This window comes from Sceloporus undulatus, chromosome 3 (genome assembly GCF_019175285.1).
Source record: "Sceloporus undulatus isolate JIND9_A2432 ecotype Alabama chromosome 3, SceUnd_v1.1, whole genome shotgun sequence".
In the NCBI taxonomy this organism is placed as follows: Eukaryota; Metazoa; Chordata; class Lepidosauria; order Squamata; family Phrynosomatidae; genus Sceloporus; species Sceloporus undulatus.
Window position 1 is genome coordinate 33,126,387 of NC_056524.1, and position 72,089 is coordinate 33,198,475.

Below are 72,089 nucleotides of genomic sequence, written 5' to 3' on the forward strand. Positions count from 1 at the left end.
CCAGCTCCCATATAATCCACTCCGCACCCTCAGGTCCTCTGGGAGGAATCTATTGCAGCCTTTAAAAACCAGACTAACTGCTACCTCCCAAAGGGCCTTCTCTGCAATTGCTCCCAGACTATGGAACGGTCTGCCAGACGAGATCCGTCAAATTGCCCCCTTAGACAGCTTTTAAAAAGCTGTCAAGATGGATCTCTTCCGGCAGGTCTTTCCTGAATAAAAGTGTCCGGCCACAGAATGATTGCCCCTCACATCATGATTTAGCCCACCACTCTGTTCTCGCTATATTATTATTATTATTATTATTATTATTAGATATTTTAATCTCTTATTTTCATTGTATCATGTTTAATCCTGTTTTAAGGGGGGGGGAATTTGAGACCATGTTGAATGTGGATATTTTAATGTGTTGTGAGACGCTTTGATTGTCTCGTCACAGAAAAGCGGGATAAAAATAAAAGTTTTATTTATTTATTTATTTATTATTAAAGGGATCTATTGTATCGAAGGCCGCTGAGAGGTCTAGAAGCACCAACAGGGTAACGCTTCCTCTGTCAATGCCTAGACAAAGATCATCACCCAGAGCAACCATGGCAGTCTCCACCCCATATCCTGTCCTGAAGCCAGTTTGAAATGGGTCTAGATAATTGGTTTCATCCAAGATGACTTGGAGTTGAAGGGTGACAGCCCTCTTGGTAACCTTGCTCAAAAATGGTAGATGGGATACAGGCCTGTAATTCTTCATATCCAGGGGGTCCAGGGAAAGTTTTTTCAGGAGCAGTCTAACAACCGCCTTCTTTAAGCAAGTTGGATCACAACCTTCCCTAAGGGATGCATTGATGACATCTTTAAGAAATGCCATCAAGGCATCACCCCCCTGGATGGCCAGCCACAACGGGCAGGGATCGAGGGGACATGTCGTCTTCTTCACATTTCCAAGGATCTTGTCCACATTATTGGTATTCACGAACTCAAACCGATCTAGTTTAACCTTAGTAACGGGTTTACTGGACACCTCATCAGTCGATTCTGCTGCAATCCCATGGAGCCCAGTGGAAGAGATTATGTGAGTGCGGCAAGCTCAATGGGAGGAGAAAGGGAGGGGAGGTATTTTAAAATTTAATTTTCAATTTTTAAATATTAGGAAAAGAGATTCCACCTCAACATTAGGAAGAATTTCCTGACAGTAAGGGCTGTTCGACAGTGGAACACACTCCCTCGGAGAGTGGTGGAGTCTCCTTCCTTGGAAGTCTTTAAACAGAGACTGGGTGGCCATCTGTCGGGAATGCTTTGATTGAGAGTTCCTTCATGGCATGGGGTTGGACTGGATGGCCCTTGTGGTCTGTTCCAACTACAATTCTATGATTCTATCATTTTTAAATTTTCATAATAAACATATCTTACCAAATTTTCACTTTAACCACATGAAACTATGTACACATAAATACATTTAGGCTGTGTATGATATTGTAAGTTAAAGGTACTGTATAATTTTAATTTTACTAATGGTTATGTCACAAGTGTTGCCATTACATTCAGTGATTTATGGGAATTATGATTTAGGACTAATATTAGTACAAAAGACATTACTAAGGATTCTGTATGGTGTGGTATGGGAGGAGGTTGATGTGCTGGTAAGGGTAACACTGAGTGATGCCAAACCTAGTGACGCCACTGACCAGAGTCAGTAGTTCTTGCATTCTTGAAGAATTGTTCTGCAGACCATGCATGTCTGAAATCTGCTTTATAACCCCTGAAACAGACTACAAACAGACAAAGAACAAGGCATACTCTCCATAAGTAAATACAGTTGGTGCTGAAACTGCAAACTTTTTGGCCCTAGGTCGTGGCAGTTTTATTTGCCCAGACATTTTAATTGACGATATTGCTTGCACTAGTGGCACTGTGGCATTGTTAGCTGTCTCCCAACCTTTATTGTTAGCATTATGTTTATTTTTGTGGCTTATTGTTTGTCATTTCAAACACATTAATGCCCTGTGCATTGCTTTCAAAACTATTTAAAACAAACAAACACCTAATAGCATTCAAAGCTTTGTCAGAACATGAGAATATTTCTATGTACATGTCATTTGTGTCACTGCTGTAGTTGTAAACAGACACATTTTGAGATAAAGAATGAAGAAGGACCATATTGCTCTGCTATGGTATATGCTTAACATGCCGTAAGTCCTAGCTCAAATCCTTAACATCATGAGTTCAGAGCCAGTGTGGTGTACTGGCTTGAGCCCTGGACTATGGCTCTGGAGACCAGGGTTCGAATCTCTAGTCCACGGGCAAAGGCAAACCTCCTCTGAACAAATCTTGCCAAGAAAACCCCTTGATAGGTTCGCCCTAGGGTTGTCATGAGTCAGAAGTGACTTGAAGGCACACAAAATATTATGGATTAAGCATAGGCAAATGTGGCCCTACATATGCTAATGGACTGCAGCTCCCCGCATTCCTCACTATTGGCTATGCTAGCTAAAGCTAATGGGTGCTGTTCTCTTAATATCATTGGGGAGAGGGGACTTGACCACCTTCATAATAGGAAAGGCGCCTGACTGACACCTTGAGCAACCAGTGCCACTCTGAGTACACCAGGAGTGGAGAACATTAGGCCCTCCAAGACATTTTGGACTACAGCACCCATAATCCCTTCACATTAGCCATCCTGGCTAGAGCTTCTGAAATTTGAACTCCAAAACATCTGATGGAACAAAGGCAGGGAACCCTTTGAGTAAGCTAGATGAACAGTAGACAGGTCACACCTTTTGTAGCTCCCTAAATTGTATACATGCTCACAGTCCTTAAGTTTATTGTATTGAAAGATGATAATGTAGTTCAACAACAGCTCTTCTATTTCCGTGCTTTTTAAGCTATCTGCTACATGTAGGGGGTGGCAGGCAGTGGTTATTTTGTCCCATTGTATCAGGGATCATTATCATGTTTCTGCTCATTGGCTACCAGTGGACATTCACCAGGGATCATCAGTTGAATAGATTATGGATCACCACCAATCCATGGGCTACCACTTTGTGTAGCACTGCTGTACTGTCCTCCTCCCTTTCACTCAGTGATGGCTCTAGAGGGGAGGCAGCAGGACAAGTGTCCCTTCAAAAAGGGCTCACCAAGGACTTCTCCCACCCCGGGCTTCTAGAATCATAGAACCATCAAATCATAGAATTGGGAGAGACCACAAGGCCCATTCAGTCCAACTCCCTGCAATGCAGGAATATACAATCAAAGCACTCTCAACAAATGGCCATCTAGCTATAAAAACCTCCAAAGAAGATTCTATCATACTCCAAGGCAGCATATTCCACCGTCAAACAACGCTTACCATCAGGAATTCTTCCTAATGTATAGGTGGAATCTCCTTTCCCGTAGCTTGAATCCATTGCTCTGTATACTATTATCTGAAGCAGCAGAAAATAAACTTGCTCCATCCTCAATATATCACCCCTTCAAATATTTAAACAGGGCTATCCTAACTCCTCTTAACCTTCTCTTCTCCAGGCTAAACATACCTAGCTCCCTAAGCCACTCCTCATAGGGCATGGTTTCCAGACCTAGACATTACTTTGAAGGAAAGGTGCATTTCACATATACAAACACACCCATAGATTGTCATTTGGGTAGGTCAAGAATGAGCACTTGGATCAAGAATGAATACTGTACTTGGATCAATCCTAACTTTGTAGCCTAGATCCTACCTGCCTGCCTGAAAGTCCTTTGTGCAATTCAGTTAGCTAGTGTGGTATTTATAGCCCTTTCTTGGAGTTGCTATGGTTTCTATTACATATCCAGACCATTTGGCATACAGCTTATTTCTTCTCATCTTCATCATCACAACAACCTCCCTTTCGCTAAGACCTTACATGTAATCGTCTCTGTTAGAAAATATGCCACACAATACACTGGCATACCACAGTTAGCAAAATGCCAAATCCCCATTGGGCCAGCCCATGTTTGAGCAAGAAGAACATCTGTGATGAGAAAACGTAAATGTAATTGCTAGAGAAGCAAGTATTGCAAAGAACACCACTTTGGTCTACTCATTTATATAAGCTAGAAATGTAACCCATTTTTGACTTCCTCTAATAGTACTTATGATTCATGCTTCTTTGTGGGTTGAAACAAGGCATAATGCAGGAAGTCTGTGATTGTTTCCTTCTATTCTTAAAAAAGAGTTGGCAGGGTGGAGAGGGACTCCAATTTTGACCGGAGCCCAAACTGAGGCAAGAGACTGGGCCCCATTTTTATAGTTGAAATCATCCCTGAATCTGCTATCAGCCCCACAGCAGGCAGTGAGGCAGAAAGACAACCAGATACTTGTTTCCTTTTCAGTTCCTACTGCTATGGGGCAAGCAGCAGGGGAAGGGTGGTTCAGGGAAATAAGTATCTCCTTTCACAATTGTCACTGCTTCATAAAAAATGAGACCTTTTCATAGCTGTTCTAAAGGGTTTTAGTTGTTGTTTTTAAAGTAAAAGAATTAGATCTGACAATAACTCTCCTGGATTGTGCTTTTTTCAGCCTAAACATTTCTGTTTCACAAGGGAAGATTAACAGCCTTCCAGAATTATTTGGACTACAATTTGTGTAATCACTCATGACTGGCTATCCTGGACCAGGCTCATGGGGGCTGTAGGAGGAAAACATCTGGAGGTCTACAGTTGCCCATCCTTGATCTACTGCAACATTCTTGAATACCAGCTCAGATCAGCACGTTGAATAGCTTGGATCATGTTGTTCCTTCTTAGTTTTACAGTTTTAAGGAATGTAAAATGCTACAAGATTATTGTGCAATGTGAAAGAGGACAAGAAGGATTGAATCCCACTCTGAATACTAAAGTTACAGAAGTACTAAATATTACTAAAGGTTATAGAAGTGATTAAATACCCATACAGTGGACTCTTCCCATTCATGGGGGTCCTCGCCCCTCACCCCCGATGTGAAGGACAAAAATGCAGATGGTCACACCCCATATTATTCTATTGGTATGCATCGAAGTGCACAGCACCACTGAATAATATGGGGAATAGCAATCTGCAGGCGTTTGAACCCACAGATCACTAGCCCACTGAAAGGAAGGGTCCACTGTACCAACCAGTTAACAAATGATGCATTACAGCACAGGTGGGCAAAATGTGGTCCTCCAGATCTTGTTGGACTACAGCTCTCAGCAGCCTTCACCAGCATAGCCACTGGTAAGGAATGCTGGGAATTGTTATTCAATAACATCTCAAGGATATTACTTTGCATAGTCCTGCATGACAGTTTCAGGCCCATGTCCAGTTATCTAGGTCTGCCTCTAGACTCTCCGCTCAAGACACCCTATGCATTTGAGGAAGTAGGCTCAAGTCTACAAAAGCTCATGCTACCAGTTTCTTTCTTTCAGTTACTCTGAAAGGCGCTACAAATCCCTTTACATACTGATTTTCCAGATGAACACAGCTATGTCTTTGAATAAAATAGAAATGCTTATCATTTAATCATGTTAAATTAAATCATGTTCTGTGTCTATTTTGACCATTCACAAAGTATTTAAATACCAGCAGTGTCCCTACTGCATTTCCAAACAGTCCCCCAGATCATATTGAAAACAGAAAAATTGCAGGTGAGCTGTGAGTTTCCACCGCATGCTCAAGGTAATATGGGCATAAATTTACACGAGAATATGCATTGTCAACTGCTTAGGGAGTGCTTAAGTGCACTGATAAGCAGTGCAGAAATTTACTTGCTAATAATCAATATGATTGAAAGCATTTGGTGTGTCTACGTGCAATTTTTGCTGTTTCCAAATACAGAAAATGCTACTGCAATGAATCACAGCTCTTTATACAAAACCAGGACAGGGTCCTAAGGCAGTTTCACATTTCCCTTGTGCCTGAGTGTTGCCAAGAACTGTGATGCCAGGTTCCACACCAACTTCACAAAGGGCCACAGTGAGAGGAACAGAGATAAGGCAGTCAACCCCAAAAAGCTCTATTAGATGCTGAGCTGTTCTTATGCAGAACTTACTCAGCAACAGCAGGAGCATAAATGAATCCCAAGTGTTTTAACAGAACAAAACACCACTACAGAAAAAAAGGAGTCTTCATTAGGATATTTATTGTACAGTAATTCCTTCTATTAACAACAGAGCTGCCTTTTGTTGGACATGAACACAATCTGCCATTCACAGTATTTATGTGTGATTTCTTCTATATAAAAAACAATGAACAATTATTTAAGGAGTGTGAAGACAAGTGTTACAAACACAACCTACATAGCTGGCCATATTTAGGACTGCAGGATTCTGTCATGTAAGTACAGATCTTGCTCTTTCTTATCAAACCAAGTCACATTTTCAGCTCTATGGACCTAGCCAGTAAACATTATGTTGGTTATGACAATGAATAATGACACATAAAGGCCTTGTAAAGCAAATGTTGACTGAGGCCTGTTCCAGACTGCCAAAATAAAGCGGCTTCGGGTCTCTTTGGAGGTATGCTGTTTAAATGATGCATGCATCCGAAGAATCCAGAAGCTGCACCAAAGCTGCACTCCGGTGCTTAGGAATGGAGTGTGGCTTTGGTGCAACCTCCGGACTCTTAGGATGCATGCATCATTTAAACAGCATACCTCCAAAGAGACCCCAAGCAGCTTTATTTTGGCAGTCTGGAACAGGCCTGAGCCTCAGTAGCTTGACAATCTTGGTTGAAATCAAATGAAGGCTGCACCTAGAAAGCAGCTTTCCCCATGTAACAGATTTAGCATTGAGGGAAAAGAACTTTAAGAAGCACCAGCAAATGTGACATTTTAATCAGTCAGATTTTTTTTACTATTTCACTAAGCAGATTGTTCTAGGATTTCACTTATATCAGGGAGGGCAACTTTGCAGTGTTGGGAGGCCTCATTTTCTATCACACACCCAGAATCTACTGGGGCTATCCCCAATCTGAAAATGTGAAAAAGTATTGAAAATTTCAAAAGTGGTTGGGCATCCACCTCTACTTCTGGGGGGGGGGGGGGTTACTCTGTTTTATTACAAAACTGCACCTCCTGGAAGTTTGGGGGTGCAAATAAAGCTTTTTCCTAGATTTTTTTTCTGGTGGCAGGCTTTGAGGGCCATACATATTATGTTGGCTACATTTACTTATTCTTGATCTCTATGAGTTATAGCAAGGAATGGCAAAGATGAGTTAAATGGATCAGTATACTCTCCATCTAGTTTGTGAAGATAAGAAGTGCGAGATCAGCACACTTGATAGCTGAAAAATCCTTACAGAACAGTGTCCAAAAGGACAGATTTTCTGAAGAGCAAATTATTTTAAGCAACTACCCCACAAATGAAAAGATGGTTTGGGAATGCGTATTGATTATTTTAAATAAATTCCCTGTCAAAAATGCTGCAGTCTGATTAATATAACATCAGGTATATAACTAGTTCAAGTGCAAAGATTGCCATGTAAATTTTCTAGAACCATCTCCAACAGCAGGGGGTTTTGATCCTATGTCCTTTCCCAAAATGAATAACCAAATACCTTGTATAACTAATCCCATAATACCTGTACACACAAAGGATCACTTTGGGAAGTGAACAATACATGATGTCTGACCAGGCCTAAAGAAAGTCACAGTTTTGCTAAATTTTTGTGTACCCTGGCTAGTGGAAAGTTCTACAGATTAGCTTCAGTCTCTCATATTTGAAGGAACTGCTAAAAAAAAGTGGAATGCCTAGAAAGCTCCAGAAATATAAGGATATACAGTGTATTCCAGATTTCAAGGACGGACAGCTCTGTTAAGTCCAGGTTTACATTTCTCTGGTCTCAACTTCAATAACCTATATTGCAACAAAGGTACAACTAGCTTTTATAAAATAGAAAAAAGAAAAAGGTTACTCCAAAACAGATGTGAGACCCTTCTATGCACCAAGAGGTTTGGATTATAATTCCCATAATCACTTACCACTGGCCATAATGGGTGTGGCTTCTGGAAGCTGAAATCCCAAACACCAGAGGGTCATGGGTTCCTCACTCCAGTGGTCTAAAAACATGGACAGCTGGATGAAACAGTGCAAGTTATGTATCAGTTGGCTTTAGCGCTGTGTTGGACAATTAAAGCACTGTAACATCTGTAGTGCGCATGGCCTTTACAATATTCAATAAATACCCAGCTTACAGTAGCTGAGAGTGAACAGTGGATTTACACTAGCATAAAATAGAAACAAAAGCAAAAAATTGAACTTGAGATTCCCAACCTTAAGGATGTAATGGAAAAGGATCTCCTCTACTGTCTGCTTCAGACTTGATACAGCAACTGGTATGCTGCCCATACACTGGTGCCGGATGCAGTAACAAATTAAAGGGCAGGAGGAAAAATATTCATTTTGGGAAACAAAAAATACCAAAAAATCTGTGATGGGCTACAGGTATACATGGCATATTTAGAAACACGAGTGTCCCTTTCACACTGTACATAATTAGCAGTATCCAGCAAATATCAGTGTAGACACACCAATATAACTGGAGTGCAAAATGAACTTCAGTATTTTCAGCTGGGTCATACTGATGAACTATCTAAATGAGGAAGAAAGGCAGAAGCAAGGACTAAAAGATTCAGTGCTACATTCAAGGAGGCTGGGACCTTATTTAACAAGCCAACAATATGGCCTATCACTTAGAGGCTATAATCTTTTTTATTAACCTTTTCCTACAAAATGTCATAACTAACCAACAGATAAAAGCCATGAAAAAACACACATATGAAAATCGGGATACTGGCATTCACAAATGCAGACAACCCAAATGTTCTATGTTTACTGTTTTAGCTTTTGTCTGAAAAATACTATGGTCTCACTGTGTTAAGATTTTGTTTTGTTCCCTTTAAAGTGCAAAAAAAAGTGTGTGGTGGGGGAATCTTGTCCATAGGAAAAACTCAAGCCTTAAAAGTTTTCTAAGTCTTTGCAATGTTTTGTAATTGAAATGCTAAAATATCTCATAAAAAGATGTCTTGGAAGTTAAGCAGATCCAAATTCTGACATCCACTTCTCATATTTCTCCAGGTCAGCAGCTGATACAGACTTGGAGATTTTCTTCAGAGCCAGCTCAAAGTCTCCCTTGGTAACAGGCATCAGAAGCTCTTCTTTAGATAGTGCACGTATCTCTTCTGGTGATAAGCCATTAATGCGCCGCCTCATTGCCATCAAAGAGGCATCCCTAAAACACAAAAGAAAAGAAACAAGAGCTAATGACGAAAGGGATGGAAAGCTCAGCCATGTCCATGCTATTTCAGTTTCTCATTTACTCAATCATGCCATTCTAACCTGTTTATGTGACTCTCCTACATCTCCATGAATATTTACATTTAAACTATACACACAGCCCTCATTGCCATTTTTGTACACAATGTTCAAGCTTAAATTTAGAGAGGTAGATAATATGAAGAATAACTGCTTTCAAATTCACATATTAGTCTGGAAAATGTGAACATGGTTAATTTGCTTCAAAATGAAGAGTGAATGGAGTTCACTAGTATTCCTAATTGTTAACAGTATGTGTTAGCAGATATAGTAATCCTGATTACCTTTGTACATTGCAGGTCTATAACAAGAATATGTAAAGCATTTATTTTTCTCTGTCTTCCTAGCTCCCTTAGTGAGACTAGTTTTCACATCTCTAACCCCAACATACATATAATGCAAAGAACACAGAAATCCACAAAGGTGTCTATGAATATATAGATAAAATCAAGAACATACAATAAGGATGTTACCATAATTTATGGCGATGTTCAACATATGCACTAAAAATTGCTGCTCAACTACTACAGACCCTTCAGTATCTGAAACTACTTTCCTGTATGGTGAGCAAAGGGGTCACAATCATGTGTAAAATCTGATTTACTTTTAGGGATAAAGACCTAAAGCTAAATGTTAGTCCCACCTAAAGTAGACTCACTGAATAAATGGCAACTTGATAGCTCAATACATCCTATGAAAGCTTCATTAATTAAATAGATTTACTCTAATTGGAGTCAGGAATTAGAGTGAGTCACAGAGTTAAGAAATAGGCTTCAGTGATCCCCCCCAGGTACTATGTTGTCCCAGGTGCAACTCTTTTGAGCCATAGAGACATTTCATACCAAAGGGAGTCAAAAAGTCCCATTTTGGGAGAAAGACAGCATATAAATCCAATAAATAAATAAATGGAGACAGAATCCTATTAAATTTAAACGGCAGTTTAAATTTGGCTAGAAGTTTGTATTACAGGTTAACTTTCCTTTGAATCATTTTAAGATGAGATATCTACTGTCACTCTTGCTCCCAGGATGCATTTATCTTTCTCACAGAATCAAGATTATTAGCTGTGCAACAGGAGCAAAGGCTCCAGAGCCCTAGGTGGTCAGGGACCCCCTACTGTTATACTCTCTCTCTCTCTCTCTCTCTCTCTCTCTCTCTCACACACACACACACACACACACACACACACACCCCTTGTATGGTGATACTATCAAGAGCGATATGCTTTTGATAAGGGAGGCTGTAGTTCTCTCTTCCCCTAATAGTGTTTACACTCAGCACTGGCACTTCTCTGAGCTTCCAACCTTAAACATGCCAAGAGGAATCCCTCAGGGGGGTGTCTATGCCCAACAGGGCTCCCAAGCCTAATCTGTCACAAGTTCACTACATAAAGTCAGCACTCCAACAGTGGAGTCTGCATAACTGCACAAAGGAAGGTCTTGTTTCTGGAACTGCACCAGGGCCCCAACTGCTTCAATCCAGTCATGCACAGAACGAGGAAGTGGGCACAGAGTGACAATTCAGACAGGCAGCTTTGTCAGTACTGAAGTTCTTGTAGTTGCTTAGTAACCTCCTAGCTTGCTCCTTAAACATATCCAGGGTATATAGCCAGTACACGTTATCGTCAGAGACCATGCTCTGAGGATTCCTACTGTCAGAGGCATACAGTGGTTCTGTATGGGAGAAACAAGATCTTTTCATTAGTGGTACACTGGTGTTAAAAGATTCTTCTTATGGAGATATGCCTGCTTTAAAAAATATTAGAAAGCAGGCCGAGACTTATTATTTTCCTCAGGATTTTTTAGCAGGATGCACAGATATTTTAACCCCTGCTGTTGCTTGCTCATTAGTTCTGCTTTTGCTTCCCATTTATCCAGAGGAGGGATGATATGGCATTTCTCCAAAGCACTTTATTTGTCCATTTCAGGAGTTCTTCCCTTTTTGAAAAGCCAGTCTTTAATTGCAACTTTAGGAACAAGTTTCTAGTACAAAGACTAAACAATGTTAGCTGCAACCAAAGTAGTCTCTCTTAATTTTGCCACCCCTTGTTGCTAATCTTTCCCATTATTGTAAAGATAATGGGTTGGATACAGATGCAGCCATACTTAAAACAGACCCAATGAAATCCATGGGGCAGGCTAGTCAAGACTAATTTAAGTTCTACCATAAAAATTTCCAGCTGTGCTGGCCTATCACACCAGAAATAACAAGAAAGAAGTTAGTGACACCTTAAGAAACTAACAAGATTTCTCTTCTGTAAGCTTTTGTGGCTGCATCCTATGACATCTTGAAACTCTTATTTCATTTTAATTGTTATTGTATATTAATGTTTTAACTCCTTTTCTTGGTTAATCTCCTTTTAGCATTTAATTATGTTTTTATGACTGGGGGAGGGATGGGGATCTTGGAATTTTTAATGTATTCTCTTTAACTGTTATAATCTGCTTGGATCCCTAGAGATTAAGCGGAATATTAATGTTTATTATTATTATTATTATTATTATTATTATTATTAATTGAGTCCTAATGATTTCAGTAAATCTATTCTAAGTATGGCACAGTCTGGATACAATCCGCACCTGCAATTTGAGAGCAAAATTTGCACAATAAAAAATATGCAAAAGTTGCAAACAACAAAGATTTTATTTTAGCTTCATTTTCAACGGTATTAAACCAAGGGAACTGCTTTCAAAATGTGTTTTTTCTGGAAATTTTCTGGTGAACCTTGGGATTCTTCAGACACTGATCAGGGATTCATCAATAAGATCACTAATGCCAGACAAGTATTCCTAAATTGGTAACCTGACCCACATTACCAATTTCTCCTGCAAATGCACAATCAAATAGGAACATTAAATATGCTTTAGGGCTCAATGATAGTTCACAAGGAACAATTATCAAGGCCCCTAATACACCATGCAGTTATGCCAGGTTATAATATTTGAAAACCGTTTCAGCTGTACTCACAATGATTACTGATACTGTGTATCACAGTCTTGCCACATATGCTTTGTAATAGCAAGATTTGCACAGATTTTTCAACTGTACTACTGCTGTTATCACCACCCCATTTGCCCCACTTTCTGCTTTGTTATTGGTTGGCTTCAATATACAGTGGGCCCTTGGTATTCGCTGGGGTTGGTTCTAGGACTTCCCATGGATACCAATTTATGTGGGTGCTCAAAATCAAGATTTGCTTTGTGGAATTTATATTTTGAAGCTGTGGATGATCAAATCCATGTATCCATAATAACATTATTACAGAATGATGTCATTACAGCTCACCCATCACTGTCCAAATCTCTCATCACGAGAGATTGCACAGGAAGAGAAACAGACCATACAATTCTTCTCCTGTGGAAAACAAAAGTTTTTATCACGCTATCAATCCTTTCAGGTTGTCCTGTTCTAAAACCACTTCATTTGTATTCATTAAGCCATCGTAATGCTATTAAATAAATTTAAAATAATTTTTAAAAAGTAATGCTGTTGTGGCAACACTGTGGTGTGATAGCACAGGAAAGCAGTAGAGAAATCTCTGGAAAACATCCCCATGTATCTGAAGTCATCTGAATAGTGACTAAATGGTTAACAAGCAAGGATCACAGCATTATTGTACTATAAGAGCAAATCATATAGATTTTTTAAGGGTTTCAAGAGTATAGACCACAGAAAACACAGCTATTATCTTTGGAAGTTTTGTCCTCCCTGCCCAAGCACCAGACGTAATCTGAGATTTCCCTCTTGAACATTTCCTTGAGAATCCGCAAGGTAGAGACAACCAGATCACACCCATACTACACCTACTAATCAATTGCTCTTGCAATCAAATGGAATGAAACACCTGCACTCAAAATTGTGGGAAAGGGGATAATTAACAGATTATTTTCAGCATGAAAAAAATCACACTCCCAGCAACTACAGCACAACAGCACTGGGGAAAACATAATGCTGTGCGATAAATCTGAAACAAAAGCAGGACCAAAGCCCTGCTATGATGGTATAACAGCATGGTGTGATAAGGACCCAAGAAACTAAGCATCCAATCTGAACAGAGTGCATGTCCTAAAATAGTACTGAGGATCTTCTGCAGCATTCTGCAGCTGATTCCTCAACAGATAATTCAATGTGGAAAGGATTTCCTGAAAACATAAGTTCAAAAAGAAGTGGGATAAAACAGATAATTCTGAGTTCAGCAGTGTTCTCAAGTAAGTGTTCAGTAAGGATAGTTCATGTAGCAATTCAACTTTTCCTCAGCTTACAAATATAGGAAATAGGATACCTGCAAACATTAGTGATATCAGCACCAGAGTAGCCTTCAATTTTCTCAGCAATTTCTTCCAGGCTGATGTCTGGATCCAGTTCTACTTCCCGAAGATTTATCTTCAGAAGCTCTGCTCTGCCTTTTGCTGCAAAAAAGGACTTTTGATTATAACAGGTTTGCAAACGTGTAATGAGTTTTGAAAATGTTCCACTGTAATTGGGTTTTATCGGGAGGAAGGTGAATATTCAACAAAGGTGATTGGCAATAAATTTGCTGATGACAAGTCTTGCATTCTAAAACACCAATATGTCAATTGATAAAAGAAACCACAATCTAAATATCTGTAAATTTCAACTGAAGTAGCCAGGTGAATCAGGAGAAATTATATAAGTACTGATATGCCATGTTATCATTAATAAAGTAGGTCACCTCTAGTGGGAATTACTAACAGGATATATGCCTAAGGTCTTTTTAATGAAAAATCTAATTTATGGGTTGGATCCAAACACATATAATCAAGATACAGTGAAATCAATGCAATCTACATTAGTCATAAGAAACTTAATATGTATTCATTTTAATGGGTCTACTCTAAGTATGACTTTGGCCTGAAATAGATGGGAGAGAAGGAATGGTCGGAGGCCACTCTGGCCACAAGCAGGTTGGGATCATAGTGACCACACGGCTCGCTCCAAATGCAGGCCACCACCACTGCCCCCAACCTGCACCGTTAGGAGCCAGATTATCCTAGTTCTTTTTTACTCTGATCCAAAGGATCGAAGCACGGAGTCGGAAAGGTTTCAGGCCACTTTGAGAGCGTGCATGGTGTAAAAACGATGACCTTCAAGTAGCCAGAAGTCTCAGCTTTTGGCTTGTCTGTTCCAGGCCTAAGTCTGCATCTAATAAAACCATTTTTACTAAGATCTGTATGGTGTGTTTTAGTAGGTCACCATCCACCAAATGGTACAACATATTATGCAGAAGAACAATACACAGATTAATATACAAATCACCTCCTGTCAACCAACAGTAGATATACCCCACTCCCTTCCATGCCAGCATTATCTGAAGATGCTAGCCATTGCTGCTGGCAAAACGTCAGGAACACACCTCATAATCCAAAAAACTTTAAGCAACTATTTTATCAAATGGCACTAGTTCCTCAAAACAAAACATCCTAACCCTATGTGGCCTTGGGTTGCCCTTTGGATCTTGATACCAATCAGACTTTAAGGAAGGAATGGGCAAAACATGATTCTCAAAGCACAGCTCACAGGGGGCCCTTGAAGCCCCAAAGTCTTCAAAACCCTCTGAAAGTCTTCAAGGCCTCAATTTGATTTTAGGTGATTTCACTCCTCCAACAAATCGGAAACAGCTCAAAAGCTCTACTAAACATGGCAGTTTGAGGCAACAAAGCCTCCACATATTTCAATATATTCCCAAAGGATGACTGGAAGATTGAACAGGAAGTGATACAACATCAGTTTTGGTTGTATTGGTTGTGCTGGTGTAGCCCATAGGTTTCACAGAGGAGAGCGTTGGCCCTTGCTCCCTCTGCAGTTGCCCACCCAGATTTAAAGAAATATGAGGACATTTGTCAACACATCTCTTCCTGTCTATCCTGCTCTTTTCTATTGAAGAATGCAAGTCTACTGAGAATCACATTTCCCTGGAGAGAAGGCATACATCTGTTTTGCCAGTGAACGCTAACGAACAGTATAAACACCAACAACAAGATACAGTACATGAGCCTCCCCATCCATCACACTCTGCCTCTGGAAAAGTTATACTATACTAGTATAGCAACATTCCATGCATGCGTAATAATTTTTGCTCTGTACTCTCTTGGAAGTTGTGAAATACTAATCTCAAGAAACAAGAACTTGTCATTTGGATCTTTTTGATGACTCTGTGGACATGTCCCACTCTGGGTGGTTTGGGAGGGGAGGTCAGGCTGGTTCCATTGCTTCTGAATTTGCAGTGGGCAGCTAAGCTTATGCTATTTTGCTTGGCCATTGGTTCCTAAAATTAGGAGTGGCTGCTCTGGCTGTTTTTAAGTGTCTTGTGTTTGTTTGTTTTTTTTAAAAATGGAGGAGCTTTTAGTATGTTCTAAAAATTATTTATGTATTTAATATTTTAAATGTTTTTACCCAGCCTTAAACTCAGCTTTTGCATTATAAGTGGAAACTACATGTTATATATGTTATAGACTTGCCACTCACAATGAATCCTCTGTGTTATGTATTTCTCTACTTGTGAAGATATGAAGACTTGGGGTGGGATTAGAAAGTTTGAGGTAAATTTGAAAAACTGGAGGAAAAATAGGTTGTGAAGTATTTTCTCTTAGAATAATGAATAAATTGCTTAAAACATGGTGTTCATATATAGACTCCTGTGAAATTATTTCTAAAAAGCATGTAGTTTAATCTATGTAAAACATCAGAACATTGCAAATCCTGGCCTTACTTTCCTGTTCTCACTTCTTTTTATGGGGATGAATGCTTAATGTCTGCTTTACGCTATGAAGAACTTGAGGAGACAAAATAATTTTCTCTGTTTTACTAATATTGATGATGTCTGTATTTAGTTTTGCATTCTCCTGATAAACTGACAAAATCAAACAAGCTTCTTACAGTTTGGGACTTTATAGCTCCATTTGTAACCCACACACAATTAAAAAAAAATAATAATAAGGAAATTCAAACATGTTAATTTTATGCCAAAATTTTATACGTAATACATTTTATTTTCCTAACCTACACAAGTAAGTTTCAATCTGTAAAGGGGACTAATATCATTTTTTTTCATTTTTCCAAAATTTTCTGATTTAAAAAAAATATTTTTTCCATCTCTTCCCACTTCTCTGTTACCATTTAGATTAATTTGGTATACAGTTTGATGTCCCATGGGAGTCCTAATTCCAACAGTAGAAACCAATAATGTAAAGAAAGGGTAAAAAATCCCCTCATCAACATCACCAGATGATAAGTGATTCCTAAACATTATGAGGGAAAGAGAGAGAACCTCTTAAGGGATGCCTCTGTCACTAGCTGCCATGTGTCATGCATGAATGTGTCATTAAATGTCAGAATCTGCAATCTGCAGGAGGCTAGCTGTACAGCTACAAAGGTCATTCTCTCCTGCAAGTTCAATCACAACTGCTGTCACACAGCATTTTTATTTTATCTTACAATGGAAAGCAAGCAGATTCAAAAGGAGACACAGCTATACGAGCCTAACATGATAAAGGGTCCTGAAATTAATAGCAGATATGACCGACAGCCAAGGAAAGCAATCTATGATGAGACATCCTCAGGCAAGGGAACAATCAAAAGCTGCTATCTGAAAGGCTTAAAATCTAGTCATAAAGGTCAGGCAAGAGTTGATTTACAGCATGACAAGCCTAAGAGTGAAAATTCATGGATTGGCTTTTCTGCATTCATTGGCAAGAGTTCACTGCCAATATATCTTTAGAGGTATCTATAGGCTGCCTTTGATGCTTATTACAGGGCTGCCTCTTAAAAATTAAGAGTAATTCCATTGTATGTATGTATGTATTATTTAATTCCATGCTTAACTAAATGAACTTGGATTCAGAAGTCATGATCTCACTCAATGGGGCTGCAATTAAATATTTTCATTGTGCAATCTCAAACATTTTTTTTAAAAACAGGCAAATTATTAACCTATGAAAATGCAATGTTGGTAACAGAAGTTATCAATAGGTTTTTTAATACTACACTATAGGAAAAACACACACATGAAAACTGCATTTAGAGAATAAGGCACATCCAACCTGTTGGCAACGGTATATAAATCCTTTTCTCTAGTCTCCTTCTCAAAGCTTCATCAATGTCCCAGGGAAAATTTGTAGCAGCCAATACCATCACCATCCTTGAAGGGTCATCATTCTCAAGTGCGCCTCCTACTCCTGGAAGGAAGAAAGGATATATTTCTACAACCGAATATATCAATTTTCTTTCCTTTTAATTCAATACTGGGGAAATTATTTATTTATATATTTATTTAAAATGATTATGCACATGTCCACAACAGGGAATGTCTTTTTCAATCTCTGCTACCTTCCTAAGGTGACCTGGAGATAGCAATAGCAATAGCAAGTACATTTCTATACTGCTTATCAGTGCACTTAAGCACTCCCTAAGCGGTTTACAAAGTGTAAACTAATTGCCCCCAACAATCTGGGTACTCATTTTAGCGACCTCGGAAGGCTGCTAGCCTGAGTCGAGCTTGAGCCCTTTCGCTGGTGATAAGATAAGAAGAAATTCACTTAGCCCCCCTCTCAAACACAGGCGTGTGTGTGTGTGTGTGTGTGTGTATGCATGCTCACACACCCACACACAGATAAACATGAAGCCATAAAATGACATGTTGGCAAAAGGGGAGCTCTAGTGTATTTGCTGCTAATGCTCTCGAGCCTTTGGGCATATTGAAGCCACAGTGAATTAGATTGAGAGAGGGGCTGTATAGACACCCTGGTAAGGTGCGGCTTTATGCCGCCCCTGGAAACACTGGGTTGGGGACATGGCAACCACACACCACGCCCCCAACCCAGTGTAAAAAGGAGCCACGAAATGCGGCTCCTATTTGCACCGTGGAAGAGGCACTATAAGTTGTATGATGCCCCTCATGCACTGCACCGTTTGGGTGCTGCGCATGAGGGACGTCATCATGGCGTACGCTGTCTGGACGGGCATGCGCCAAGATGGCGCCTGGGCTGCACAAGTAGGGATTTGAGCATGTGAACGCTCAGTCCTACCTGAGCCCTAGTACAGGCTCAGAGCCAGCATGGCATAGTGGTTTGAGGGTTGGACTACTACTCTGGAGACCAGGGTTCGATTCCCAGCTCTGCAACAAAGTGACCTTGAGCAAGGCATATGCTCTCAGCCTCATGGAAAGGCAATGGCAAATCTCCTCTGAACAAATCTGAACATCTTGCAAAAAAAAAAAGGCCTTAGGGTTGCCATAAGTCAGAAACAACTTGAAAGCACACAATAACAAATTAGACTGAGGAACTATCTAGTCCAAGAGTCTGTTGACACAGTGACCAATCAGTGGTCTATGAGAAGCCCACTAACAGGGCATGAATGGAACTGCACACCTCATCTTGTGCTCTCCAGCAGCAGATACCCAGAGGCATATTGCCTGTGATGCTGGAGATGACATATAACCACCCTGACTAGAAGGGCCCATTCACCACAAATCTATCCAGTCCTCTTTTGAAGCCATTGGTTGGCAGCCGCCATTATGTCATCTTGTGGCAAGCAAATTTAATACTATACCTATGCTCTGCGTACTGACTTTTATCTGTTACAAGTTTCCCAGCATTTAGTTTCAGTGGATGACCTTGAGAGAGGCATAATTTTATTTTATCTTTTATTATGTCTTCTCTTTCTTGCCTTCTTCCTAAGCCAAACCATCCCAAACATTGCAGTCTGTCCTCATAGGCAAGTTGCTCCATTCCTTTAGTTATTTTGGTTGCTCTTTCCTGCAGATTTCTCATTTCTACAATATACTTTTTAAGTGCAGTGAACAGAACTGTACACAGTATTCCAAGTGGGTCACACCATTGGTTCATATTGGGCAACATGATGTGGCCAGTTTTATTTCTGATTCCTTTTCCAATTATGCCCAGGTTGGAATATGTTTTTCTTTCTTTTTTAACAAAAGATAACACACTAGATAGACACTGTCACACAGATAGCAACTGCAGCCCCCCAGATATTTTAATCAGTGTCTGTTAATTCACATCCCATCAGCATATCCGCGAAGTTAGGATTTGGGGCCCAACTATGCATCACTTCACACTTGACTTCAATGAATGTTCATTTATCATTTTTAAGTCCATTCTCCCAGTTTAGACAACCTTTTGGAACACTTTATAGCCTCTTTTATTCTCATCATCCTAGATAATTTATTTAATTTATTATCATTTATTATCAACAAATGTGACAACCTCAATCTATATCCTTAACTCCAGGTTTTGTAACAGGAGAATCTCTGCAGCTCAGATCTGGTAGAAGCATTTCATATTTTCTTTTGACAATATTTTGACTGTTATCCTGTAACTTCTAACATATCTCCACAGCGTTTGCTTTTTAAAGGGCGTATGGATATGTTAGGTGATCTTGTAGATAGCTCTGCATTCACTTACTACAGACTAAGAATATTTTCCCCTCCACTTGATATATTAATTGGTTGATAATTTGTTGTATATATTTATTTTTATATACTCAATATTATATTATTTTATTGTAATACTTTATGTTACCATTGCTTTCATGACAGTCATATTATCACCTGCTTGGTGATGGTAGCTTTTATTTTAAACTTGTGTCTATCACAGGTCTTTTGCTGTTGTGTCTTAATTGTACCTTATTGTAAGAAATATGATAACTCTTAGTATGTGTTTGAAGTAGGCCTTTATATTTCTCAAACTGCTAAAAACATGAGCATCTGAGGACATTTTCCTACTTTGCCTGTACTCATTCTCACTTAAGGTGAGATACAAACTATTTAAAATACTGAAAGAGAAGTTCCAATGATGATATCAAACACTTATTACCATCCATCTGAACAAGCAGCTCAGATTTGACTCTGCGGCTTGCCTCATGTTCATCAGAAGTGCCTCTGCGACTACAGATAGAGTCAATTTCATCAATAAAAATGGTTGCAGGTGCATAAAATCTAGCCTTAAAACAAAGACAGAAATTACTTCCACAATACAAGCATAAATGAGCTCACAGAACATACAAAATTGCATAATGTTACAGTCATATTTGATAATGACAATGTTATACTGGTACAGAGAGCATTAACTATATTTCTGTTGCTAAACCAAGCCAGTTAAATTTAGGGAACTTATAATGACTACAGAAAAAAGATGTTTCATTCAATAACAGATATATGCAGGAAAATAATGTTTTTGTCCACTCACCTCTCTCCATAACGTACTAACTGCTAAGGTGGGTTATAAACCGCCGCTTTGAGGCGGTCTGCCGCCGCCGCCGCTTGGTCCGTGCGGGAGCCGTAGCACCCACACTGCGCGGCTCCCGCATGGACCGAAAAAGAAGCTCCAAAATGGAGCTTCTTCTTGCGGCGCCTATGTGACGTCGGAGGCGCCAGAGGCGCATTCGCGACATCACAGACGCCGCGACACATTCAGACGCACAGCGTCCGATATGTAAACATGGTGCCGGCCGTGTGGAATGGCCGGCGCCATATTGTACGGACAGAGTCCGTACTAGAGCCAGGGGCGTCTAGAAGAGACACCCCTTTTTTAAAATGGGACGTCCTGCGGACGTCCCAAGTGGCAGTTTGTAACCCGCCCAAGTTTTGGGGGGGAACTTGAAGGAAAACATTGATAAGATGCTTTGGAAACTTTTATAGCTACCAGGTTTAAAAACCAATCAGCATACAAAATATGAGACTGGTTGTGGAAAAGATTGTAAGCAGAGTAAATAGTAGGTAGCACCACTGCAGTATTGCTTCCAGATAGACTAAGTATGTGCATGCTGTATAGGAAACTGGTATACCCACAGGGACGTAGCCGGGGGGGGGGGGGGGTGGGGGGGGCCGGCCCCCCCCCCCCTCCATTAGAAAAATGAATGGTGTGTGCTGCTGCGCCGCCGCACTCAAGCCCCATTATAATAGTGGCACTTAGTCTGGACCCCCCCCCCCTTTCCTAAAATCCTAGCTACGTCCCTGATACCCAGAATCTAGGATTTGGGACGTTTCTGCAAATCTCTACTTAAAATTATTCTGGTGCTTCAGAATATGACCACATGGATCTTGTCTCTGTCCCAGTAAAGCAAGTACTGTTTGATATCAGACCTGTCCTCAAAATGTTTCCAATCATACATAAATAAGATGTGGTATGTATATTTGTTCCATTGCTATACAATTCAAATCAAAGGCAGGGAGACAGGTCAGATCTACTAGTCTTACCAAGACTGTTGAAGGATAGCAATACTTTATATTTATTTATATACCTATATCTATCTCTTTCAAACCAGTTTCCCTTTGTAAACGTGTGGTATAGCAATGTATGTCACAGGACATACGTACAGCTCTACATATTATAAGTGTTATAAAAGAATGAATGACAAAGTAGAAAGATTTGGAAGAAACCAAGAAACCACCAGAAGGCTGAAAGAAATATCAAGCCCTGACAATGAGAAAAGCAAAACTTCCAAGAAAGCAGCGCCTGCAGTTCCCCCAAAAGATGAACTAGCCACACCCCAAAACTTGTCATTTTAAATTCTGATACAATTAGTTCAAATATCCATGGTTTTTCTGGGCACTGTGAAGAACAGAAGTGCTGGCTAGAGAAGTATAACTATATGTGATTTTTTTTTATTCTGAGTTTAATTTTGTTATGGAGAGGACACTCTTTAGATTGTATTACTTCCCACAAAATGTGGCAAGCCAGTTCTGTATTTGAGAACCCACCCATTCATTCTGCAGAACAAGATCTGAGATACCTACCCCCAAATTATGCCCTGACAATACCAAAACTGAAAATCGGTGTTCTGAAGCCTCAATGCAGCTACTGAAAAGGATGTGTCAACAGTAATCATCCTATAACTTTACCCATTTCATAGGGACTATTTCATTTAACAACTATTTTGTACATTACCATCATATTACCACCCTAAACAGCTTTTAAAAACCTATAAAGACGGATCTCTTCCGGCAGGCCTTTCCTGAATAGTTTCTCCGGCCATCAGAAGAACTCTAAGAACTCCAACCACAATTTAGTCACGGTTTATAGTTTACTGTATAAAATTTTCTTAATTTATTTTATTCTTATGTATGTTTTAATTCTTACATTGTTTAATTGTATTTTAAAAGGGGGATTGAGCGTGTTGAAATATATGCTTTTAATCTTTATAAGCCGCCCTGATTGCATCTTGTAGAGGGGCAGGATATAAATAAATATTATTATTATTATTATTATTATTATTATTATTATTACATGAGGCAACATGTTGGAAAAGTATAAATATCGGTTACATAATAAAAATCTGTAGTACTTACAACACCAACATTACGTACCATCTCAAACAACAAGCGGACTAATTTTTCAGACTCTCCTCGGTACTTTGACGTCAGAGTTGAGGAAGATATATTGAAGAAAGTTGTTCCACATTCCGTAGCAACAGCCTTTGCTAGCATGGTTTTACCAGTCCCTGGAGGGCCAACCATCAACACTCCCTGCAATTAAATGCAGACAACTGAATAAAACTGAACAGGCTAGGCACAAGCATGTTAAACAGCAGAGTGTGATCAAATTAAATGAACTGGTCTGAGCACAGTCTAGGCCAACTGGTAAGTGGTTTGGGTTTCAAAAAGGCTCCACTCCACTAAGCAAATCTAACAGCATCTAAATAACTGCAAGATATGGTAAGGTAAGAGGGCCAACCACTCTTTCCCATACTCAGCATGGATATACTGTATGTCCTTCCAAGTCTTATGGTGAACCGATACATTTCATAGGGTTTTCATAGGCAAGGAATACTCAGAAGTAGTTTTTGTCAATTCATTACTGCAGAAATATTCAGACTGAAAACTGCTACAGCAGTTTATATGTCATCCCCAGGCACCAAATTAATTTTCCAAACATCTTGTAGTAAAATAAATAGATGAACTCTGCCACAACCAATTCAGATTTATGTTACCTTTCTGCAATGCAAAGTGCCTTTCTGTTTTAGAAAATAAGAACCTTCTCAAATAACTCTACAATGTGAATTAGCTGCCTGAAAATCCTGCATGTTTTCACTCCTCAGCCCTCACTAGCAGCTCAGATGCATCTGACACTATACATAGAATTTAGTGGATAGCAAATAATGGGGGCAGGGATTTTCTTTTTTATTATTATTAAATAATCTATTAGTTTTTTTGAAAAATTCTTTAAAGCATAACTATAAAGAAGAACAAAGTATACATCAAATATCAATTCAAACAAGAAAAATAAAAAATTCATATTGTCTTCTTTCCCTTTCTTCTTTCTCTTGAAATTCGTCTGTTAATTTGAACTATATTGAATAAATGTGTTGTCTCAATTTTCATTATCATTTTATTTACTCCAGACCAATCATGAAGTCATTTCCCCATTTTGTTTTCAAAAATTTTATCAGTGGGCTCCATTGTTTTTCAAATTTACTCATAGCTTCTTTTTTGACTAGATGTGTCAGTTTATCAATTTCTATAACCTAATACAATTTCATCAGCCAATCATTCATATTCTGTATTGTTTTCTCTTTCTATTTCTGTGCATAAGTCTTCCTTCCAGCCGTAAACATGTAAAACAGCAGGATCCAAAAATATATTTATTGAATATAATTTTGGATGAAAAACTGGAACCAAAATATGGGGAAATGGGGCAGGGAGTTTCTTCTATGAATCAAGGACCGTAATGAATACATAGACAAATATATGAATGAATGAATGAATGAATGAATATGAAACCTAGACACAGAAGCAGATATTCATAGTAGTATTTTAAGTGCTTTTCTACAGAAACTACATAGCTAGAAGTAAAAACCAATTACCTCTTAGTAAGTAATGAAAGTACAGAAGATTTTTGCAATTTTTTGCTAAACACAAAAGACAATCCAAAATATTTCAAGTGAAGACCTGAGCCAAAGCTGCCAGCAGGGAGGAAAAAATAATCTATTCTGGGCAAGATGTTAAGGCTCCGAGTTTCACAGAATTCTTTCTTTAGCTACACAGCTACTTCTGTTACATAATGATCCACTAATAAAGAGATCAACTGAAATTCTGCTGAAATCTCTAGAAATGATTTAGGTAACTGTTATTACACCTTGTTTACCTCTACTGAAGGGACCAAAAAAGAAACAAAAATATATTTCAGAGAGCTACTCAAACAATCAATTATCTATGTCAAATTCACCCCTTCTCCTTGCAAGTTAAGCTGGAAGCACTATCTCTAACCAACCTAAGCTTACCTTGTTGTCTTCAAGACTTCCTTACTCTCACAAGCCCTACAAGCAAATGCTTTCACCTTCTTCTACTACCACAGCCTGCAATACCTTTTCCCTGCAACAATTGCCTGGGGTGTTGGAGAGCCATTAGGAACTAGGGAGCTAGGAATAAAGACAATCTCATTCAAATCAGTTTTCAGTTCTTCTCTAAATTTCTCACACTGTTGAACTGCAGTAAACAGACACATTTTTTTCAAGAGCCACATGTAACCCATGAACCAGTTTATCCACCTGTGATAAACAACGGACTCTATTATGGAGGCATTATATTCTGCCAGAAAAACACAACAATAATTTAAGGAGGACTTTAAAATATCTCTTTTTGGACTATAAACCCCACAATCCTTGAGCCAACATGCCATGGACATGGTTGAAGGTCCTGGGATTTGCTGTTCAAATACCTGTATAACATTTCCAAAGCTCTTAATTAAGACAGGTTTACCACAATTGCATTGTGCTGTTTCTGCACATCGTTCATGCTTCTGCAAACAAAAGGTCAGACTGCAAACTAACAAGAACTCTCTGAAGAAACTGTATTTTAACACTAACCAAACTATTGTGGCACATCATAGTGGACTTTATGCAACTAATATCTTAAAGCTAATCACACTGCAAATTAAATTTTGTTAGTTCCTTAGGGGAAAAACTGTTTTGAAAGAATAATATGGGGGAGGCATATAAAAACAAATCAACTGAAAATGCAATTATTCAAAAATTGTTCTCCCTCAGTTCTTTGGAAATAATGAACTCACTGTGTCTACATTTTCCATTAACTCTTACTACCTCTCTAAACATTTATTAATGAATTTATTACGGCATACAGCCAGCATAAAATAATAAAATGGTTACAAAAATTACCTTACATCCAGTTAGAAACATTCTAAACATTTAAGGATTTTTAAAACGCATGATCCACTATAGATTTGTGGCTAATTAAATCACAAGTGTTTGTACAGTGTCAGTATTTAAAAGGCTGCAGAAGCTGTCCTGATATTGAAAAACAAAAGACGATAAACAAGATCTTATTTTTCACAAGATGTTTAAATATTTAGCCAGCATGATAAACTGAACACTGGCTCACATAAAAAATTAAATTATTTATTTTTTAAATGTATATTTCATTCAGCAAAGTTTACAACATAAAAATACACCTCAAAATCTAAAGTACACAGTATAAAATACAACAAAAACTCATAAGCTAAAAAGCCTAGAACAACAAAAATGGTTTCCTGTGGCACCATAACTATGTTGGTGTCAAAAAGATTCTTTTAGAAAGAAAAGGCTAAATCCAAGAAGGTTTTCTTTCTGATCATTAGCCAACACCCACTGAAGAAGCAGGGAAGTGAGGTCTCTTAAGGAACCCTAAATATATGGACATTAGTATTTGTTCAGATAGCCAGGCTTTAAGACCCATAGGAGTTTAAAGGTATACTACACCTGCACTTGGAATTTCATTTAAAAATGAATATACTGCACAGAGAGACCCAAACTATAATCTTCATCTTAATTTGCAACAGATGTGAGCATTTTTTTAAAAAAATAAAGTGTCTACTACATATCACAGCATACCATCAAGAACTCCAGTGCAAACTCTTGAGGACCAAGCTCTAACCCACCTAGAAAAAGCTAGGCAACAATCCAAGGACGCAATGGTAATGGAGTATGTTCACCACATAGAAATGGCATAATAATGTATTTGGTCTCCTAGTAAACTATAAGACATTCCTTAAATTTCTTCAGCTGCAGTGACTAAGGATGGCATCTCTCCTCTGGATGCCTGCCTTGAGTTGGTAATGGGCTGGATGAGAGAAAACAAACTCAAGCTCAATCCAGAGAAACCGGAGGTATTTGCGATAGGTACCTCAAGTCCAGGGATGGAGATTTGTCAACCAGTCCCGGACGGGGTCACACTTCCCCTAAAGGACGAAGTTCACAGTTTGGGAGTACTCCCGGACTCGTCACTACAATTGTCATTTCAAGTGGATGCAACGGCCAGGAGTGCTTGGTAGCAACTTTGGTTGATACGCCAACTGCATCCCCACCTGGACCAAAAGGACCTTGAAGCAGTGATACATGCACTGGTAATCTCTCGTTTAGATTTCTGTAATGCGCTCTACATGGGGCTACCTCTGTACCAAGTTCGGAAGCTTCAATTTGTTCAAAATGCAGCAGCCAGATTGGTCAACGGAACACCTAGGTCTGACCATATAACACCAGTACTAAAATCTCTTCACTGGCTGCCAATTACCTTCCAGGTGCAGTACAAAGTGTTGGCATTACCTTTAAAGCCCTACATAGCTTAGGCCTGAGTTACTTGAGGGAACGCCTCTCCCTACACAATCTGCCCCACACTCTTAGAACATCCGGGAAGCAACTATTAGAATATACTAAGATCAGGTTAATAACAACTTCCCACAGAGGGTTTACTGACGTAGCCCTCAAACTATGGAACGAGGTGCCAGAGGAGTCTTATTACCACCTTAGATGCCTTTAAGAAGGCACTTAAGCTGGATCTCTTCCGGCAGGCCTATCCACCCAATCTGTTATAAGAGAGTTAGAAATACTCCACCTCTATTTGTGATGATATGTATTTTAAATGACGATTTGTTCAATACATTGTATTGGTAATGGTATACAGTGTGCCTGCATTATACACAGGCGAGCTATACGTGGCTTTGAGCATACGCGCAAAGCCGTGTGGGAGTGTGCGGAGCACAAGGAGCAGTGCGTCCCGTTCGGATGAATGGGGCATGCCGCTGCGCCACCACATGCACGAGCCCCATTCACATGAATGGAACTTGAGCATGTGCGGTATTTGGCTTATGCGGGGGGGAGTTGGGAACGGATCCCCCACGTAAGCCAAAAGCGCACTGTATTATTTTATTGAGTGTATTTTATATGACATTGTAGTTTTAATCTTGTCATTGTTGTTTTTATTGTTGTAATCCCACCTTGATCTGCAGAGGCAGAAAATATAAATAAAATTATTATTATTATTATTATTGTTGTTGTTGTTGTTGTTGTTACAGTGTGCCTGCATCATACGCGGGTGCGCTATACGTGGCTTTTAGCATATTGTGAAAGCCGCACGGGAGCGCACAGGGCACAAGGGGCAGCGCATCCATTCAGATGAAGGGGGCGTGCGCCACCTCACCATCGCATGCACGAGCCATTTTCACTTGAATGGGGCTTGAGCATGTGCGGTATTTGGCTTACGCCAAATATTTGGCTGGCAGAATGGATCCCCTGCATAAGCCAAGGGCGGACTGTATTATTATTTAAATCAGCCCACATAATGTGAAATTCACCAGAGTATGATTTCACCCAGTAAGGGAGTCCATGAAGATTCACCCAAACCAGATTCCAAATTTCCTATCTATGTGAACAAGTTGTGTCAATGGCAACATCAAATAGCCTCATGGTTGTTGTGTTGGCTTTGAAATCCTAAGACACCCTAGGTAAGGCTGAAGGTAATCAATACATGAGATCACCTTAGATGGGCAAATGGTGGAGAGTTGAGTGGTCAGTACAATAATGGAGTCTCTCATCTGTTTCTGGTTAGGCCTGGTTCCAGGTTCTAGAGAAGTGGAACATAAACAATAGCCTCCCCCTAAGTACTGTCCATAGAACCCTCCCACCCCACTATCAGCCATCCCATCATGACTTACTAGCTGGGAAGTAGATTGCCTACCTGAAAGTGGGTGTCAACGGAGGACAGCAACTATTCAGATGGTGGAACCAGCACCCGTCATTCAGCTGAATCAAGTCACCTGCAGTGGAAACCCCAAGGCAAGAGACCTGCAAAGTCTCTTTAAAGTCATACCTATATGCAGAGGTGAGAATCATGCAGACTTTGCCACCCCATTTTCCATTTTCACGTGGAGGGGGTCTGGAATAGATCCCTCGTGAAAATGGAGGGATAACTGTACTCTGAAATAACAGTAGAACAACAAAATAGTGATCATCACATCCAGTATCACATAGGATCAGGAGAATAGAAATTAAGGTGTTTTATACAATTGAAACTACATTAGGTAATTTTTTTGAAGCTGAGAAACTTCCTAAAGTGAGTGTGTGCAATATCTGGCTACTTCTCTCTATGAGCATTTTACATCTCTGGGAGAATTCAAAGTCCCAAAATGAAAGGCTAGTTGAAAAGCTTCAGACAAAACCTGTTCTGTCTCCCTTGTTCTGTCAAATCAAGGAATTTTCGATGCAGATACTCAAGCATGCTGCAGGGGGGAAGGCATTTTGATAGAATCACAGCAGGATTGTTTCTTGCTGCTGTAACAATTGCTAGTTGAACAGTGGGAAGTGCAACTTGAGTGAGCCTGGCTCTTCTTGGCTGAAAGAAGACTTCAAAAGAAAGAAAAGCAGGCAACTCTCTGATGTCCACACAAATATAATCTACCCATGTCTGCACTCACCTGAGAGGAGAGCTGTCTTTTATATTGAATGCCTACTTTGGAAATACAAGCAGCCATACTAAGAATTGTTCTCAGGAGAGTCCCAACCATACAAGAACTGTTGGCCAGTTGCTATCTGAGTTATTATGTTCAATGAATGACACCAAAGCCTTACATCTGCTGTTCAAAAAATAAATCAATGAAATGAAATCTTCTCACCCTGTATCACAATCAAAGGTCAAGAGTAAAGGGAATCACTGCATGTTTTGCTCAGCTCTGCGGATTACTGTTTGTAAAACTAAAACATTTTTAGTTCTGCAGTATTATGAGAAGTTGTCAGGTCTTACTGTCACATGACCAGTCTCTCCCTATAGCAATAAAGAAATCTATCACTATCTATCAGAGCCGTAAGTTTCAATATCATATTCAGGCTGAAAATTAGATGAATAGAAGTATAAATGGTTGATGGTATATGCATTTGCTTTGAGCTAGAAGATGTCAAGTGTTCAACAATATCCCCCAAGAACAGAAATTAGAGACAGGACAGAAGTCAACAGAATCTACACACAAAGTAGGTCTTCTGAGTAGAAGCTGGACAATCACAAATGGATAATGATATTCATTTATATTCTGCCTTTTTCTCAATAATGAGATTCAAGATGGCTAACAGCATATTTAAAACAATATAAATTAAAACTATACAAAACATTCAATAAAAATATAAATTAAAAAGTTGTTTAAAAACAATTGAACAATTTATAAAGTTTAAAAATTGAATATTAAAGAATATTAAAATTCATTAAAGGACTACATGCTGTGGTGTATCTTCAAGTCATTTCCAACTTACTGTGACCCCAAACTGAACCTATCACAGGGGTTTCTGAGGCCGAGAAAGTGTGGCTTGCCCAAAGTCATTCATTGGGTTTCCAAGGCAGAGCAGGGAATCAAACCCTGGTCTCCAGAGTCATAGTTCAATACTCAAATCACTATGCTACGCTGGCTCCTAAAGACTTCATACAAACGTTAAAAACAGCACCTCACAGCATTACAAGTCTATTCTAGTCAGTTCCTAAAAGCCTGACAGCATAAAAATGTTTTAGCTTCCTGATGGAAGGAAGACAAGGACAGGTCCATGCTTTGCCCCCCAGGGAGGGATTGCCAAAGTCTAAAAGCAGCCACTGAGATATTCCTCTCCTTTATTCCCACCAAGCATGCCTGAGAAGGTGATCAGACAAAGGGACCTTTATAGCTCTATATGGCTTGGGTCCAGACTATTTAAAAGACCATATCTCCCTTTATTAGCCTATAAAAGCTCTAAGATCTTCTGAAGCTCTTCTCTCTGTCTGATCACCTTTGAATGTGCTCTTTGTGATTGGCAGCCAGTGGAGCTGTTGCAACAAGGCAGTTGTGTACACCTTATAGCCTGCCCCAATTAACAATCTGGATGCTGCTCTTTGGACCAACTTAAGTTTCTGAACACTTTTCAAAGGCAGACCCATGTAGAGCACATTACAGATTTAAGCCACTTTTCCTGAAACAGTCTGTAATAATGTTATGTAGTAAATGTCCCAGCCTCTTCTAACTGGATTTCACTTCCTAGGATGGGCACAAACCCAATTAAAGGTTGCTGTCTTGATAGTCTTAATTATATATTTCATTATAGCAGGAGAGACACCGAAGGCACTATATATACAGTACTCATTTATCAGTCTAGACATTTTAGCCAAAACACTGACCCCAAAAACCTGGGTTGACTTAACCATGGGTGAATGTAAGTATTGTACTTTAACTTTTATTACCAAAAAGAAAAAGAAAAAGAAAGAAAGAAAGAAAGAAAGGGAACCATCCTCAACTGTGAGTAGAGTGTGGAAAAGCGAGAGCTTAGTCCATCCAGGGAGCATTTAAAAGAAGCACTAACCCCCTTTACTCTTTCATCCATCTAGCCTTTAAGATTAACACAAATAGTTATACCTGCCAGAACTTTGGCATCATTTTCCTTAGCTTCATCCTTTACATTCTTTGTTACATGCTGTGGACAGGGCCTGCGCTCCTGCCTGCATCCTAGCCAAGCGTCCTCCAAACTTTGCCACGTGTGAAACAAACTTGCAAACTCAGGAAGTGTATGCAACTAAACTTTACTTTATTTTAACCAGAACAGAACAAACTTTCTCCCAAGTCTACCCAACACCAACAAAACTCTCTGACCGCTGGTCACTTCTTAGGGCTTGTCCACGGCTTGTTCGACCCTCGGAGCCAAACACTTCTCTTGGGGTCCCTGTTCAGACTTGTCCCACTCCATAGGGACTGGGGCCTGCTCTCGTTCTCCCTTCGGGTCCCACCACTCCTTCTCCAAGGTACCACCTTCCTTTGCCCTCCATTCATCCTTTCGAGGATACCTGAAGCTGCCCTCTTCCTTGGGGTCACACAATCTCACCTCCATGTGAGGGCCCACTCGTAACAGTCCATGACAGCTTTGCAAAGAGACAGGCCGACCCTCTCTCCTGGGGCTTCTAGTCACCTTTCCTCTCCCTCTTCCGACCACCTCTCTACAATCCACTTTTCCGCGTCTTCCCTTCCACCCCACGCTCAACTCTCCTTCACCTTTTATATCCGCCCTTTGGGTCCTCAACTCCACCTCTTCCTCCCCCCCCCCCTTTCCTCATCTCGCATCGATCAACCCTTTCCTCATCCTTCCCCACTCCACTACACATGCCTCTAAGTTTTACCCTTGACTTATCCACATGTCATATCAGAAGCCGCCTCAGTCTTAATCGAATTAGGCGGGATATAAATAAAAGATGATGATGATGATGATTATTATTATTATTATTATTATTATTATTTTGGCCCCAAAACAGTCCTCAACTTATACATGAGATTGACTTATAGTCAAGAATATACAGTAATCAGAATTTTTAAAAAAATCAGAGCTTGCAATATCCCTGCATTTCATTGGTGATCAAAGTTCTCACCTCCAAATATAGTTTAATGTGAGCTATTTTATCTGGAAAGGAAACCAAACCCACTTGTAAATTCTTCCATAGTGTCTTAATGCGGTTTCATCTTTTGAGGGTTTACTATGCCATTGACTGTGTGCAAAAGTTTCATCAAATGAAACTTGCTGGACAATGGCAATGAAGGAGAGTTTGTTTGTAGCTAATGTTGCCAGGATATAAAACCTATTTTGATGCCATCTCAATACCACAATGAATACTGGCAAATAACCATAATGGCTCCTGCTATGTGACAATTCCTAACAGTTCCAATGAGGAAGAAAAATAGGAGATGTCTCAAGAAACCAGGAAGGATGACTAAGGAACTTTCAACTGAGCTAAGTTTTAAACGGAACATGTATAAGAAATGGGAAAAGGGGAAAATCACCAAAGAGGAATTAAAACAAATAGCGAGCATGTGTAGGGGTAAAGTCAGAAAAGCTAAAGCACAGAATGAACTCAGGTTTGCTAGAGAGGTTAAGAACAACAAAAAGGGCTTTTTTGGATATGTCCGCAGCAAAAGGAAGAAGAAGGAAATGGTAGGGCCACTGCGTGGAGAAGATGGCAAAATGCTAACAGGGGACAGAGAAAAGGCAGAATTACTCAATACCTTCTTTGCCTCAGTCTTCTCATAAAAGGAAAAGGGTGCTCAACCTGAGGATAATGGAGCAGAGGACAGAATAGGGGAATTTCAGCACAGAATAAGTAAAGAGATAGTACAGGAATATCTGGTTAATCTAAACAAATATAAATCTCCAGGACCAGACAAACTACATCCAAGGGTAATAAAAGAACTGGCAAATGTACGGTAATATCGAAGCCATTGGCAATAATCTTTGAGAACTCCTGGAGAACAAGAGAAGTCCCAGCAGACTGGAAGATGGCAAATGTCCCCATCTTCAAAAAGGAGAAAAAGGAGGATCCCAACAATTATCATCCAGTTAGTCTGACATCAATACCAGGAAATATTCTGGAGCAAATCATTAAACAGAGAGTCTGTAAACATCTAGAAGGCAATGCCATAATCACAAAAAGTCAACACAGGTTTCAGAGAAACAAGTCATGCCAGACAAATCTGATCTTTTTTTTTTTTATAAAATCACCAGCTTGTTAGATGAAGGGAATGCTGTGGATATAGTATATCTTGATTTTAGTAAGGCTTTTGGCCCCCCCCCCATGACATTCTTGCAAACAAGCTTGTAAAATGTGGGCTAGACAAGGTAAATGTTACATGGATTTCTAACTGGTTGACCAGCCGAACCCAAAGGGTGCTCAATAATGGCTCCTTTTCAACCTGAAGAGAAGTGACCAGAGGGGTCCCACAGGGTTCTGACCTGGGCCCAGTGCTGTTAAACATCTTTATCAATGACTTGGATGACAGAATTAGGGGTATACTTATCAAATTTGCAGATGATACTAAATTAGGAGGAGTAGCTAATACCCCTGAGGACAGGATCAAACTTCAACATGACCTTAATAGATTAGAAAGCTGGGCCAAAGCTAACAAAATGAACTTCAACAGGGAGAAGTGTAAGGTGCTGCACTTAGGGTGGAAAAATTAAATGAACAGATATAGGATGGGAGACACCTGGCTGAATGAAACTACGTGTGAAAGGGATCTGGGAGTCCAAGTAGACCACAAATTGAACATGAGTCAATAGTGCGATGCAACAGCTAACAAGGCCAATGCGATTTTAGGCTGCATCAATAGAAGTATAGTGTCTAGATCAAGGGAAGTAATAGTCCCACTCTATTCTGCTCTGGTCAGGCCCCACCTGGAATATTGTGTCCAGTTCTGGGCACCACAAATTAAAAAGGATGTTGAGAAACTGGAGCATGTCCAAAGGAGAATGACCAAAATGATGAAGGGTCTGGAAACCATGTCCTATGAGGAACGACTTAGGGAGCTGGGGATGTTTAGTCTGGAGAAGAGAAGGTTAAGAGGTGATATGATAGCCCTGTTTAAATACTTGAAGGGAGGTCATTGAGGAGGGAGCTAGCTAGCTTGTTTTCTGCTGCTCCACAGACTAGGGCCTGGAGCAATGGATGCAAGCTACAGGAAAAGAGATTCCACCTCAACATTAGGAAGAACTTCCTGACAGTAAGGGCTGTTCGACAGTGGAACAAACTCCCTCAGAGTGTAATGGAATCTGCTTCCTTAGAGGTTTTTAAACAGAGTCTGGCTGGCCATCTGTCGGGGATGCTTTGATTTAGATTTCCTGCATAGCAGTGGGTTGGACTGGATGGCCCTTGCGGTCTCTTCCAACTCTACGATTCTATGATTCTATGATTCCTATGTTATTAGAGATGAAGGCTGCCACAGTACTTGTTGTCACAGTAACATAGCAGCACATCCAAAGATTTAACTCCTTTAATCTCTGCTGCAATCTGGTGGCTTCAGATTTAGTGTCATCTCTGAACTTTATAAAGAACTTTACATTTTATAAAGCATAGAGAAGTATTACACTAAAGGAATGGGAGAAAGCTCCCAAGAAACAGTTATACAGATAGCTAAAATCAACCTGCTGTTCTTTAATTTTAAGATTAATCAAGACAACCAAAACCATAATGTAGAGTGGGGATGGGAATGTGTGGCCTTCAAGGGGTGGAAATCATGTGGCCATCTGGATGTTGTTGCACTGAAATTCCCATCATTCCTAACCCATGTAGACAATGGTGACGAGTGCGGGGGACTGTAATCCAACAAAATCTAAAGAAATGATTATCCTAAAATCAGACTAGTACCTTGATATTGACCAGGAATGACAGCAAGATTCTCATAAACTGCTGCCGATAATAACATCATCTGTAACATATCCCACAACCAGATTACTAACCAAAAAAAGGTATCAATTTTTAGGATGTATTTCTGCATTTGTGTAGTGCCTGTTATATAAAGCAATTATTAAAAACATATTATAGTATTAGATATCATTGTATCTTTATACTTATAATTACATACATAGTAACTACTGTGACATCTCAACTTCCAAGGTCACCTGTCATATGAAGAAATTACCAAATACATATTATAGTATTAGGCATCAGTGTATCTTTATACTTATAAGTACACACACAGTAATGACAGTGACATCTCACCTTCCAAGGTCGCCTGATCCCTTTGAAAAAATCCGGCATCCACATTGGAAGAACAACTGCTTCTCTTAATAGTTTTTTGGCTTCTTCCAAATCTGCTATATCATCCCTATGCAAGAGCAATTCAAATACAGAATGTTATCGCAAAAACATATTTCATCAGGTATGTGACAGCAAATTCTTATGTAGGACATTGTTTTTTAATACTGGTGTTTAATACTGCTGTTTTTCCTCAATATGAAGGTTTATTATTATTATTATTATTATTATTATTATTATTATTACTGAACAGCTACAGCCATTACTCAAGTGTCAAGAAGTATGTGATATGGCTCTGCATGAGAGATAAAGTCTAAGAGAACATTTCTCATTTTGTAATATATAAATGTATAATATAAGCAAGCATTATACCAGTGAATACTTAGATTTCTGGACACAATGTCTCTTTCAAGAGCCTCAACCAGATCCTTGTCATATCCTGCTCCATCAAATTTCTGAATTTCACCATCACCAGCGCCATCCTGAGGGGTCTTCTTTCCCTACATCAAATTGTTGGAAACAAACCAATTGGTACACAAATTAGTTCAAAATTAAAACAAATCTACATCTAAATTTCTTCTACTTCTCTTAAAATATTATCTAAGCATTACTCTGCCAATATAACCCTTTTTAAGAAATTAAACCAGTGAGCCTAAATAGTACAAAGGAAATACTGTACATACAGAGGTATTTGCAATGGAAAAAGAGGAGAAAGTAAACAAAAAATACAATTCAATATACATCAACACACTTTTTAAAACATCAGAAACTGGAATTACAAATTCACAACTGTATGCCCCATCTACTTTGTTTTACACAGAACTGTGGTAATTGGAGCAGGAGTACATAAATCAAGGAAAATAATTAATTTTAACAGCTGACATTGGTAGGAAATCCTGAAATGGTAATGGTGCTAGAAGCGATTAAAACATCAGGAATAAAACAAAATAGATCTTTCTTTTGTAGGTAAGGATGGCACTCCTGTCCACCTCCTAGAACTAAATGCTATAGTGAACTTCAGTATGCCTAACCCCTGGGTCAAATTTAGCATTCTCACCTTATCATCTTTTCCTTTTGTTTTAGCGTCCCTCTCTCGGCTGCTGGGAGGTTTTTCATTTTTTGATATTGGTTGAGCTCTGCCCACGGGACCCCGTTGCATACTTGGCGATTCTCTCCTCAAGGGCTTCACTTCTCGATTGGGCCGTTTTATCTGGGGTGGAGCTCTACCAGGTGAAGAAAAGCATGAACTATTTCAAAAATAAAATATTTTATCATCTCATTTTTAGACCCAATTCAGCAGACAAAGCTAATAGTTAGACTGATCTGTGAGGAAGCGTGTTCTACTGTTGAACAACCCTTACTGTCAGGAAGTTCCTCCTAATAATGTTTGGGTGGGATGTCCAAGGAAAGAATCGGGGAGGAGAAGGGACAGGAAGCCAATTAAAGGGACAGGAGGCTGGGGGGAAAGGAACGCGCAGCCCTACTCCTCTACCCCCACTCACCTTTCCTTTTAACTGGCTTCTGAGTGGGGGGTGGAATTATTTGCGATTTTTCCATATTCGCAGGTATTTCATTCCCCTAACCCCCACTAATATGGAGGGAGGACTACTTGCATTTACATAATGAGATATCTTGGAGCTAGGACCCAAGTCTAAACACCAAATTCATTTATATTTCATAAACACCTTATATACATAGCCTGAAGATGATTTTATACACAATATTTTAAATATTTTTGTGCATGACAGAAAGTGTGCGTACACTGAACCATCATAAACAAAGATGTCACTATCCCAGCTACCCATGTGGACAATTTTAGATTTTTGAGTATTCCAGATTTTAGAATAAGGGATACTCAACCTGTAGTAGTGAGCAAAGGGGGGAGACAGGGAAAAAACAGACATAAATCACAAACTTGCAAGATTAAACTACAGTTTGGGTTCTGAGCAGTGTACATACACCATTGTTTTTGGGTGAGATGCCTGAATTGAGTCGGAAGAGTTAATGGGTAATAGCTCATTTTTAAGTCATTATACTTCACACACTCTCCAACTTTACTTGATTAACCCATTGTTTAACTACAATCCTGTTATAATACCAGTTACCTGTGCTCAGCTGGAACAGGTGGTGGCCAAACAGCTGGATCCCTGAAATGTTCATCTTGGTAAGATACAGGAATATCTGTAGGTCTGTCTATTTTAAAACTCTCTAAAGTGTTGACAATGCTCTTTACTTGCTCATATTCTTCCAGTAAATCTTGACGAACCTTAAAAAGAAATAGATCCTTTTATCCTAATGCCTGTTCTGTGTATGGCTCACGTATAAAAGAAATAAGGTCAACAGGATAAGGAAGGCATAACTGTATAGCATTTAGAGGAAAATGCAGAAAGGTAGAATGCACTCATTTAGTAACCACTGACCAATATCACTGGGCCATTCACTGCTTACTTTGTGAATGTTTTTATTATTAGATGTACAGTATTTGTACCCTGCCTTCCTCCCAGACCTGGGACTCAAGGAGACTTACAGTCTGAAAGGATGAGACCATTAAAAACATGCAAAAATGAATATTAAAACATAATTAAACTAGTCACAATATTAAAACATTTCAAATTTCTAGTTAAAAGACTGAAATAGACTTTAAAAGGACTGAAAAGCTTTTAAAAACAGTACACAGTTTAAAAACAACACAGCACCCTGAGCCCATTCCTTAAAAACTTCCTTTATTAAGCACATATCAGAATACAAAAAATGTTTTGCCTGAAGACAAAAGGAATACAGGGAGGGGGCAGCCAGAGTTCCGAGTTTAGCGGCAGCCACCAAGTAGGTTCCTAAGATACTTGCTTGAAAACCAAACGTCACTGCTTATTCAGGATAACTTAACACTGATAAATTATGCCTTAACAATTAAGCAAATTGTTGCTTTAAACACTGGAACAATGGACTAAAAAAATCTAGTTTTAAAATAAGAAGACCATGTGATTTCGATTAGCTCACCCTAATTTAAATTTAATGATGATGACAATGGAATTGCACAGTCCCAATGTACACAGATTTTTTCTGTAGATGTAAACAACATGAGGTCCTCCAAATGTAAATGAAGTGAAACTCACATTAGTTCTACCGTATATACTCAACCATAAGTCAACCTTGTATATAAGTCGAGGTCAACCTTTGGGGCCAAAATTTAAGATTTTTATATGACCTGTGAATAAGTCGAGGGTCAGACTTAAGGAGGGAGAGGCTGCAGGGCAATTGGTCACTCTTCCCAGCCGCTCCCCAGCTGAGCTTTCCCCCGCGGAGTGAGCCCAGCTGGGGAGAGCTTGCAGGACAATCGGTCGCCTCTCCCCAGCTGGACTGTCCCTTACGGAGGGAGCCCAGCTGGGGAGAGGCTCAGGTCCTCCCATATTGACTGGTGTATAAGTCAAACCAGGGTTTTTGGGTCAATTTTTTGGCCTAGATTTCTCGACTTATAAACAAGTATATATGGTAGCAATCATACCCCTGGGTATGTTTTATGGTGAGGGATAAATTAAGTTGTAGTCCAACATCTTTAGGACCACATGTTGCTCACTTCTACTTTATATACTGTACTATGAATAAACATCATTTACAGTTTATAAAGTGTTGTGAAAGACAGAAGAGATTATCACAAGTAGTCAGTTGTAGAGGTGAAGCAGTATGTAAATGGGCCACCCATGAACTCTACTGACAGCACCAAGTGTGCGGAACGGATCTCCATGAAACAGAAACGACAACTGTATTGTGAAAAAGGCCCAAACATTGCACTGTTGTGACAATATGTAAATTGGCAGGGGGATCCACATTCTGTTTATGGCTCTGCTTTAAGCAAAGTGAATCTTAGGGAATCAGTATTATTTATTTATATGTGCAGCTGACAAATCTGAAGAGGGCTCAATGCATGAATACACTGCATAAATAAATCCAAACTATTTGAAGGACCTAACCTCCATATATCAGCCTATTCAAACTCCTTGGAAGGGGCCCTTCCCTCTATCCCACTACCTTCCCAGGCTCATTTGATGAGAGTAAGGGAGAAGACCTCTTTAGTGGCTACTCCCAGATTTTTGAACACTCTCTCTCAGGAAGCTAGGATGGCCTTCCATTTCCATCAGCAAGTGAAAACATTCTATCAAACTTTTAGGAATTGACCATGATGGAATTTTAATGGTGTGTTTATTTTATTAATGTTTTTATATTGTATTTTTAATTAATTTTAAAACGGCTTAACTTTATAGATGGTTTAATTGTTTTCAATTATTTTATATAATTATTTTTACTGATGTTTTACATGGTTTTAATCTGTACTTGTTTTAATCATTTGTAGGCCACCCTGAGTCCCAATATTGGAGGTTGTCTTCTTAAAATTACATTGTAGGTTTAATACATTAAACAAAAATAAAGACAATACAGCAGCCCCTCCCAATTCCCCACAAAAATAACCACTCTCAAATATTTGAGTCAAATATTTAAAATAATGGCATGAACTCATGGGAAGCACATGCAGGGCTGCATGCAGAGGCGTGCCACCATTTTGTCTCTCCCTGCTTGTCCTTCCCATGAACAGCAAGACGGCAGACTCCAGGTCCGTAAAAAGGGAGGGACAACCACAGTGTTGTTTTGGTCTCTTTCTATTTAAACTGGCAATTTTTCCAAGCTCTAAATGACATAGAACACCCTTTTCTCTTTTTAAATGAACAGATTTGATTGCTGTTGTATATTTCAAAACATACTTTTGAGTTAACAACAATAATAATTCATTTATTTCATAGATAACCCCTAAATTTAAAAATAAAATCACCAACTTCCATGGATAATACTTTTTAATAAGTATGCTTTGAACAAGCCCAGCATGGTGTAGTTGGACTCTGGAGAGCAGGGGTTTGCTTCCCACTTGTCTATCAAATCCCAGTGGCTGATCTTGGGTGAGTTGCACACTCTCAGCCCCAGAAAGCCCTTAGAATCATCATAAATCATAAACAACTTGAAGATACACAACAACAACAAGGCTCTGAATGGAAGCCTTAAAAACGGAGGTTATAATTTGATTCACAATAAAGTTCCCCTCTTCTAGTTCAGTAACAAAGATAAAATGAATAACTGACACCAGCTAAAGACACACTGCAGAAGACTGAACACTTATGAAACTACCACACTACCTGTGCCACAAAATTCTGATCACACATTACAATGTCCAGACTACAGAAATGCTTTCAGTGAATCATCTCTTTCCTGCACATTAAATGAGATAAAAATGAGATGGGGTAGGTGGAGGAGAATCAGTTGTAAAACACACCTTTTAATGCCTTTCCTCAAGAAGGATCAAAGCAATACCCAAAAAGGAGGATTAGCATGGGAAGGATGAGGAAGAAGAATGGAGGAGGAAGGACAGTAGAAAGAGTTAATGTTGATGTTTTCATTGGAATATGCTGATGCAAACCATTATGAAATGCATATATAGTCAAAAAGAAGAAAGACTGGGCATGATAATAACAACAACATAGAAATTTGATTCCATTTGATGTTACATTTCTTTCTTTTGAAATGGAAAACTACTCAGTAAATCTGAACAAGACATTACAAATCTCATTATAGCAGACTCCATATGCAATCAACATGTTAAAGATGGATGAAGTTTAGCCTTCTAATTTTGGTCCTAGAATACTTCAGGAGTTATCATCTCTCAAAAATGCTCAGAGAGATTCTGTAAAGGGTTGTCACCACCATTTGAGAAAGAGTACATATTTCTGTGAAGGAGTGAGGCTAAACTGATAACCTGAACTAGGGGATTTTATGAATGATAAAATTACGGAAATGGTTTTAAAAAACTGGCTGATGACTGAAGACATTTCATTAGTGATATTATCATTCTTATTACTATTAGTACTGTACTGCAAAGTTTATATCACCGTATACACTCATCCATAAGTCTAAACATTTATGCCCAAAAACTGACCCCAAATCCTAGGTCGACTTATTTACAGGTCAATATGGTAGTGATAGCAGCTCTTTCAGATTTCCCCATACAGTTACTTTCTGTCCTGAGCCAAGCAGATGGAGTCCTTGGTGATTGACTGATTGCTGTTTGTTTAACAGTCCCTCTCCCACCCTTGCGCTTTGCTGTCTCGGGAGTGAAGGCTGAAACACTGAAGCCTCATATTGATTGCTGCTTCCCTCTTGCCGCTCACATAGACACACTGAAGGAGCCTCCACGTTTTACATTTGACTTATCCACAGGTCATGTCAAAATTCATAATTTTAGCCCCAAAATTTGCCCTCAACTTATACACGAGGTTGACTTATAGTCGAGTATATACAGTACTTATTTTTACATTTTCAATGTTTTCATATTCTGTTTTGCAGTCACCAGACCAGCGACTGTTAGCATATAGCCGCATTAGCATATATAATAATTAACTAAAAGTAAAAATAATTTATTTTATACCGCCCTTCTATTAATCAGGGCGGTGTACAACATTATAAATTCACAACAAATACAGTTTAAAATTAAGATACAACAATACAAAGCATTAAAACAATCAAACCAGCTTGCCACTGCTGGCATGGGGGGGGGGGGGGAGAACTAATTGGGGCATATATCTGGGAATGCTAAACTGAATAGAAAAGTTTTAAGCCCCTTTTTAAACTGGGCCCGGGAGGTGGCCGAGCGGAGCTTGTTGGGCAGAGAATTCCAGAGGGTCGGGGCCGAGATGGTGAAAGCTCTCCTAGACGTGGAGGCTAGCCTGGCCCCTGGGACCCTCAATAACTGCTGCCCAGATGTTCTGAGGGAGCAGGGTGGATTGTATGGGGAGAGGCGGTCCTCAAGGTATCCTGGGCCCAAGCCATTTAGCCACATTCGCGGGGCTAGGGAAAGAAAACCCCCACGAATGTGGAAAAAACCACATAACCCCCCACCCCACCCCATGCAGAAGCCAGTTAAAGGGTGGGAGAGCGGGGGGAAGAGGCACAGGCACACACCTGCTCCTTCTTCCCTCTGCCCTCCCATGCCTTTAACTAGCTTCGGGAAAAGGCACAGGCACACACTCTTCCTGGCTGCTCCTTTCTTCCTGGGCTTTTCACCATGGAGAAAAGCTCGAGAGGAAGGAGGACCGAAGTGGGATTAACAATCACGATAATCAAAAATGCAAATATTAAGTCAATGAATACGAAGGGAGAAGTGTACTCTGTAAAATAAATGAATGAATTTTTCGACACAACTACTGTTTCACCATACCTGTTGCCATTTGCCCCTCAGTGCTGGGTCTCTGATTGACAGACAGTGTCGCTGAATTTGCTGGATAACACCCTGATAGTAAACCATTGAAGAATCATAATTCCCAAGCAGTGCATATTCTCTTCCTTTTTTAGCATTATCACAAATCTCAGCCAAATTCATCTTCTTTGAGAAATCTACAATGCAGCACACAATCATGAGAAGATAATAACTGCATGAAGTAAAACAAATAATTCATGTTATAGCTGCAGGTTTTATCATTTTGCATTATTCAGTGTTGTTTTGCCAGCCATGGAGCCTATTATTACCACTGAAAATTTTATCAAAGCTCCTCTATGATTTCTTGGATTTCAGCAAAACTTGTGCACATAGCTTCAACAGTACAGTCACACTTTACATAATGAGGAGCCCTCTCATTATCACTGCCTTCTCCCCAGATAACAAAGAGTTAAATGTGGGAGGAAATACAATTACATTTTAATGAGACTTAGCATCACAAGTGATGAGATAGTAGTTGTCCAATGAGATGGGCAGTTGGGAAGAAGTGTGAACCTTCGAGATGATTCTGAGCAGAAGTCATAAAAAGCGTATGGACTCTTTGTCTCAGGAGCTCTCTCTCTAAATAGACCATCTGTTGAAGACAAAGGAACATCTGGAGCAGAGGCTCCATTTTGGGAAGGCTGGTTGAAGCCAGCTATATCATGAACATCAAGGATTACAAATTCCATCTGATTTGTGAGTAAGATTAGGAGAATGTTCTATCCAGTTGTGTTAGGATATTTTAATTCTTTTCTTGATTTGGTTGAAAACATCTACTCTGTAAATTACACGTCTATCTATAACTTGTAGACAGAATTACTTTTTCTATAGAAATTCCTTACTTAGAATGAAGCCTTCCTTTAAAAGTTCGCGGTCTCTATCACACTCCTTTTCATGTGCCTTAGCTCAACCTAGCCCTTCCCAATATTTGGGGAAAGAGAGGGAAACATATCTGCAGCATCATAGGCAGAATGTACAAGTGGAATGTCTTGTTGCGTTACTAAAGAGAGAGGACTCAAATCAACCGTGGTGGCAGTGACTGCCCATCATAAGACAGTCAAAACACAGTATTCTTGCAAGCTTTCGCATATCAATGTGCTTTCGCTTTAATGTAGAAAATTGTTAATTACTTGCTGGCTGGCTATGTTCCAGAACAATCATGTCACACAATTTAATGCACTTGAGACACAGCAAAGTCTTCAGAATACTTTAGAGAACACTGTCACAGAGAGGCTAATGTCATCCAGATATTTTTGGCTCAAGTCACTATGGAAATATCAATGACGTCTCAGAAAAAGCAAACATGACCAGAAGCCTCTATTGTTCTAGGTCTAGTGTCTCCACAAGTTAAGAGAACACAACCCATAAGAAGTGTTATCTACATAGCTGTTCCAAGACTTTACTATTTCCTTAGTAATATGGTGTCATCTGTTTATCTGCAATTACAGTATTGATGTCCCTGCCTCTAATTTTGATATCTCCTTCTTCTGAATATAATCCTACTTTTATATATGTTCTGCATATACAGTCGACCCTTGGTATTCACAAAGGATCCATTCTGGACCCCTCCCCCACGGATACCAAAATCCACAGATGCTCAAGTCCCATTGTCCCTCATGGCGGCACAGTATTACACCACCATTATGGAAAAATGCACTGAGGTCCTACCTCTCTTCTCTCCCTCCTCTCTCCTCTTCCTTCTCCATCTCTCTCCCTTCTTCTTTCCGTTCTTTCTCTCCCTTACTTACCTTCCTTCCTCCCTCCTCTCCCTCCCCTCTCTCCTACCCCTCAGAGGCTCGGCCCCAGGCTTGGCTTCAGGGGTGATTCAGATTTTCAGGCTGGAGCCCATCACAACGGAGGGGGCCAGAGCTGGGGCCGCGGGCTTGGAGCTGGAGGAACCCATCCTGGTGCTGGGCCTGGGGAGGGGGGCTCCGAGACCCAGCTCCTCTGGCCCAAAGCCAGCCCAGAGCATAAGCCAGGGGGGGGGAGGACTTCAGTGCAGTTGTCCCCAATGGCAGCACGGCTGTATGCATGAATCGCCATTGGGGACAGTGTGGGCTTACTGTCCGCGGACGCTGAAATTCGTGGAAGGCAAACCCACAGACATTGAAGCCCCGCGAAATTAAACAAGAGTGATTAGCTGTATCTTGTCTGACCCACTTACCAGTCAGAAACCATTTTGCTTCTCTATTTTCTATCCAAACATGGTCTCTTCGTACAATATAGATTATACATCAGAGCATTGCATTCCTATTTCTTTTAGAGTGATCCATAGATTTCCATGATCTACACAAGTGCTTCCAAGAGCCACCAGAGCCACAACAAGGAAATATCTCACAAAACTACAAACCTCAGAATTGCACAGCATTCAGCCATAGCAGTTAAAGCAGTGTCAAAATGCATTTTCTTCAGTGCAGATGCACTCAGTTGTCTGATGTGTGTGACCAGCAATTATTACTTTTTTCAGTGTGCCAGAAACTGCCACCATATTTATGCCACTAGCATAACTGTTTCTTTATTTCCTGGAATTCTCCATGACCAGCAATTGACGGCTTGTTGACCAGCAAAAGCCATGGACAACCAAGCATTGAAACTGGTGATAAAGCTATGATGCACAGAGTGATTTATTCTGAAGTTTCTGGTGCATATTAATCACCATATGTTTGCAATATGATTTCTAGTTTCCTTTTCTGAACCCAGTATAGACACTGCAGTGGCATGGGGAAGAAGTGAAGGAGGAGAAGAGGAGAAGGAAGAGTGAAGAAGGGGAAAGGGAGGAAGGGGGAGGAGGTGGGAAAGAAAGGAGGAGGAGAGCCACGGCAGCAGTGATGGGGAAGAAGAGAAGAGGGGGGGAGGCGGGAGGAAGAAAGGTACCCCTGCTGCCTGCTGCAGTGAGAATGGCGAGGCTGGCATCAAGAAGGGGCTGGGGAAAGTTCCATTTTCTCAATGGGGCGTGGCCACATGGACAAGCCACCATGAGTACTATGGGACTTGAGCATCTGCAGATTCTGGTATCCACAGGGGTCTGGAACGGATCCTGCGGATACCGGGCCCATGTACTAAAACTGACAGCTCTTCCCAAAAGATCTTCTTTGAAAGAACTATCATCCTTTTATGGATGACGCCCTCTCCAGCATCAGCATAATCTTTGTTTAAATTTCTCCTTGATCTCTTGGGTTTTGCTGAGAGGTCTCTCATTCTCCCTTTTTTTTTTTTTTCCTTTGTTCTCTATTTCTTTCCATTGATTATTATAATACAGTTGGCCCTCCACATTGTGGCTTTGACTTTTGCTGATCTGATATTTGTGGTTTTGATTAATATGTTCTTTCTAGGAATTCTAGGTCCTTCAGCACAACTTTGCCAGAAGTTGACCATACAGTTTTGCTGAGAACCTAGAAGCTCCAAGAGAAAACACTTCTCTAGACATTTGTGGTCCTCCTGTCAGGAAAAAAGCCACATGGGATTATAGTCACAAGAAATATAATATGATATGAATGTATTTGAAACTAACATGAACCAGCAAAATTTATTGAATTGTCACACAGGTGTTGTAAGTAATGTAATTAGGGTCCTGAAAGCCAAGGCATATGAGGCAATGACAAATGAAAAGGTGCAAATTGATATCACCTGAGAGTCATTGAGTGGACAGTAATGTATGATGCAGTTGAGGTCTAGATTGAGCCAAGTATGGTTTTCATCATAATGTATGTACACGCCCAGAGGTTGCAACTGTATAATGATAGAGGGACAAATGTCTATATAAGCAATAAGTTGGCAATACTTTTGTGGGGTATTGAGAGTATAGTAGTGTGAGTTTTGTGAGTAGTGAATTGTTTTGTGCATAGTGTAAATATTAGAATAAAAGTAGATCTTTTAGAAGACTACTGTGTGACTGGTGTCTTGAGAGCTGCCAGAACCAGAGACTCAATGAGATTGGAGACATCTTCAGCCAATTCTCAGAGCTACTGGTCAAACTGGTTGTTCTTCCGCTGACCAGGGGTGGTGGTCAAAGCCAGGAGAAGAGCAGCAACTCCCATCCTCCCTCAACACCTCCAGCATAATTCGATGAACAACCTCTTGCAGATGTTGACCAAGGCTTGCACTGGAGGACTTGGAGATACTAGAGATATGTTTCTTAGGTAAAAAGAATAGTGTTTATTTTATTTGTAATTTTTCCACATTCACAGGGTCCTCACCCCTAATCCCAGCGACTGCAGAGGAACCTGTACAGTGCGCCCGCACCATATGCGGGCGCCCACTACGCAGCCTTGAGCATACGCGCTACAGCCGCGGGGCACGCGCAAGGCAGGGGGCGGCGTGTCCCATTCAATTTAATGGGCGCGCATACCCGTTGCGCCGCCGCTGTGCCGCGCCGCCGCGCACGAGCCCCATTGTTTCCAATGGAGCTCGAGCATAGGCGGAATTCACCTTACACGAGGGATCCGGAATGGATCCCCGCTAAGACGAGGACAGACTGTAGTTTTCTGTTCTCCAGCGCGAGGGAATTGACGCCGCAGACCCAGCTCCATCAGGGCTAGCTGGAAGAAGAGACTCCTCCCTCCATAACTACCATCCTCCGACCTATGAAGGAGTTGACCCGGCAGGCCCAGCTCCATCAGGCTAGCCTGAAGAAAGAGGCTCCTCCCTCCTTAACTGTCATCTTCAGCTTGAGGAGTGACCAGGCAGGCCCAGCTCCCTCAGGGCTAGCCTGAAGAAGGGCTCTCCCTCCATAAATGTATCTTTCAGCTGTGAGGGATGACCAGGCAGGCCCACTCATCAGCGGCTAGCTGAAGAAAGGGCTCCTCTCCTTTAACTGTCATCTTTCAGCCTGTGAGGGAGTGACCAGGCAGGACCAGCTCCATCAGGGCTAGCCTGAAGAAAGGCTCCTCCCTCCATAAATGTCATCCTTCGGCCTGAGGGAGAGAATAGGCCGGCCCACTCCATCAGGGCTAGCCTGAGAAGAGCCCTCCCTCCTGTCCACCTGCCTTGGTCCAGGCCTCAGGGAGAGAGAAGAATGCTGGACCTGATCCCCTCCCCCCCCCATTCCCTTCTCCTTTTGCCGTGTCTTTTTAGATTGTAAGCCTGAGGGCAGGGAACCATCTGTTATCCCCTCTGTTTTAAGCCGCCCGGATTCCAGTGATGGGCGGCATATAAATAACTTTCTATATTATTATTACATACAGTGACCAAATAGCTGTACAGTATTCAGGATTCTGACCCTTTTCTATGCACTATATATTTGCTTCTGGCTTATCCTTAACTGTCAGTAGTTTCATCAGTCACCCAAGTGAGGTTTTTTTTTCTTTGGTACTGATACCGTGTTCTGCATTTTGCTGGCATATCTCCGTGTTCAATGCACAATTTTTCTGGTTCATGGTCAATTAGCTTATAGTGCAAATTTGTTTGTTTAGTGGTCTTTGAATTTTTATGAATGTTCTTCAGATTATATTTTGGTACCATAATTGATTTAATTTTGATATTAGTATGTCAATGTCTGTAGTACAGATTGTATTTACAATCTGTTCCTGTTCTTGAACTTGTAGCGAGAACAAATTTGCCCATTTTCTGCTTCCAATTATACAGTTTGTCTGATTTTTATATTGGCTATCCAATGATACCAATTTATACAGTGTCCCTTCCAATTGCAGGGGATCCGTTCCAGAACCACCACCACCCACAATCTGGAAAAATGCCATATTGGAGCCCCATTGTAATAATGAGGGTGCACTTGTACACAATGCAGTGTGTGCGCCTTGGGCACATGCACCATTATGTCCTCCCAGCTAGTCATCCGCAAAGGCTGGGGACCTGAACAGCAAGGCCATGAATCAGGAGGGATGACTATCAATCGCTTGTTAGTTGTGTGAAAAATGTGCTTGTAATAAAAAACTGCTGCACACACTAATTCAGTAAGCCTTTTTCCTGCTTCTCTACTATAAAAAATTAGATAAATTATTCATTTGTACCTGTAATCTAAAAGGATTAGAGAACAATATTCTTGCATAGTAGATACAACACTCAAATCCAAAGTGCTTCTGCACTTATAGATACTGCCATCTTTATGATGACAAAGCAGCATATGGAAATGCCCCTCTGCTTGGGGACTGCTGTTGCCTTCTCTAGTACTGTAATCTCTTTCTAGTTTGGTCAAGGCAATACAGTAGAAGCAAGCACTCTGCATCAGCTGTCCACAATTAATATGCCATGGATGATGTATATGATGTAATATACTGTTCAATATGCTTAGTCACATGTATCAATTTTTCTGATGAGTTAACTTTATATTCAAATATTCTGACTATGACTGCATATAAACCATTTCTGTTCAGTACATTTATTACAAAATTGGCCTATTGTATATATCCACTATTGCTTCTCAGATGGCAAAACTAAAATGTATTAGGGTGCCAATTTGAAGCTCTGTCTTAGTACTGTATGTTTACATTCACAATCTGCTTATGTAAACTAAAGCTTTCGTCAATTTAAATTTCATAAATGTCATGTAATACTATTATATGCTGAGTACTGAATTAAGCTTTTATGTTATCGGTTTAGGTTTTCCATGAAAGCAAGTTGTTTCATTTATTTCAGTATTTACCAACTTTTTTTATTCTTGAGGGAAGAGATAAATAATGTTTTTTTTCACAGTTTCAAAATGCTGGCCATTTTATTAATACTTCTACTGTTCATTAATCACAGAATCAAAAGTTGGAAGAGACCACAAGCGCCATCCAGTCCAACCCTCCTGCCAAGCAGATCCACAATCAAAGCACCCATATATACAATATATTATTAAGCTTTATTTATTGCACTGTAAATTTACTGTAGGACCGGATGGCCCTATGGTCTCTTCAACTCTTTGATTCTGTGATTAATGATTAATATATATATATATTATTATCTGGGAAAACTCTATTACAACCAACTAAGACTCGGTTAGCACAGTTACCTTTCATCTGCCGCTCCCAGACATGGATGGCCTGTGGAAGAGACCGAAACATTAATAATCTCGACAGCTTTAAGAAGGATGTCAAGACGGATCTTTTCCGACCGGCCTTCCCTGATTAACTCACTTGGTCTCAGGAATGTGGATTATTGTGTAGAACACCCAAAAATGACCCCTCTCTTTATCACTGTCTTGACTGCTTGTGTCTTGATTGTCCGGTTGTTTCAATGGTAGTTTTTGTATAGTGGACGGAGGGAATAAAGGGATCACTGTCTTGTGGATTTTTAGACTATGCTGCACTTTGCTTACGGCCCACACGGCTCCCCTGGATATTGTAACACAATATTGCAACAAAAGTGTGATTATAGAACACGATGGATTTGTGTTTACTTGGGTCCAAAATCATCACACATAATTTTATTTCTTACCCGCCTCTCCTCACGGTTTGAGGCGGCGCGGCGACAGCGTAGTTAAACGCAACCATTACATACATAAAATACACATATTAAGCTACATAAAATACACATATATTAAAGGTCTACGCAAATATTTAATTACAATACAGTACGTAGAACAGTAATTAATGTAAAATTATTTTAAAATCCACGATTAAAAACTGCCTGGATAGGCCCCGGAAGAGTGGGCTCGTCATATCGTGCGTGTTGGTGTGTGTCTATTAGTATTATAAATCATATAAATAATATAAATATATATATTTCCCAAAACGTCCTGGTCCCAAATAATAATATATTACAGTATATATATATATCTATATATATATATATATATGATATATCCCAAACAATTCTGGTCCCAAGCATTTCGGGTCAGGAAGACTCAGGTCCTAAACACACTGAAGAAATAGTCCAGATTGACCACTTTAACCGCCTTGGGAATCTTGGTTATTGTAGTTTATTGTGGCAACAGAGCTCTCTCTCTCTCTCTCTCTGACGAGAAAGCTAAATGTTCACAAAACTACAGTTCCCAGAATCCCCTAGCCTTGAGCCAGGCACTTGAGTGGGTCTTCTGCAGTGTGGGTTTGGACCTCAGCCTGTACAGTAATTCACTTTGAGTTACAGCCCCAAATGGCTGTCCGACTTTGTGAGTATGAGAGAGGAGACCCTCAGGAAAGGGGCGGGGTTTCTCTCATAACCTTTTATACAGCCCCGCCCTTACCTACAAATAACGGCCACCTGCCTTCTCCTTCGAAGGCCAGCCTTGTTGCAAAGAGACCATAAGAATCTTATTCCCTCTGCGGCGTGCAAGGCTCGCTGGGAATTGTAGTTCCCCGGAGGCTAGCCTCGCCTTGGGCCACAGGTATGGCCGACGAGACTACAACTCCCAAGATGCTTCGCGAAAGGCGTTGGGTAGAGCATCTCTATCTTTCTTCCTCCCCCTCCCCCACTCCCTCGTCTCCGTTCCTTTTGCTCGCTTACTCAGTCAGGACAGGAGGAACGGTTTCTTCTTAGGAACGCCAGAGGCCCCGCCCCTCTGGCGACCGGAGGGGTTTGTCGTTGCGCATCCTCGCGACTCGAACTCAGCGGAGAAGGGAGTGGGGTTGGGAGAGGAGGGATGGAAGGGCTTTGGGGCCTGTCCGCTGACGCAGGCGCACGCGCGTCCTTGGAATGCTTGTGCGCGCGCTTGGAGAAAGGGAGGGGGCGAGGGGTGGGGGCAACGGCTTCGCTCCCTCAGCGCTTGGTGGGAGCGAGGGAGAATGGCGGCGGGTGGTTGCCATGGAGACAGAGGCGGGAGTGGAGGGGAGGAGCATTAACGGCTCTTTTGGCTCCTCCCCCCGCTTTGAGGGAGGGAGAGCTGAATCCTCTCAGGCGCCCTACTGTAGTATATATAGTTATAGTTATATATATATATAGTGTGTGTGTATGTATGTATATATAAAGTTATATAAAATAATAGAGGTGCCTGTGTGTCTCTCTGTGTGTGTATATATATATATATATGAAAGAATATACCATATATATATATATATATATATATAAAAATAGGGTGCCTGACAGGATTCAGACCTCCCTCCCATCAGTCGTTTTTAACTGTACTGTTCTTTTAATACTGTGAGCCACTCTGATTTCAGATCTGTGCTGTTAGCAACTGTGCATATATATATATTATATATATATGTGCACTTGTAATATAACATAATAAGCCTCACAGTGGATTATTATTATTATTAAATAATAATCATATATTGCATATATAATAATATATTGCAATTACACACACATATAATATTGTACTATAATATCTATATATATATATATATATATATATACACCACTTTTTTCCCCAGAAGTGGAACCCAGAGCAGCTCACGATATTAAAAGAACAGTACAATTAAAAACATGGAAAAGTGGTACATTAAAATAGAATCAAATTATTACAATATTAAAATACAGTTGGCCCTCCACATTTGTGGCTTTGACGTGTGTGGATTTGATTATTTGTGGTTATGATTAATATCTTCTCTCTAGGAATCTCTTAAGTCCTCTGGTGACCATAGAGTTGTGCTGGAAAACATAGAAGTCCAACGCACAAACCATTACACCATGCTGGATCTTTTCATAACTATAAGCAGAGATACAATATATTGTCATTATTATTATTATTATTATTTCATACCTCTCCCCATGGATTGAGGTGGGGAACAACAATAATTAATGGATGAACAACATCAGTTAAAAAGACATCAGTTTAAACACCCATCCATTTAAAAGGACAAATAAGATGTATACATTTGCAGCTTGTCCTCTCTAGGATTCTAGGTCCTCCAGTGCATTCTCCCAGAGGTTGACCATAGAGTTGTGCTGGAGAACTTAAACATTCCTAAAGAAAACACTTCTCTAGGCATTTGTAGGTCCTCCAGCATAGTTTTATGGTCAATTTCTGGCAGATGTTGACCACAGAGTTGCATTGGAGGACCTGGAGATTCCTAGAAAAGTGTCCTCTTAGGTGAAAAGAATAGTGTTTTTATTTGTGTTTTTTCCACATTCATAGGGGCCCTCCGGCCCTAACCCCAGTAAATGTGGAGGGACCACTATAGATTGCATGTTAGGAAATCAAATACAGTTTTAAAAAGATAAAACTTTAAAACACTTTGAAACGCCTTCATCAGGCTAGACCAGAAAGAGCCTTTCTTTTCCATTTCTCCTCAACAAGATAATTGGGTCGGCTGAGTCCTCCAGCAAAGGACGCCTCCTTTTTTCCCTCCAAAGTCAAAGAACTTACTAGTCCCAAAAGTACTACCCTATCGCATCCCTAACTTTGTTGTTGCTATGTACCTTCAGGTCCTTTCCAACTTATGGCGACTCTGAGTCAAACCTATCATGGGGTTTTCTAAACAAGTTTCTTCAAAGGAGGTTTACAATGGACTTCTTCTGAGGCTGAGAGAGTGTGGCTTCCCCCCCCCCCCAAGGTCAACTAGTGGGTTTCTATGGTGAGTGGGGGAGTTGGAGTCCAACATTCAAACCACTAGGCCACACTGGCTCTCAACCCTTTCTTAGGGTTGCCATATTCCAGTCCCTCATATCCAGGATTCTAGTTTGCATATTAAGGGGACACAGTGGCTCAGTGGTTAATGCTGACTCTGATGATTACAAGGTCGGCTGATCCAAGCACTGCATGACAGAGTGAGCTTCCATCACTAGTCCAAGCTTCTGCCAACCTAGCAGTTCGAAAGCATGTACCACACTATGAGAACCTATGTGGTATAGGATTTATATTGTTGGAATAGTACTTGAAAAATTGAGATTCTAGTTCCTGTCAAACTGTAGACCTCAGTAGGTTACATTGGGCCATTCACTCTGTCTCTCAAACACACCTGGTTGTAACAATAAAAAGTGGAGGTAGAAAATATGCCATTCTGATCTTGTTGGAGGAAAGCATGATGTAACTGATAAATACTTTATCCTGAAGTAAGTATGATCTGAGTAGTAAGTACAGTCCATCCTCAGTATCTGCAGATTTGCCATCCACGGATTCAACCATCTGCGGGCAGCAAGCTCACATTGAGGCAGCGCCAGTAGTGAAGGAGGAGGAAGAGGAAGTGGTGGCAGCCCCCTGCCGCCAGCCCTTCACCAGTGAGAGCCAGGAGGGAGGGAGGATGAGGGTTGGTGGAAGAGGAGGTGGGAGGAAGAGATGGAGGAGGAGGAGGAGGAAGAGAAAGGTGGGAAGAGGAGGAAGAAGTGGCGGCGGCAGAGGAGGTGAGCACCTGCTGCCCATCCGCAGCAAGTGAGAGGTGGGAGGGAGGGAGGTCAGTGAACAATGTGGCCACATCACTATTGGGGACAATGGGATTTGAGCAGATTTTGCTATTCTGGGGGGGGGGGGGTCCCAAATGGATCCCCCGTGGATGCTGACTGTACAGTGAGCCCTTGTTATCCAGTGAGGTTTTGTTCCAGGACCTGCAGTGAATACCAAAATCTGTGGATGCTCAAGTCCTGTTATATACAGTGGCAGAATCAGTGTGGTAAAGGGGTTTCAGCATTGGACTATGACTGTGAAGGACAAGATTTGAATCTCTGCTCATCCATTAAACCCTTTGGGTGACCTTGGAGAAGTCACACTCTCAGCCTCAGAGGATGGCAATGGCTAACCCCCTTGTTTCAGAGGCAATGTCAAACTTTCTCTGAAGAAACTTGCCAAGATAGGGTCACCATAAGTCGGAAACAACTTCAAGGCACACAACAGAACAGAACAGTAAGATGGTGTTCCTTATATGAAATGGCAAAATCAAGATTTGCTTTTTGGAATTTATATATTTTTAAAATATTTTCAAACTGTGGATATATGAATTTGTGGATAAAATAAATCTGTGGATATGGAGGGCTGACTATATTGCTGATTTAAAAGCTTCCCTGGTGTTCTAGTCTTTGGACCAAAGTTAAAAAAATCCAAATAAGAAGGCAATCCTGTGCCTGTTTTCATGGAAGTAAGATCCACTGTGTTCATTTAAAGTACAATCTTTTGCATATCTACATAGTTTAGTGGGACTTCAATGTATATGTGCATAGTACTGCACCCTTATTCCCTAGTTAGTATATTCAAGATAACAAATTAACAAGACTAGCTCAGATCCAGCTAAATGTAGTCATGGTCAAATCCCACTGTGGGTGGGGGTGACAACCAATTTCGTCATTACTAACAAAAGCCCTATTGATTTTGATTTCCAACACAGCTAACTACTGTGTGAAGAAACACTTATTTTCCTTTTGAATTGAAAAGTGTTCCTAGCTAAAGACCTAGTTTTACGCAGCTTGGATTGCAATGATAAAGTTTACTCGTTCCAGCCTGAGTAGAGTTTATTGTCCAGAATGATCATCTAAAGACAAATACTGTCACGCTGGGATTCTGCAAAGGCAGCAGTTAGGCATTGTTTTACTGGGCTGTTGCACAGAACACACAGAAGATGCTGTCAAGCTAATCTCGGGAGTTTTAGATATAAAATTAGTTTCCTGGAGAGAATGAGAGAGAGAGGATATAAGAAATCTGGTGACCTGGAGATACTTAAAGAGCTTAAGATTCTCTGGGGAGAAGTTCCAAGTAACTGAACTGGAAACGACTGAACATTTGCTAAGCATGAAAAGAAGGGATTTCAGTGAACAACTGCAAAGTGCGCTATAATTGTGGTGTGATGTCTAAAACAAAGCAATAAAGACTTCAACATTCATTTGAAACAGTAACTTGCAGATAAGAATTCAAGATTCTAGGCCTAAAATACAATTTCCTATATAAGTGTATTGTTAGGGGTTGATATTGTCTAAAACTGTAATAGCTATTATTAATTCTGAGATCTTCCCCTAGAATTTTTGTAGGGGTATCATCTTTCTGTTAATGCAGAGAAGGAGAAGCTTGATTTTTCAGACTTGAACTCTTGTAATCCATTATCATTGGACATGCTTAGTGGGAGTTAGTGTATCTGAAATCCGAAACATCTGGAGGGGTGAAAGTTTCCTCATCTCCAAAATAAAGGATGCACTGTTGGGCCAAATCAGTAATGATGTGGGAGATCCATGACAAATGTCTAACATCTTTTTTTTAAGCTTAAAAATGCATGGGTGGGAGATGATTTAGCTCCAGACCCCAATGACACTCCACAACATTGTTATTGCTTCCTCTGTGGAGAAAGACTGGTACCTATATCGTGCCTATCTTTCCCCTAATAAGTTTTAGCAGCTTCAGGTGGCAATTCTGGGGGAACAGAATGAAGGACAAAGAGCTTATAATCCCTCTTGCACAGAGCCACTTCCTCAGACATACTGTATTCACAAATGTATTCAGAGCTGCTTTTAAAAAGAACAAGGTGATCAGTTCACAGATTTGCATCATTTGTAGTGTGGCCCTTCTTTATTTAAAACAGAATAACGCAAAGGCCACATGTGTTGTCCTCCCCCTCATCCATTTTCACAGTTCTCTGAGGATCCCCTGCTTTTGCTGCCACCAAATTTGCCATTGAAATTCAGTGATATCTTGTTTACAAAACATCTCAAGAATACATGTCTGCTTGTAAACAAAGTGCATGGGGAGTGTGCACCTTGCACAAAGAGGCAATGCCACTTTTTAGCCACTGTATCATCAAATTTGACATACGAAGCCCTATGTAGCCCAAGTCCAGATTATCTAAAGGACCACATCTCCCTATATGAGCCTGACTGTGTCTTGAGATCTTCTGGGGAGACCCTTCTCTCTGTCCTACCACCTCATAGGTACATCTGATGGAAACATAGGAGAGTGGTTGCTCCCAAGCTCTAGGACTTTCTTCCTAGAGGGGTTAAAGAGGCACCTTCCTTGATATCCTTTTGAAGGCAGGTGAAGATCTTTTCTTATGCCAGATCTTTGAGGGCTGTCTCCTCAGAGGGAAAGACCTTTAATGTGCTGTGTTTATCTTTTTTTTATTGCTATGCTTTCAACTGCTTTTTATTGATAGTTTAATTACATTTTGACTTTGCACGATGTCCGTTTTTTTAGCTGTATCTGTTTTAACTTGTAAGTCACCTTGAGTCCTGGACTGGATAATGATGATGATAACAACAGCAACAACAACAACAATGTAGGCAATCTGGAATTCCACTTTGTTCTATGCTTTTTCCAGTTACTTGAAAGCAGTGAGGAAAAGCCTGTCATGGATAACTCGCTGAGAGCTCCCCAGACCTGGAGTCAGGCCTGTTCACAGTACATACAGTATATGTGCAGCCTACTTTTCCAGAAATAATAGTTCTCACAATTCAAGTAAGATTTGTTTTACTGTAACCAATGAAACCTATTCCAGTTTGCTGAGGATGCCTGATGTCATTTCCAAAAGAAATTATAACCTTTGAATTCTCATCCTGGTGAAAGACAGTGTTCAGTCTGGCCACTGTGTTTAATGAATACTTTTAGCTTGACCTTGTTTTGATGCATCTTCAACAGTGTCCTTTCGGTTGCACACCAAAGACCAAAAGAGACATGGAACAGATGATCTGTGATCAAAGATCCAGAAGAGAAGAGTGAGAAAACGTGTCACAAAGGGGTGGAAGCACAAATCTCTTTGACTCTCAGACTGCAATTCTTAATTTAACTGTGCAAGCACACTCATTATAAATAGATGAGATAGGAAGCAATCAGTGTGGTAGTGGAGCCAGAATTCATAGGAGCTGAAGTGCTGTGATTTTTGGATCAGCAAGGGCAATTACATATTTGCATCCTCTCCTGCTTCCCTGTGACTACTGTGACTGCTGAGATCAGCTGTAAACTTCATGGTAGCTGAAATAAAATAAGTTCTCACAGCAGATGTGGCTTGCTTTTGAACCGGCAATTAAACTACCCTGCTGGGAACTAATTAAAGAATATTCAGAGAGCATGGATAGAAGACCAGCCAGTAACCTTTGGTATCAATTTAATAGAAAAAGGGATGTTTGGTCACATAGCCACTGAACGTGGCCCAATGCAGGGCAATAGCCTGCCCAAATAAAGAGATCCAGTGGGTTCAGTTTGGACGCATTAGTACACATAGACAAAATAGATCTATTGAGGATGGAATCTGCATAATCCTTCACACAGGAGTGTGATGGTGGATGATGCAAAATGGTTAGGAAACTTGCCAAAAAGTTGGGAATCGAAGGACACTTCCCTCCACGGATGACACCTCTTTGTGTGAAACATTTGAATTGATTGCCTTGCCATTTCCACACACCTCTGGCCATTCTTCCTCCTGGAAAAACCCACTAAAACTCTTGAGAAACTACCCCAGGACACTTTTTTTCATATAAATATGCCCAGTTGGGTAGTCCTAATTCAATTTTAGTTGAGTTCAGACAGCCACCCTGTCATTTTCTCCCTTGACTCCTTGGCACATGCAGGCAAACCCAGATCCAAGCTGCATGCTGAGCCAGACCCAGCTACTGCCATCTCCTGATTGGAGCTCTGCACCTGAATCTGGTAAAGTATCACCCTCCACTGAATTGCTATCAGCTACCACCTTTACATCATTAGTTCTTTTGTGTCTGTGCATGTGTGTGAGTGTCTTTGAAAATTGATTTCCCTTTTCTTGTTAGAAATAAAACTAAACAATTTAGAACCTTCTGTCTGGAATTCTTTGGTTTTGGAACCATTATACATAAGCTAGACCCCAGGATTTAAAATGTTACCCAAAGCCCTCTCACACTCACTGCTTCTTATTGAGCTAAATTCATTCCCCCACTGAAAACAATTGTGGGTGCCCTCCTGGGACCATAGCACTTTGTGTAGCATGCTCCCTGTTGTCTTTCCACTGGAGGTGAAGACTTTTTAAAAATTTATTTAGACAAGCTTTTGAACTTTGAATTCTAATATTAATAATGGAACTGTAGGGTATCCTCCCAGTGCTTATTCTGTGAAAAACATACAGCTAGACAGAGGATGGAGAAGAAAAGAGGGGCTGGGCAGGTGTAGAGAGACTTTGTAAAAAGGAGTTTCTGTGTCAGAAGCTTTGTTAACTGAGGTACGCTTGTAATTACTTTTTGCAATATCAATGGGATGGTGTTACTTTTTTTACCTGTAATGGCCAAGACTGTAGCTCACCCATTTTGCATGTAACATAACCAAATTTCTGTCTGTTCCTAGGTAATAAATGTGCTCTGACTCAGCCTGAGCAATGTGGGGAGGTTGAAGGGTAACACTGGGAAGCTTCTTCTTTTGACACAGAGAAATGTAAGGTACTGCACTTAGGCGGAACAAGGACATGCACAGATATTGGATGGGGGAAACCCGGCTCATCAGAACTATGTGTGAAAAGAATCTAGGAGTCCTAGGAGACCACAAGTTGAACATGAGCCAACAGTATGATGCATCAGCTAAAAAGACCAATGTGATTTTAGGCTGCATAAATAGAAGTATAGTGTCTAGATCAAGGGAAGTACATACACGGCCTTGAGCATACGCGCTCAAGCCGCGGGGCGCGCGCAGGGCGGAAGGGGCGGCGCATCCCATTCAATTGAATGGGCACGTGCGCCCATTTCACCCTGCGTGCGCCTGCTCCGCCGCGCCGCCGCACACGAGCCCCATTGTTTCCAATGGGCTTGAGCATAGGCGGAATTCACCTTATGCGGAGGGATCCGGAACGGATCCCCGCGTAAGGCGAGGACGGACTGTAATAGTGTCACTTATTCTGTTTTGGTCAGGCCTCACTTTGAATATTGTGTCCAATTCTGGGCACCACAGTTTAAAAAGAATGTTGAGGAACTGGAGCGTGTCCAAAGGAGGGCGACTAAAATGGTGAAGGGTCTGGAAACCCTCTGCCCTTTGAGGAACGACTAAGGGAGCTGGGGATGTTTAGCCTGGAGAAGAGAAGGTTAAAAGGTGATATGACAGCCCTCTTTAAATATATGAAGGGATATCATATTGAGGATGCAGCAAGCTTGTTTTCTGCTGCTTCAGAGACTAGGACCCGGAGCAATGGATGCAAGCTACAGGAAAAGAGATTCCACCTCAGCATTAGGAAAAACTAGCTGACAGAGCTGTTTGACAGTGGAGCACACTCCCTCAGAGTGTAGTTGAGTCTCCTTTGGAGGTCTTTAAACAGAGGCTGATGGCCATCTGTCGGGGATGCTTTGATTGAGGGTTCCTGCATGGCAGGTGGTAGGACTGGATGGCCCTTGTGGTTTCTTCCAACTCTATGATTCTATGAGAACAGAGAAGAAGAGTTGTGTGTTTACGAGCCCTGCATTTCCAAAGGAGCCAGTAACAATTATGAGTAACTTTGGTGCTTTACAGGCCGCCCAAATAGGGCGGTCTGCCAGCGCCTCTGTTTCTGCCGTGGGGAAGCCTCAGCCTCCAAACGGCGAGGCTTCCCTATGGCCGAAAAAGAAGCCCCAAAAAGCAGCATCTTTTGGCGGCGCACTTATGATGCCGCAAGGCGCCAATGGCACACTTGCAGCGTCATAAGTGAGCTGTGACGTGCGGACGCCAAGCATCCGCAACGTCACGATGGCGGTGCCCATGTAGAAAGGGCGCCACCATTTTGTATGTGCCCTTTCGTAACCCTAGTACGTGCCAAGCACATACTTTTTGCCCGTGCGGAACAGGCCTGTGAGAGAAAGTTCTCAGAACTGCAAATCTTGTCCACTCCCATGAGAATTATGCATTGTTTTACAGCAGGTGCTAAACACATTTACTCCAAGACTGGACCTCAGCAACTGTTTTCCCTTGTAAAGTCTGGTGATACTTCCTTTCTTATCCCCTTTGTCTGATGTGTCCGTCTGGCCAGCACCCTCCAGCAAGTATATTCCCTAGATCTAGAAAAGACACCAGCTGTTCTTGGTGATTATGGGATAGCCTTGGACCATACCTGGACCGGAGGGACCTAGAAACTGTTGTACATGCTCTGGTAACTTCGAGATTGGACTTCTGCAATGTACTCTACATGGGGCAACCCTTATACCAAACTCGGAAGCTTCAAATGGTACAGAATATGGCAGCCCGGCTGGTCACTGGCGTATCCAGGACCAGCCACATAACACCCGTGCTTAAAGATCTCCACTGGCTGCCCATTCGCTTCCGAGCTCAATATAAGGCGTTGGTTATCACCTATAAAGCCCTAAATGGCTTGGGCCCAGGATTCCTAAAGGACCGCCTCTCCCCATACAACCCGCCTCGCACCCTCAGAACATCTGGGCAGCAACTGCTGAAGGTGCCTGGGGCTAGGTTAGCTTCTACCTCTAGAAGGGCCTTTTCCACAGCTGCCCCAGCCCTTTGGAATACGCTGCCCACGGAGCTCCGCTCATCTACCACCCTGGCCCAATTTAGGAAGGACCTCAAAACCTTCCTATTCAAGCAGGCATTCCCCGACTAAATATCCTGTGGGCCTCCCTCCTCTTCCGTGGCCATGAGGTTGGGCTAACGGGGCCTTTGTTATTGTTTTAGACTGTGTATTGTTATTGTTTCGTGTTTTTAACTTGTATTTGTTTGCACTTGTTGCATTGTTGTAAGCCGCCCTGATCTTTTTGGAAGGGCGGGATATAAATAAAGATTTTATTTATTATTATTATTGGCTCTTTTCCAGGTGGCAAAAATTGATTGCCTGCTTTTCGGATGACTTTCATTGTATTATTGCAGAACTTTTAGGTGAGTAATCATTGTAGATGAATTTTTTTCTTTTGATGTTTCAGATTAGAGCGAGGGTGGTGTAGTGGTTGAGCATTTATTGGACCATGACTCTGGGGAAGAAAATTCAAATCCCCACTCCAGCACAGAAGCCCATTGGGTGACCTTGGGCAAATCACACACTCTCAACCTCAGAGGAAGGCAAAGGCAAACCCTCTCTGAATAAATCTTGCCAAGAAAACCCTGTGATAGATGTGCCATAAGGCACACAACAGCATTAAGAAGGGTGGTTAGCTATAGACTTCAAGGTGTTTTTGTCTACATTTCCTATCTGCCCTAGCTAGCATAAATATGCCGAAAGGTTATGGGAGTTACAGTCCAGAAATCCCTGGAGGGAGAAAAAGTGCTCAGAGACATATTAATTAATTTATATCCAGCCCACATCAGTTCAGAGACATAGGTGTGGTAGTCTGGAATATGAGGGTGAAAAGTAGGGTTGCCATCCCTGAGGACCTCCAAACCAGGACAAATGTAGGACAAGGTTTTAAAATGTAGGACCTTTTGTTTTGTTTTGTTTTGTTTTTAAATTTCCTGGCCAGGAAATTTTAAAAAAAGGTCCTACATTTTAAAACCTTGTCCAAGGCCTCCCTGAGGCCTGAGAGACAGCGTCTCCCAAGCCCCAGCGAAGCCTTGGAGGACTCTGCGGTTGCAGAGCCGCCTCCAGGGCCTCGCTGGGGGGGGGGGATCCCCGGGGCGGGGCCAAACCAGGGCGGGACCATGCAGACCCGCCCCAAACCGGGAAAGTCCTGCCCCCAGGCAGGATATGGCAAGCCTAGTGAAAAAGGATCTTGTAGCAGCTTTGAGAGTAACTATATTCAGTTGTAAGCTCATTCTGTCTAGTTTCATTCTATGCGTAGGTTATTTTAGCTGCACAAAATGCGTATTTACTTTTTTCTTTCACTAATATGCACCTTAGTATACATTTTTCCTAAAATAATCATTTTATATTTTCCCCCTCAATATATTATTTTTTCTCTACCTGTTTGCTAAAACAGGCCTTTTTGTCTGCATTTTTCCTGACTATGCATTTCTGTATGCATTTTTCCTGACTATGCATTTTTGAGATGAGAACTGCTATGCAAACTGAGAAGTTGAAAATATAGATGTGTTTCTGTCTGCAAATTAGTCTAGAAAGTATAAATTAAGTCAGTTTTCTCTTTTTTTAAAAAAAATTGTTGAGGAAACAAAATTCTCCAGGATCCCTAGCACTGTTGATATTGATTCAAACTCATTTTCTCCTCTGGCTTTTCCTGATTACCCCAAAAATATATATTCCTAGTCAGCAAACTACTATCTGCACTGTGAGAAAAAAGAAAAGGAAAGCAAAACTTCTTTATGGTTCTGGCATGTTGATTCAATACCCTTTATAAATTCATGTTGCGATTTTTATTATCAGAAACAAAAACCATAAACAATGGAAGTAGTGTGATTTGGACAGGACCATGAGTCAGGATAAAGTATATACCTCATCAGCCAATTCCAAAATTCACTGTGAAAATTTGGTTCAGTCTCAACATGCCCCATATCTATAGCAGTCTGATATTAGTATTCATTTTTAGCAAATCAAACAGTGGATCCTTAGTCTAAACCAGCCTACCCCAGGGCTATAACTCCCATCATCCCAGGCCAGCATGAGGAACGCTCTCCTAGACCTAATTACTTGAAAGGTGGTTTGGAAAAAATAAATCCCCCATCTGACAGCCAGTACCTTTTTTTGTTATATGAATAGATGCCTTACATTCTGTTCCTAACAACCTGAGACTGCTGCAAGAAGCAGAGGAGTTTAACGCTTTTTCTCCCTTCTAAAGAGCTGCCAAAAATCACTCCTCTTAAGCTGCCATTTTCTATACCTTGGTTCAATCATTAATCAGAATGGAGACCGCAGACAAGAAATCAGAAGAAGACTAGGACTTGGAAGGGCAGCTTTGAAGAAGTTAGACAAGTACTTGAAGTATAAAGATATATATAATTAAATACTAAAGTTAGGATTGTCCATGCCATTGTATTTCCCATTTCTACGTATGGGTTTATATGTGAATTTTAATATATCCATGTTATATATGTTATATGTAACCAGCTACATTGAATTTTTGCTATTTGATAAATTTTATTGTATATTGGTTTTATGGAAATTTTATCTGTATTTTATTGTTTTGGTTTTTGCAATGGCCATTAGGCAAAAGCAATAAAGATTGATTGATTGACTGATTGATTGATTTCTACGTATGGTTGTCAAAACTGGACAGTGAAGACAGTGAATAGGAAAAGAATCAACTCATGTGAGATGTGCTAGAAAAGAGTGAGCCAGTTTGGCAGAGTGGTTTGAGTGTTGGACTGCGACTGGAGACCAGGGTTGAATTCACAACTCAGCCATGGAAACCCCTTGGTGATCTTGGGCAAGTCACACTCTCAGCCTCAGGAGAAGGCACTGGCTAACTCCCTCTGAACACCTTGCCAAGAAAAACCCAAAAGCTTTAGGGTCACCATAAGTGGGAACGACTTGAAGGCACATAACAAGCTAGGAAAGAGCTCTGTGGATATGGCTGACTGCTAAAAAGACAACACAAATGGGTTTCTCAAGCAAATCATGCCTGAACTGCTCCCTTGAAGCCAGCTGACTAAACCGGGCATATCATATTTTGGACACATCATGAGAAGACATGAATGACGCACTAGAGAAGACAATAATGCTTAGTAAGGTAAAAAGCAGGAGGGGAAAAAAAAGGATAGACTCAATCAAGGAAGCAGGGCATTCGTCTGCAAGGTCTGGGTGGGGCTCTTGATGATCGGGGGATTTGGAGGTCTCTCATTCATGGGGTCGCCATAAGTTGAACAATAACAAATGCTATTATTGCATTTGAAGTGAAATTCCCATTGGTGCCCACTTTTCTAGTTCCCAGAAAATGCAGAGAGTAGCTTGGAAAGGTGATTTTGACAGTACTGTAGCAAAAGGGAGCATCTGTAAACGCTGTATGCATTCCTCACACTTTTAATGCTGCTTCTGGTTTATCCTGATTTCCATAGAAAAAGGCAATGTGACTGCAAGCATGTCCAATTTTTTATAACTAATTGGTACAGTATAGTCAAGTGCATCTGCTGGCTGAAATTAGAAACACAATTTGTGGGGAAATGATTAAGCTACATAAAGTAAATGTAGGAATTCAAGATGCAACATCACAGGCTCTGCTTTTGTTTCATTGGTGGCGCTCTGCTTCAATGAGTCTTTGCTGCAATTCGTCTCACCTTGATTAATTTCCCCCCTCCTTCACTCCCCATCTTTAAATCACATGAATGCATGCAGAATAAAATGGGAAGAATGTAGTACAAATATGCCAAATTATGCAGAAAGCTAAGGGTCTTCTCACAAGTAACAGATCACCCCATGGTGTAAATGTGAATGGCTAGAAGTAGATCCCGCGGTGGATGAATCACCATTTCCAGAGCTGAACCACAGAAGAAAGCAGTATTTTTGTCTAAATTAATTACCGGTAATGACGTTTTGGCCATTAATAGCTTCCAGTAAGGAGGCAGTAGAGGAGAATAATAAAAATATAATAATAATAATAATAATAATAATAATTTTATTTATATTTATATTTCCGCCTCTCCTTGCAGAGGATCGAGGTGGGATACAACAATAAAAAAATTACAAGATTAAATACAATGTCATAAAATACACTCAGTAAACAATATCCATTACCATACAATGTATTGACTAAATCGTCATTTAAAAACATATCATTACAAATAGAGTGGAGTATTTCTAATCTCTTATAACGATTGGGTGGATGAGGCCGCCGGAAGAGATCCTTCTTAAGTGCCTTCTTAAAGGCATCTAAGGTGGTAATAAGACGGATCTCTACCGGCAAACGTTCCATAGCTTGGGTCTACGGCAGTAAACGCTCTGTGGAAAGTTGTTATTAACCTGGTCTTAGCATATTCTAATAGTTGCTTGCCCGTATCATAGAATCATAGAATCGTAGAGTTGGAAGAGACCGCAAGGGCCATCCAATCCAACCCCCTGCCATGCAGGAAATCCAAATCAAAGCATCCCTGACAGATGGCCATCCAGCCTCTGTTTAAAGACCTCCAAGGAAGGAGACTCTATCACCCTCCGAAGGAGTGCATTCCACTGTCGAACAGCCCTTACTGTCAGGAAGTTCCTCCTAAGTTCAGGTGGAATCTCTTTTCCTGTAGCTTGCATCCATTGTTCCGGGTCTGTTCTCTGGAGCAGCAGAAAACAAGCTTGCTCCCTCTTCACATGACATCCTTCAATATTTAACAGGGCTATCATATCACCTCTTAACCTTCTTTTTCTCCAGGCTTAACATCCCCCAGCTCCTAATGTTCTGGAGAGTGCGGGGCGGATTGTGTAGGGAGAGGAGTTCCCTCAATAACTCAGGCCCAAGCTATGTAGGGCTTTAAAGGTAATGACCAACACTTGTACTGAGAAGCAGTATCCCTCTATATCAGGGGAGGCAACCTGCGGCCGCGGGCCGGATGCGGCCCGGCAAGGCCTTGGGACCGGCCCCAGCCTGGTCCTGCCGCCGATTGCCGCCGAGGCCTTTGGGGGGCAATTGTCTATAGAAGCCTCAGAAACTGCATTATTAAATTTTTTAAAATCAGCAAATTTTTTCGCGTGTCCTCCATTTTTTTTAAAAAAGTGTCTTCCATTTGAAAATTTTGTCCTACATTTGTCCTGGCTTTATTATATATTTAATTTTTTAATTATTTAATTATTTATTTTTTGGCTTCGGCCCCCCAGTTGTCTGAGGGACAGCAACCCGGCCCCTGGCTCAAAAAGGTTGCCTACCCCTGCTCTATATTGCTAGTTGCCAATCTTGAGACTGTGGATGCAATTGCACTCCCATACTCCAACATTTCATAGATGAAACTAGGACCCGTGTGATTTTTAACAACAATTGAAGCCACTGGGACATGTCATCCAGAGTTTGGGAGTCAGGGCTCATCACTATGGCTGATTATACTACGCTGCATTGCTCTTTACAACAATGCTAAGGTGGAAGTGAAGTCCTGAATCACTGTCTGGAAGGATTGGGTGTAGATGAGAAACTGAGGATCATACAGACATGATAGAAGTCTTATTGGTCGTAGGAAACTAATATGTAGGTGGGATCACAACCAACCCCATGACTGTGGAAGTTATCCCAAGGGAGTGTGCGGGGTTAAAACAGTTGCAGTATGTCCAGCTTTTACTTTCACATGGGGACGGGGAACCTGTGGCCCTTCAGAGACTGCTAGACAGCAGCTCCCATCACCTTTCACCATTGCTATACTAGCTATGGCTGCTGTGAACCCAGTTCAAGAACATCAGGAGCGCAATGTGTCCCTCATACATGCTTTAAAGACCCACCTTTTTAAGATTCTGCTTCATTTCTACAACTAAGCCCTAGATATCCAAATCCAATGCTAAAGGGATTATTCCTGGTAACATCTACTGAGAAAAACTAAAGAAAGGGAAACTGATTTTAACAGCCCAGTGCTACATCATATTGCACCTGCACCTATTGATAAGAGAAACAAGTCTTCTCAGATAGAATGCCAGGTTCAAATGATTAAGAGCTCAATTGGAACAATTGTTAGCTAAAAAAATGGTTCCAAAGAGGAAAAGATGTAACTTGTTCCTCTCATTCTCTTGTTCGTTCCCAAATCTCGCAGTGCTTCTGTTACACAATATCTTGTGGGCTACATTAATAATTGAATCAAACTGCATGAAATCAGTTAGGTAGGCTCAACAAGCAGCAGGGTGTTAATAAAGGACTATACAGATTGCCCCTAAGGGGAAGCTGGCCCTTTCCTGACCAGATCGGGGCTGTGGCAACCTAATTCCGTGGCCCTGATCCTGCCTCTGGAGAGTGGCAAAAAGAGCCAAGGGGCGCCATAGCCGCGGTGGCACAGTTTTATGATGCCCCTTCAGTGCTGCAATAATTTGGATGCAGTGCCAGAGGTACATCAGATGGTGCGCACCGTCTGGACTGACATGTGCCAAAATGGCACTATGGGCGCAGAGTTAGGGCGTCCAGCATAAGGACGCTTTGCCCTGATCCACCCACAGCCAGCGCTTTCTGCTGGTCTGTATAGGGCCTAAGTTCACACATGAAGATTTGGGTTTCAATGTCTATTATTTTCTCTATTCTGTTTCAAGGCGTCACTATGAGTGTGCAGTGGTGTGCAGCACACCAGATGACACTCCAGAAAATAGGTGACACCTGATCGAGCCCTCCCCTCACACTGTCCCCCATGCACTTCCTGGCACCACTTTTACTCCCTGTGTGTGACTCCCCACCTACACACACTCCCCATCCCTGCGCCATCTTGTCCATTTCCTCATCAGGCAAGGATGGGGCAGCATGGGAAGAGGGAGCATGCGCTGCCCTGGAACCCTCACCCGCGGGAGCTTCCCCTGCACCAGGTGACACTCAATACGGAGCCGACACTGTCTCTTCCAACTCTATGATTCTATGATTCTATAAAATATCCCACACGTGTGATGAAAGGGAATATGGTTTTTGGACTGCTCCAGGGCTCAAACAATCGCAATCCAGCCACATACAAGGTGTGTTGTGTTTGTGTGATTAGTTTTGTACTGCATACACAGTAGCCAACTCCTCCCTATTGTGTACTAGAGGAGCAGCTGCATTAAACAGTTACTGGTCTAGACAGGAAAGAAGGCTCACCCCGGTAATCCTGTACAAACATGACAGTGCAAAGTCTGAATAGACACGCTTGAGTGAAACACAGCCTGAGTGTTTCTCCTTTTTGGAACTTCAGGTCATATAAAACAGTGTTTGTATTTGCTTTAAGAAAAATGGAGAGGAGGAGAAACAGACGGCTTTGCTCATGGCCCAGGGTTACCACTAAAACAGATGTTTGCCTCAAAAGGCTTTGCACCTGCCAACCACGAGCCTCAAGCTCCTTCCTTGTTCTTTTCTCTCCTCTTTAAGGCCTCAAAACAGGGTGGGTGGCAGAAGAGAAGAGCATTTGAGCAAGTTGCAAAACATTCTCTGGTTGTCGCCTATTTCAACCAAGACACTCTATCGCATCTCAGAGCAAGAAACTGGACAGCAGAGCCCATCCGAAAAGAGTTGAACTATGAAGCAGCAGGACTTGGCTCAGAGAGTCTTTCATTTCAACAGAAAATGACAAGGCGAATGTGTCAGTCAGTGAGTACAGTACGCAATCGTAAGAAGAGAGGATCTCATTCTACAATATAAACAGGGCAGTTCTTCCACTTTTATCAGATGGGACTGTTGATAACTGCTACTGGGCTAAAGTGCTTGTTTATGCAGACATTGTGAATTATACAAAACATACCTAGGCAAGGTAGAAGATAACTAGCCCACAGTTATCAATGGCAATATTATTTACTAAACCAAACAAGACACACACCCCCATAAATTTGGATAAATAATATTTTGAATCAGTACAAAGCATAACAGTCATAATCAGGGGTCGGCAACGTCCGGCCCACGGGCCGGATCCGGCCCACAAGAACCGTGGGACCGGCCCCAGCCTGGCCCTGCCGCCGATTGCCGCCCCTAGGGGCCGCCGGCGATCGCACCAATCGGCACGTTCGCCGGCGGCCTCCTCCCCTCCCAGCCCTGTGGGGCGGCCTGCGCCTTCCCACAGGGTGGGGGAGGCTTTGGGGCCGCCGGAGAACACGCCAATCGGCGCGTTCACAGCGGGCCTCCTCCTCCCAGCCCTGTGGGGCAGCCTGGGCCTTCCCACAGGGCGGGGAGAGGCTTTGGGGCCCCAGAGAACGCACCAAGCGGCGCGTTCGCCGCGGCCTCCTCCTCCCCCCGCCCTGTGGGGTGGCCTGGGCCTCCCACAGGGCGGGGAGAGGCTCTGGGGCCACCGGAGAATGCAGCCCACCCAGGCCTCCCCTGCCTCCTGTGCCTTCTCCATCCCGCCCCCAGGCCAGCGCAGGCATGGAGGAGGGGGGAGGAGGAGGAGGAGGGGGGAACAGAAGGAGGAAGAAGAGGAGGAAGAGCAAGAGGAAGAGGAGGAGGAGGGGGGGAACAGAAGAGGAGAGGAGGAGGAGGGGGTGAGTGGCCAGAGGCCTGTGGCTACAAGGGTTTTTTTAATTTTTATTTTTGCTGCTTTTAATGCTAACAAGTCTCCCTTGTTTTGACAATGATAGTGTGGTGATGATGATGATATGATGATGATATGAGGGAGGGAGGGAGGCCTGGGGCCGCAAGGGTTGAATTGGAGCCCGCAGAAGCGCCTGCCGCCTCCGCGGGCCCCCCCAGGGCCCTTGCAGCCCAGGCCTCTCCTCTGGAGGGAGGCCTGGGGCCACAAGGGCCGAGAAGGGGCCCACGGAAGCAGCCTGTCGCCTCTGGCTCCGCCACGGCCCTTGGAGCCCTTTCGGCCGAAGGGAAGAGTCGAAGGGAAGGGCCTGGGACGGGTGCCCAAGCCCTTCCCTTCACCTCCCTCCCTTCAGCCGAAAAGGCCCCTTGGAGCCCGTTCAGCCCAAGGAAGGGACCGAGGAGGAGAGGTGGGCACACGCCTCCTCCTCCCCGCAGGGCTTCGGTGGAAGCTCCGCCCCAGTGTGCAGCTCCGCCCCAGAGGGGTGGAAGCTCCACCCCCGCACACGGCCCGCCCCCAGAGGGTGGAAGCCCACCCCCGGCTTCGGCCCCCCAGTTGCTGAGGGAAGCAACCCGCCCCCAGCTCAAAAAGGTTGCCTACCCCTGGTCATAATGGTACAGAACAGGGGAGGGCAAACTTGCTTAACAAAGAGCTGCAATGTTAAACTTCAGACATTTGAGAGCTGCAGCAGCACAAAAATTACACACATATTGTTACTGTTACATGACATTTGTTACAAAACTTTTATAATCAATTAAGAACTATGTTTATGTAATAATATGTTCCTGTATGGTTTTCATTAATCACAAGACACATGTGTATACTAAATGGTTTCAAATCTGCTTGAAAACTTGGGGAAAGTTATATATCTTTTATATGAAGTAATGCAAAATGGAGCTCAGCCAGCATATTTCCACAAGCAGCACATACGTCAAAGAGCCACATGTGGCTTGCCAGCTGCTGTTTATCAATCCCTGGTATAGAAGGAAAATGTATGTTTAGCTGAATATCAGAAGCTTCTGAATGTTTATTGGAGTTGTTATTTTTGTCCTGCCATAGGTCCAACTATCTGCCCTGCTCACCTTTCTGCCCTGACACAGGTCAAGGTCACCAAGAAAATGCAGCAGAGCTTAGGAAATTACTCTTTGGGTCCCCAACAACATTTTAAAGCACTCTTGTCGATTTATTTATTGATTTATGGTATTTATACTCCTCCCTTCAGCCTGGGCTTGGAAGAGGAAACTGCAGAAGAACCAGCATCGGTTGGATCCTGGCCAGTTATTTTTGCATTACGTAAAGCTGTACATTTTAATTCCTTGGCCGGTTTTATAATTATAGAAGAAGTTTTTTTTTCTGAGGAGGAAGGTTACTTTTAAAATGAAAGACAAGCAATCAAGCACAAGAATTGTTCCCCACTTGTGAAAAGCTGTGTGGCTTCACTGGTTTTTCTCCCCCGTACTAGGTATTTTGAGCCTCCCCTGTTCATTTTGCACGTAAGCTGAAACCAGTCGTGAACAGCAGATTTTATTTGGTTCTGGTTTTCATCAGCAGAATGACTTCCAGCCAGTGACCTTTTATTTCCATGTCTTTGGCTAAGTCTGAGAAGTGAGATGCTTTGGAATGTCTCGTAATGTGTAGCCTACAGTAAGAGCCATAAAAGCAATGCTGTGATCATAGACTTAAACTCAAAATAAAATAATAAACCATAAATTAAAAAGAAATGTAATTACAAAGCTAATTCATGAGGCAGGTTGCATGTTTAAAATACTCCTCATCATAACTAACGGGTGGACAAAGATTTGGTGTAATAATTTTCGACACCTTCAAACTCTGTAATGGACAAAATAAACCACACACCTTTTTTGAAGACTGGTCAATTTTATTAATACATTAACAACAACTCCCCCGACTTCAGACCTCCTGTCCACCGGATTACCCTTTTGAAGGGTACTTGAACTCTGAACCCACAACCAGCAAAACTTGAGTGACGATTTTAGAATCTTAGTTACTGATAATACCTGTACTCAGATTGTTATTCTGCACAACTTTTATATGACTCTCATATAATGTTTATGTTATTGATATAAAACAAATAAAATATTCAATAAAAATACTCTGCATTCCATCGATTAGAATGCTATCTGGCCAATGTGATTTGCAGGAATTTGGGGGAGGGGTTGTGGCAGGGGGCACAAAACCCAAACCACAGAAAAGACCTTCACAGTTCTTACCTGAGTATCCTGGAAATCTGCAGAAATGTACAGATTGCACGTGTGGCCATCCTTTGCTTTGCATGGACTGAGCTGGCGCTCATTTTCATCAGAAGGAGGGTGAATAGAAATACGAATTTGCTCAGAAAAGTGAAGACAATTAACCATCATGCGAAGGTGTGAGAACCTCAGCAGTATGCATAATACATTGTGTAGATTAGCCCATGGTAGGATAGAGATATAATTCAATATTAAATGAAGAAAAATAGAGAAAATGAATAAGATTAGATTGCTTAATGAGTACAATTAACCATAATTAATTTTACATTAATATATGGATCTTTAAGCAGAGCAGTTCTCAGTGAAAGCATTTAAGATAATTCCATTCAGGGTTGCTGGGAGAGCAATGTAGTAGAGGCCTCTAGATTGGAGAGCTACATTTGGACTCAAGCGGAAAATCAGACAGGTTGCAGTAACACACATACACATGCTTCTTTGTGCACACACATGAGTGGGAATGCTCAGTGTGGGACATTTTTTAATCTTGCCCCTATTATAGAGATCCCCTGTCAGAGTTCCTAGGAAGAGATGAAGGCTTGAGCCTCATCCTTCTCTCAGCAACCCTGAATGGAATTGCTGCTTTCATGCGGCCACTAACTGCACAAAACCAAAGACCCAATATATGGTGGGAAGGAGGGAATCCAGTAGTAACTACAACATGTGGGGTGCAATGTCAGAGCATTGGTTGTCTGTCCCTGATTTAGTAGATTGTTATAATAAATACAGTATATG

General features: G+C 41.3%; 1 protein-coding gene across 4 annotated transcripts; it reads right to left on the reverse strand.

Annotated features, from left to right (window-relative positions):
- Positions 1-6,674: 6,674 nt before the first annotated feature.
- Positions 6,675-51,058, reverse strand: KATNAL1 (katanin catalytic subunit A1 like 1). Of its 4 annotated transcripts, XM_042459290.1 has the most exons (12): positions 50,844-51,058; positions 50,787-50,803; positions 42,366-42,541; positions 37,216-37,376; positions 36,168-36,333; positions 35,483-35,610; positions 35,075-35,180; positions 22,628-22,786; positions 20,136-20,262; positions 17,346-17,480; positions 13,568-13,694; positions 6,675-9,202 (listed from the first exon to the last, which is right to left on the reverse strand). In XM_042459290.1, exons 3-12 carry the CDS (start codon positions 42,525-42,527, stop codon positions 9,004-9,006), a joined length of 1,470 nt encoding a protein of 489 aa, XP_042315224.1. In that variant the 5' UTR covers positions 42,528-42,541; positions 50,787-50,803; positions 50,844-51,058; the 3' UTR covers positions 6,675-9,003. The 4 variants fall into 4 exon arrangements, with proteins under 4 accessions (XP_042315224.1, XP_042315223.1, XP_042315225.1 ...); XM_042459289.1 differs by having other exon boundaries at positions 50,787-51,058; XM_042459291.1 differs by lacking the exons at positions 50,787-50,803; positions 50,844-51,058 and adding an exon at positions 50,527-50,626.
- Between the last annotated feature and the right edge of the window lie 21,031 nt (positions 51,059-72,089).

Excerpts from the sequence above, each read along its gene's own strand:
- KATNAL1 (XM_042459290.1), bottom strand. The coding sequence starts at position 42,527 with ATGAATTTGGCTGAGATTTGTGATAATGCTAAAAAAGGAAGAGAATAT. Across the intron at positions 37,377-42,365 it reads TGAGGGGCAAATGGCAACAG|GTTCGTCAAGATTTACTGGA; the intron begins GTATGGTGAAAC and ends TTTCTTTTTAAG. Across the intron at positions 36,334-37,215 it reads CCTGTTCCAGCTGAGCACAG|AGCTCCACCCCAGATAAAAC; the intron begins GTAACTGGTATT and ends TTCACCTGGTAG.